Below are 72,089 nucleotides of genomic sequence, written 5' to 3'. Positions count from 1 at the left end.
CGTTCACTTGGAATGGGAACAATAAAAGCTAAATGTATTTTCGGGATTATCAATGAATTTATTATAGTTTTTTTTACCTTTTAAGGATAATTCATATTTTTCCCACTTTCGAAGAGTGGCTTTTATTTTATCAAAGCGCTCTTTCCAGTGGGTTTCAAATGAAAACTTCCCGTTATTTATGAAAATTATTCCTAAACTTTTAAATGTATTTTCATCCCAATTAAAATTTAAATATTTGTTTTTATCTTTAAAAAAATTTAATATCCCTTGGCATTTGGCTCGGTTTATTTTGGCTCCTGTGGATTTGTTATTCAGTTTTAAGGCTTGATGTACATTGTCAAAGGACAACCTTGTTTTACTCCTCTTAAAATATTTATTTTTTCTGATAATAAACCATTAATTTTAACTTTTGCAAAAATTTTGTTATAAATTGTTTTAATGAAAAATAGAAAATAACTAAAACAAAACAAAAAAAAAGGAGAATTTAAACTTTTAAAATTGTTAATAAAGGCATCTAAAAAAATGCATTTAAACTACAACATGAAAAAACTATATGATGATGTAAAAATTAAAATTCAACAAATTGAAAAAGAAAACGCAAAAGGGACGGCGATAAGATAATTCAATGGAACCTATTGTTCCTTCCGTGACACATGTTTTTAATGCCTATAACTAAAAATTTAGAATTCTACTAACAATGTCTTTTCTCAAAATTAAATAGATATTTATGGTAGTTTTTATTATTTTTTTAATTTCCAATTAATTTACAAAGGTCATTCCTTTTGAAAAATACGACTTTTCAATCCTGCCCTCTACTCTATCAAAATCTTTCACCTGTTCTATAGAAAGCATGCAAGCACCTGATTCGCTAGTTTTAGCAATTCTTATAATATCTCATGTGTAACTAAGATTATAGTTTATAGTTCTGTTTTTAATACATGCTGTTTGGTTGCTATGTATTATATTTGGTAATATATTTTTCAGTCTATTTGCTAAACATTTTGTTAGAACTTTATAATCAATATTTGTGAGTAATATACTCCAGTTTCCAATCTTATTTTTGTTTCCTTTTTTTAATAATACATATAATTATAGCTTCTTTTTGGGAGTTTGTCATTTCACCGGTAAACAAAACATTATTTAAGGTATCAGTTAAATCTTTTTTAATTATTTCGAAGAAGTTTTTAATAGAATTTAATCGACAGTCCGTCCAAACCGGGAGATTTATTATTTTTCATTTGCCCTTAAGCTTGTTTTATTTCACTCTGAAAATTTCTCTCTGAAATTTCTTTTTCTAGAATTTTATTTTCATTTTCAGTCACTTTCTGAACTTTAGCATTTAAAAACAAAAACTTTTGAGAAGGTTTGTCATTTTATTTATTTTTATATGGTTTTCTATAAAAGTTTTCAAATTCAGCCAAAATTTCTTTTTGTTCTGTTTTGACCTCCCCGTCGCTCCCATTTATTTCTGTGACATAATGTTTCGCGAGATTTTATAATCCGAAAAAAATTTTGAGCATTTTTTGCCTTCTAATCTCCATTGAATTATCTTATCGCTGTCCCTTCTGCTTTTTTTTTTTTAGTTTGTTGAATTTTAATTTTTACATCATCGTATAGTTTTATCATGTTGTAGTTTAAATGCATTTTTTAGATGCATTTTTTAATAATTTTAAAAGTTTAAATTCTCTTTTTTTTGTTTTGTTTTAGTTATTTGCTAAACTTTTTCGAAGTTTCTTTTAAGTTTTCTTTCCCAGCTTTTTACCAGTCTTTAATACTTTCATATTTATTTTTTTGCAGTGTCCATTCTTTCCAGCTCGCTCAATAAGATTTTTATACTTTTCATTTTTCTAAATGTTTATTATTTAATATCCATATTTTTGATCTAATAATAGTTTTGTTTATATTTAGAATCACTACTTAAACAGTGATCTGTTAAATAGTTGGCTCAAAAAACGTCATAATATTTTGCCTCGCTTTTTTGCTTATATAGAAGCGATAAAGTCTTGAATGAGACACGCCGCACAGTGGAGTATTTGAATGACAAACTGCTCATAAATATTTTATGGATTTTTTTTTCACTTTATTAGTTTAAAACACAGAATTTTATTAAAATTAAATGTTTAATTAAAAAAATAAAATTTTTCAAAGAGTAATTTATTATTAATAAAAAGACATATTCGCTTATCCAAGCTTCATGCTGAGATCATTATATTGACTGCTTCTTTGGAAAAAGGCAACGTTTTTTTGTGCCGTTTTGATCTAGAACTACTTATGTATGGGTCTGAACTCAATAGCAGCCTATTTAATACGTCTGTATTGCAGTCGATGCGAGAAAACTTTCGACTAAAATTTTGTCTGTACTGCAGAAAGTGTTTGTTTCGGGCTTCAGCTGCCTCCTTGGATAACTGGCCGATAAGGAGGATTGAATGAGTTATTACTTCGGCACCATGCATCAAAATTTTATGCATGGTTGGAGACATGGGATACCAACCATACAGATTGATATACAGTTTATCAGTTTCATGAGCAAAAGCGTCAAATTTAACAGCATCAATTTTATATCCACTTAAAATGACTTCAAGAATAACGTGTAAACCTTTTATCAAATCCAAGTTAACACCAGTTATTTGTGAAGATAATTCCGGGTTTGAAAAATATCTTCTTGACGTATTGCCGTCATTCGTATTTCCAAACCCTGCTTTAGGTATATCTACTTGAAGCCCTAATTCTTCTTTGAAATATGTTTGTATTTTCTTCTTTGCTTCTTTGACAATTAATTTTTCCTCGTCTGATCGAGCTTGCCACTTTTGTAAAGGTATTTTATAAGCTAAATGAAGAAGTGATTCAAAAAAGCGGATCCTTGCATGAAGAATCGAGATGGTTTCTGTATTGATTTTTTCATAAATTTATTAAAATCTTTCGATGTTTGTCCACAAATGTAGCACCTCACAGTTAGTCACCTCACATGTAGTATCAGTTGCAGCATTGCACACTTTACCATCTACCATTGTAAAAAGCAAGGTATGCTTTATTTTTCTAATTTCATTGGGCGACCTTGTTTCCTTGATATTCCTTATTTGGTTTTTTACGTGCTCTATCTTGCCCATTGTTATGTATTTAGATTCACTAATGAAACGTATTCGAATGGCCTGCAGAATCTTGGAGATAAGGTGACTGGATTTTGCCATATAATTTTTTCCTGTTGGCCATCAATTTTAACAATCATTCTCAGAGGTACTAAAGAACTTTGAAAAATATTTGCATCACTGTCGGTGTTGTTTTAAAATTTTTGCTTAAATTTTGCTTGTTGCGATTCATCACAGCCCCATTTTGATATTAAAACCATATTTTTCTATTCTTCAGTTGAACATTTCTACAACCTCTGAAACATATTTATATAAGCGTAATGTTGTGTGGTCAAGTAATGCTTGTAGTTGAATTTCAGCTGTTGTTTCGGTTACTTGTATCAATTCCTTATAAGGGTAACATTCTTTTTTGGCTTGTTGTATTATTGAGTAGCAGAAGTAGTCATTTTTGTTTCTACTTTGAATAAGTTCCCACTGTTTTCTGGTAAAATCGCCTTCCACAAACAGTGCCAGTGCCTCTTGAGGTGTTAATTTATTGACAGTTACTTTTTTAAAAGCAGAGTTAAATGCTTTTCGGTATTTCTTTGCTCTGGTAGGCGTGGCAGTAATTTCTTTAATAAATTTTGAAACATCCTGTATTTCCTGAAGTGTGCTGCCTCATTCTGGCTGCATACGTCGACTCATCTCACCTGTTTGCGCAAATCCATTGTTTTTCGACGCTTGCTGCAATTACTTAGTTCTATAAATAATTTTGATGGTTGTTCAGGTTTCTGTCGAATGTTTATTGACCAATAAGGTAGCTCGATGTTTGATTTGAGCCATTTGATTTGGCGGATAGTTTTACAAAAGTATCTGATTGTTAACAGCATGTTATTGCACGTAAAAAAATTATAATTCGACAAGACCATACTTGTTAACAAAAACATTATTATCTTATAATTTTATATGAAAATTAAAATTCAAATAGTCCATCATAAAAACGCTTTATATTATGCACAACAACGACAGAAATTTAATGTAATTTTATCTTAAAATATAGGTCATACCTTTCTCTGCCATAATTAGCCGTATATTTTTTCAAAACTGAACAATATTATATTAATAGCTGCAATAGCAAATAGTAATATTATAATAATAGCTGCAATAGCTTTCAAAACATAGACGCCATTGGAAGAGCAGTTTTAAAATCATTTTTTGGTATCTCAAAGTATAGTCAAAATTAACTGCATTCTTTTTTTAAAATAGAGGATATTTCAACTATTCTAAATCGAAATAAAGCTAATTTATTTATCAGGCTGATGAAAAATCAAATTTGTTACTCACTGATAATTAATCAATTGCAGTCAACACAAAATAAAAAATCATTTACAAATGAAGTGATTTTTAAATGTAAAACTCTTGGTTTAAACTTCTTTCAATACATGATAGAAGGGAAAAAAATGAAATTTATACTACCTCAAGAAGAACTGCAAGCTGAGTTTATAGCAATATTAAAAGAATCGTTCCAGTTATGGAATTTAAAAGAACAAAGAGAAACATTTAAAACTTTGATGGAGGTGAATATTCCTAAAATAGAACTAACCGTCTAGTTATTAGCATTTAAGACTAATGATTGGGAGAGCCTCTTGACGTAATTTAACTATAAACTGTAATAATATAAGTTACTTTACCTGTAATTTTATTACTGGGTGTTTAAAAGAAAATATATATAAATGTCACAAATTTTTGATTTTTTTTCCCCATGAAATTCAAATAACAACGCCACGTTCTAAACAAAAATACGACAAAAGGAAGAATCGAGAAGAATTTTCTGTTACATCATCTAATCAAGCAATTATCTAGCTTGAAAATAATAAAGTTAATTAGATTTTTATGCGAACTTGATTTTTTGACTTTTGAGCGATTTTGTCATACAAATACTCCACTGTGCGCCGTTAGTGGTTGCAAAAGTATATTCGATAATATTACAGTAAAATCACCATTCATAATAATTTAAAAATCATTAAAATCTTTATAATTAAATTAATTAGTTCATTATAAAAACTTAATTTTTGAGAATTTCCGCCACCTGAAGGTGCGTAAACATTAATTATCAAGTAATTTATGCCATTAATTTTTAAAGCCACATAGTTATAGGTTTCTTTTGAGTCATTACCTAAGAAAATTAGTTTTTCACATTTTTGTTTTAATAAAATTGCAGTTCCTCGTGTGTAAATTGCTCCTGGTGAACAGTAAACACCACCTTCCCACTTATTTTTCAACAAATTATAATTATCATTGTCTAAATGTGTTTCTTGAATAAGAAAAATATCAAGTGACTTATTTTGAAATTATTGATAATTGTTTTACGTTTACTTCCGTTGCTCACACTATTTACGTTTGAGTTGTAAAATTTTAATCGTTCCATTTTTTTTATCCAAAAAATTTTGGATCAGGAGAAAGCTTTTGAGAAAAACCTCACTGATAAGTTTTTTTTTTTTTTCAATTATTTTTTTTGCCGTTAAATAATATATACAGTTTCGAAGCTCATAAATAAAAATAAATATTGGCAGGATAAGAAGAAGACCAATACTTAAATATCTATAGTTAAGAAACTAATTATAAAAAAAAAATTAAAATATAAAAGTAAAAGATAACGATTCGTTTTCTTTTAAAGAAAAATTTAAAGACTAAAAATTTAAGGAAAGAGTAAGATCAAACAAAAAGTTAGTACAAACAAGGACAAACAAACAAAAAGAATAAATATAGATAATGAAAAAACATATGCATATCCAACACCGTTTTTCCTTTTAGAAAAGTCTTTTTTAAAAAAAAACCATTTTGGTTTATTGTTTTGACGCTTTTTTACCGTCGGTTTTTCTTTTATCTGCGTTTGAGGGTGTATCCGTTTTCTATCGTTTACATTATCTAATATTGTGATCTCCGTCACCGAATTACCATCAAAGTCATTTTCGCTCGAAATTTTGCCGTCTTCTCTTCTTCTTTCCGTTTTTTGATCTTTTTTCTTTTGTGATTTAGATTTAACTCGATTAAAGGGGTCCTCTACAATAGTAAGATTTTCAACAGGGTGATGTACTTTTTCTCGCTCTTGCTTTCTCGCTTCGTCAAAAGCTGATTGGTATTCTATTTGAGTAGTTTTAATTTTATTTTTCACCTCCCTTGGTAGGGCAAGACTCTTTATCTAAAAAGTTAAATTGCTTTAATTTTTTGAATAAATAAAATCATTTACCTTTCCTCTTGTTAAGTCTTGATTTGAGGAGAAAGGTGTAGGAGCAGTGAATTGGAACACGGGTTGTTTTTATGACGAAATTTCTTCTTTATTTTTATCATTTGTAGGTATATTATTCTTGTCTCTGTAGTTTTGCGATTTAATTGTAAGACATCTTTCTCTTATGGTGCATGGGTATTGTTACAGTTTCTACATAAAAAATCCTTCCCAGCTAAGTTTAATACAATTTTTGCACCTTTTCTTTCAATATGGTGTGGTATGTCCCTGACCAAAACTTTCAATTTGACTCTAGATAGTCGTCTACCATCTTCGATTGGTTTATCAAAATCATGTTGTATGTTTTACAGAAACAATGTTTTCAATATACGGTGTTAACTTTTCAGATAGTTCATTGTCTTTAATTGTAGGGTCACATTTGATTGTTATGAGAAATCTTCTCTTTTTGTGAAAACTACAAGCATTCGGTTATGTCAATTTCTTTTTTCATCATAGCATTCGCATCATTTATTGATTTAAACACGGCAATCTATCGTCCATTTTTATGGTAAGTTAAATTCTCTAGTTTATTTTCACCAACTCTTTCAATAATTTTGTCAACAATTTCTTTCGTTCTATCGTTCATATATTTGTAATAACCAATCTGCTTTTTTGCACGCCCGTACTTTCATGTAATTTATTTTCGTATGCAAGTTTTTTTTTAATGACTTTTTTTTAATAAGTTACTTTTATAGGTAAATGTAAATTACAGTTTGACAAACTTTTATATTATGTAATGTAATTTTCAAAAGTAATTAACTTTTAACTGTAAAATTGAACTGCTTTTTTATGTGACTTACTTTTACATGTAAAAGAAAATTACTTTTTGATGTAACCTTCTTTTACATAACTTACTTTTGAAAGTAAAAAAACTTATATTATAAAGTAAAATTTGTTTCAAAAAAATCTATTACTTATACGTTTAATGTAAATTTACGGAAATGTAAATTTACATTAAACGTTTAAAATTATGTTATTTACTTTTTTGATAAAAATTAACTTACTCATAAGTAAAAAAAAAAGTAAGAAAAAGAGCCATCCCTAGCTGCAAGCAACCACTATTAGAGTTGGAAGTTACTGGAAGAGAAAAGATGAAGTTTATAGAGCAAGACAATTGACAGACGACTTAAAAGATTGCAAATTATGTACATCAGGAAAGAAAAACGAAGGAAGCGAATTCCGAAGAACAAATAAGCATTTTTGGAGCTTTTAGGAACAGTTATAGTAAAAGGATGACACTTAATTGAATGATGTAACACGAGAATTAATTTTAGTAGATGACACAAGAGAAGCTAGCTCTTTAGAGCAGTGCTCATAATAGTATTTATAGAAAAGAGAAAGAGAAGCAACATTACGACGTGATAATGGTAGGAGGTTAGATGCAAAAGCAGGTCCAATTATGTTTACAATGCGTCTTTGCATCTTTTCTAAAAAAAAAAAAAGCATCATTGGAAGATCCGCCCCAGATATGGCAACAGTATTCCTTACAAGGACAGATTTGAGATTTATAGAGAAAAAGAATAGAACCCGGAGTAAGAAGGTGGAAAGTGCGGTAAAGCGATGCAATCTTAGTTGATGCTAATTTTGCAATCGATTTGATATATACTTTCCAAGAAAGATCGGTAGTAAGAGTTAATCCTAGATGATGAAGGGTAGATGACTCATCGAGTACATTGCCGTTCATAAATATAGGAAGATCTAGATTAATGTGATAACAATTGGCTAAAAAAATTAAAAAAAAAATCAATTAAAGTTTACTAGTCACTGAGAGCCCCATGCTGTAGCAGAAGTAAGATCCTTTTCAAGCTCAAATGTCCCCTCCAAGCAATCAGAGAGTGTTTACTTTTTAATAAGACAAGAATAAATAGTAGTATATCTGTGAACAATGCCACCTTAGATGTGAGAATATCTGGAAGATCGTTAATGTAAATTAAAAAGAGTATAGAGCCAATGATAGAAGCTTGAGGAACCCCTGAAATTACAGGAAACGAAGATTAGTGCTGTCCAGTGAGGATAACTTTTATACTGCGGTTGCAAGGGAAGGATTCAAAACCTTAAAAATGTTACCTGATACACAATAAAAAGAAAGCTTATGGAGAAGACAAGCATGCCAAACTTTATCAAAAGCTTTAGAAATTTCAAGAGCGATAGAACCTCTTCACATCTATCTAATGCACAATGCAAATCAGCTCTAGAACGAGACGATTAAAATCCGTGTGCTAATTAAAGATTCAAAAGCCTTGCTTATAATAGGAACAAGACTAATGGGACTGTAGTTAGACGTGTCAGATCGCTCTCCAGAGTTTTTGAAAATAGGGAAAACGGATGCCGCTTTTCAGCAGGTTGGAAAATAAGACTCTGATAAGCATTTGTTAAACAGTGTTGAATGTATAGACAATAGCTCCGAAGAACACTTCTGCGAGACTATAAGAGGTATGTTGTCTGGACCACAAGCTGTAGAAGTGTCTAAGTAGGAAATCACTTTAGATATAGAAGCTGAAGTGATGCGAATGTCAAGCAGTGGATCAACCTGTTTGTTGGTTATATCTTGTAGAACACAACTAGTAGAATCAAGATATTGATGAAAAGTTTTTAGCAAACAACTCAGCTTTTTCTTTAGGTGAGATGACAAATTCTGAACCATACAAGATCTGCTCTTATTATTGATACTATTAAAGATTCTATAGAAGTCACGGGAGCCTAATTTTTGAAGAGTGAGGCTTGACTTGAAATTGTCGAGAGGGAATAAAAGATTCCGTGTCAGTCTGAATCCAAGAAGTTACGTAAGAAGCACATTTGTCGGCAGGAAGACGTAAGATTTCTACCCAAGGGCCATCACAAAGAAAATGATGGAAATAGTCCCATTCAACTTTAAGGTAGTTGTAAGAGATATGATGATGGGGGATTCTGATGATGAAGAAGAATGAGATAATAGTTTTAGAGTAATCAAACCGTGATCAGAAACACTTAAGGGTAAATGTATAAAAAATGAGCACTTACTAGGATAAGAAACTAGACATAAGTCGAGTAGAGAAGGTAAATGATTCGAATTGTCTGAAGAGCGAGTTGGAAAGTTGACTATTTGTTAGAGATTGAGAAAGGCAAAAGTTGTTGCCCTTGACGCCTGCAGAGTCACTGACACTAGAGCCAAGCCATTCAGTGTGATGAGCATTAAAGTTACCAACAACAACAATATTGGCTGATGGATAAAGAGAAAGGGCTTGGTTAATTTGATCAGAAATAACATCGAAAATAGTGCAGTCTTGAGATGAAGAAGAGCAATATAGAACAAAGAGAAAGGCGATACAGTAAAGTGGTGCTAAACGAAAGCACATAAATAGATCAATACTAAGATCAGAAGATGAGACAGCTGAACTCAAAGTAGTCTTAGCTCACAAAAAGCAAGTAGGTCTGGTGAACTTTGCAAGAGATAAGACTTAACAGAAGAAAAGTTACTTAGATGACCACGAATATTAGTAAATGATAGGTTTAGGGATAGGATAGGATCTTGATGACGACAATGGTTTTTTGTGTTTTATAGTTTTTGGTACTTTAGTCATTTTTAAATTTGTTTAAGAACTTGACTCAAAGCATAGAAAGTACTCAGTAAATTATTTAATAGTCCAAGCAATTGCCTTAATTCTATTATTAAACCTTAAGCCGTTAAGGGCTCCAAATGTGGTCTCGACAATGCACACCAAAATTACAAACAAGGCCACTGTCCATGCATAACATGGCACTGCTAGTACTATGACATTTTACAACTGTTGATGGAATTAGTCTCTCTGAGAGCTACCAAAGAGCTCGGGAAACCTGACTACCAGCTGGCCTTGGAACCATAAAACTGAGCTGCACCCTCATTAGGAGAAAATTTAATTAGTTGTTTAGTCAAAAAACAGAGATACAAGCAAAACCCATTCATTGAGTCAAGAAGATCCAGCATTCAACATCCTAAACTGGAAACAATGTGTTATACGTACCTCTGCGCCAGCATAATAGAAAAGGGTACGAGGCTGGTTAACAGATAGAATCTGTTTATGCCTTAAGTCTTTGCCTTAGAACCTGGACTATTGGATATACAACCAATTCTTTTTATGATAAAATTCGTGAATATGAGAAATTTTATAGCATATTTACCACCATTGTCTTTATTTTAATCCTAACAATTGTTATAAATAAACAACCGCTGAAACACTTGGTTTAACAAAAATATGGGCTATAACTAAATTTAAGATGGTACTTAGACTTACACATAAAAGAAACTCTCTTTAAAAAAAATATCATACTGCATCTAAAACATAGTTGGATAAATTATTCACTCGCAGGTATAACACACTTATGCCAACGCTTTTTTAATTCCTCGAAACAATTCTAATAAACAAATTAGCCAAATCAGGTAAATATGGCGGATAGGTTATGATTGTGTTTTTGGCCAAGAACTCTCTCACAAGCTACAATGAATGCATTATCGTGATGCAGGAGCCAAAATAGATTTTTGATCGAACTTGGCGTTCTTATTTTGCTCTTATTTTCTTGGGTACTTCCATTGGAATTTGGTTTTGACGTCATAATTATACATCCATGATTCATTACTAGTTATGATTTTTTTGATCAAATCGGGGTCATTATTTGCGTTATTAAAAAGCTCTTGATCAATAGTTGATCTAACTTTGAACTAATTTTGTTGACACACAAAATATCTAAAGAAAATGCATGGCAGGAACCCACTAACATGCCGACATCATCGTCAACTTCTTTAATAGTAATTCGACGATTATTTAAACTTTTTTACTGCTTAAACAATTTTATCTGTTGCTAATGTGCTGGAACGTCCAGAGCAAGGTTATTGGCATCTTCTATAATATCTTGGATATCTTGGAATATCTTGGATGTACTACTGTCATGAAGCACTTAGTGCCATTTTTTTATTCAAAATTAAATGCAATTTTTTTTATCCATTTTTTTAAATAACAGAAAACTGCCATGCACACCAAAACATGTCTGATATTTTTATCTATAAATAAAAAACTAAAAAGCTTTACTCTAAAAACTGTAAAAAAATATTTGGGATATGTCAACAAAAATAACAAAACAAAAAATGTTAAAATCAAATGTATATAGTTTGCGATATTTGAAGTCACCTGACTTTTTAAACATACCTCATATATAGCCAAGAGACGGCTTTGAAATATGGACCTCCAATTCTGAAGCCAAATATGCGAATAAATATATATTATACATTGTGATAGTCTGATACGTCTGTCATTATCAAGATTATTGTTTTTATTATGCAATTTATTTATAATTTTTTTTAATTTCCTTTATCTCGTTTATATCATAGTGTTTTATCAAAAATGTTTAAAGAACATTTGCTACAGATTTGATACCACAAAACTGATAAAATCTCCATGATGGTAATGTAAACGTTTTTGTGCAAACTGTTCGAAAAAAATTAAAGGATTTTGGTTTTAAGGACTGTTGGCAAGTCAGGAAACTCAAATCAACAGTTGCAATGAAAACAAAGCATCAGAAGTGTGCCAAACATATTGCGATAAAGATATGGACTTCTGGTGATTGGTAATTTGGTATTATTTCATCACTAATGAAACATTTCATCACTAATGAAACATTTCATCACTAATGAAACATTTCATCACTAATGAAACAATTAGGACATCAACGCTACAACGTTTTTAATATGTTAATTACTTTTTAATTTTAAAAACTTGTTAATTATAAAAAGTTGAATATATAAGTTTTTGCAAAAAGAAAATTTTTACTTATGATTTACAGAACTAGGTTACATGTTCCAAGTGAATCTAACTCTAAAGAAGTTGCTTTTTAAATATAAATTTTGAGAAGGCTGATTTGGAGTACACCTAAAGAAGTACTTTTAAAATTGAAATAAACTACAACATGAATTTGTATGTTTGCGTTTTTTCTTGTTTACACTTAGGTCTCCATAAAAGTGCGTTGTGTTAAAAGATATTCTTTTTACCGAAAGTTTTGGTAATCAATTTGCTATAACAAAACAAACTTGTGGAGATCATATCATAGACTTTTTCTTATAATTTATTACGTTTTGTCATAATATTACAATACATTTTATTACTATACATTATCAAAGTCAATTCAATTCACCTCTTGCTTACAATTGTTTTTAATTTGAGAATGTTGCAAATTACCTAGCCTAGCTAAAACAACCAATAAGGAATATTGTTAAAATTAAAAATTTTAAGAATGTATATAATTTTAATATATGGGATTAATTAGGATAAAGTTCTAAAAAGCTATTAGGTCATTTTATTTTATATGTTTTTCTAAATGATAGGATAAATAAGAACGTAATGTGAAAAAATCATACCAAGTTATTAATATTCAATTTATATTACAAGGTAAATTATAAAACTTTTGTGAAAAATATATCGGATGAATCGCAGCATAGTCAAGTTTCATCATCTGTTTTAAAGTTTATTGCAATGGTTGTCTTTTTTATGTCTTAGAGTTATCAAAACCGTTAGGAAAGCAAACTACGCTTTTAAAATCTTTATTTTTCAAGATAATGTTTTGAAAAACACGGCTGTTTTGATTTGTGAAGTTTTATAAAAGTATATAAGTACTATAATCTACAAAATTTGAAAGAAAAGTCATAATTTTTTGTTTTTTTTTAATTTGATTTTTTATGCTATTATTTTTTTCTTTTTGTTCAATACGCTTTTTGACACGTTTTAACTTTAGCAAGCGTGCACAAGCTTCTTTTTCAAAATCAACCAATTAGATTTAATTTGCCTACTCTAAGCCTGTATAGGGTTTCAAAATAATCGAGTGAGAGGACGAATCGATAAAACTTCTTTGGCATATTTTACTAAACATTCATAAACAGATTTTAAATTTCATTTAATAACCATTAGTGTTCAAAAGTTATGTTACTCATTTTCAACTTTGCTGGTATTAAGTATTAGAAATTTTAGCAGGAGTAGGCATTAAAACTATCGAAAAGTAATTTACAAAAATTTTAATAAACTATTTTACACTCTTGTTATCTTTTCTAGTTTTTTTATGTTCTCCAACAGTATAGGATTTGTTGGATCTAACTTCAAAGCGTCAGTATAAGATTTTTTAGCATCTTTGGATCTTCCCATCAAGTGATACAACGCTCCAAGGTTGAGTAAAGCAATTGCATCCTATAACAATTGAAAAAATTGATTAATTTAAAATCTTATTTTTTTTATTTAAATTTTTAACCAAAATGCACTTTACATCTATATGATTCGCTCAACATGAAGCAGCAATCTTGTACGAAGTAAAATAGATTTGCAAACTAATCTTATTCCTATGATGATAATACTACAAGATTTGTTTTATTTAAAGGAATAATATAAAAAAAACTATATAAGAAGGTGAATAATAAAAACTAATTTGTCTTCTTTTGTTTTATTGACTTTAAAAACGTTTGAAAAACTAATTTGTATTCGTTTGTCTTCTTTTGTTTCATTGATTTTAAAAACGTTCGAAAAACTAATTTGTATTCGTTTGTCTTCTTTTGTTTCATTGACTTTAAAAACGTTCGAAAAACTAATTTGTATTCGTTTGTCTTCTTTTGTTTTATTGACTTTAAAAACGTTCGAAAAACCCAATAATTCAGTTAAATTCAAACAAACATTGACTTGAGAACTAAAATCAAAGTTTATTAGAATTTAACTGATCATAATCATTTTAAAAATTTCGAATGTAGTTTTTATTTAAAGCACTTTTCATTGAGCACTGCAATATGATTGCATTGAGCACTGCAATAGCATTGCAAATAGTTAGTATAATTGGTAAATTTATTTATGATTTTAAAATTGTCATCGAAACCTAAAATTGGATTCAGAATGCTTGTACAAAATTTTAAACACTTCATTGTAAAACTAAAAGTAACTTAGCAACAACAACTTAATGACCAAAAGCAAAGATTAAGAATAATTAAATCGAACCTAAAACACTGTTGCCCTTAGAGCTTTTAAATGAAGGCAAGATACTGGTATAAAACAGATAAAATATTGGTATAAAAATAGCAATGTAGGCCAGTTGTTAATTGCATCTGGCAAATGTCTTATAAAAGGCCTTGACGGTCAAGACTTTAAGGGTAAACAGAAAATTTCAGTTAACCAACCTCAAACCCCTTTTTCACCTACTAGAATCTACAAGAATAATAGCCTAGAATTATCTACTAGAATAATAACCTAGATGTAAATCTAACAGATTTACAACTAGTAAATCTGTTAGATTGTTACCTCCTTAAGATAATGCATGCTGGGTATTCTTGACTCTATTCATGGGTTAGAGGCATTAGCTGGCGCCCCCTTGGTAGTAACTACGCTGCTCTTCTGTTATCTCTTAATGAGCGTCAGACGATACTTTTTTGCATTGATTTCTTGCAATGATGAAAAGACGTTCTCATTTCTTCTAATCAACTCAAAATCGTAACAAAGCGTACTTTTTGTGGCCTTGACAATGCACCCCAAAAGCACTAACAGGAACACCTTCCATGCGCACCACGGTACTGTTAATACTGATATTTATAGTTGTTGATGGAATCAGCCTCTCTGAGAGTTCAGGAAACCTTACTACCAGTCGATCTAGGAATCGTTAAACGTAGTTTTAGGCAGGGCCGCAAAGAGGAAAGGGGTGGGGGGGTGGGGCAATTGAAGTAGTTTACCCCGGGCATTAAAGCCTATAGCTCATCGTTTTTAAAATTTAAAAAGTTTACATTTTTTGCATCGTCATGAGTTTTAGCATGAATAATCAAAGACCTCCACGATTGAACAAAATGTCTGGAGCTGCTGGTAGAAAAAGAGCGATGATTCGGAAAGAAAACATAAACAAAAACAAACAAACGTTTTTAGATTGTATCCTTTGGACAAAAAACGAAAATAAATGCAAGCAGGTAATTAAATTATTTTTAAATCTTGTGATATCCATGAAAGAATAATTAAAGTAAATATGTTTACAAATATTTCTTTATAGCTCTATAATATAGAAATCGGTATCAATGAATCTAATGAGTTGCCAGATCATAATTCCGACAAACATTTATTTGCCGATGACATCGATGACTCCCAAAAAACGTCGTCACCTTTAAAAAAAATCAGTTGGATTTTGTAGTTGATCGTCACAATGACCAGCAAATATATAAAAGTGATCTTTCTATACAAACCAACCTCTAACGATCATGCATTATGGAAATCAATATCAGACACTGATCGAACGATTATAACTTTGATGGGACCATCTTCAAATCCTAGCAATTTTCCAAGAGATCAAAAAGAACGCAAACTCCCTACTTACATTTTTATAGAGGAACAAAGAAACGGAGAAAAATTTAGAAGAGATTGGCTCGTTTGGAATAAGGCTTTGGCATCACTCTTTGTTTCCCTTGCTCACTTTTTGGATTGCCTAATTTAACCAGATCTGGTGCTCAATCAAGTTTATTGTTTCGGAATGGAGGTATGGAAATCGGTGAAAACTTTCAGATCGCATTAAAAGTCATCAGCAAAGCGATACTCATTTTAACTATTATCTCGAAGGAAAAACAACTTCAATGGATTCACTTAAAAAGTCAGTCAAATCACTTCAATGGATTCACTTGAAAAGTCAGTCAAATCACTTTTCAGTCGATTCACTTAAAAAGTCAGTCAAATCCATTAAGCATCAATTAGAAAAACAAATTGGAGATAAAACAAAGCGATGGAAAGTAAATTTACAATGCATTCTTGATGTCACAACTTTTCTAGCTTTCAGGGGTAAGAATATTGTTTTTAAATTTTAAATTATATTTTGCAATATTTTATTTGTAATTTAAAATTCAAAATTATAAGTTATAATTGGATATAATCATGGATTACAATTTTGATTATTTTTTGGTTTGCAATTAGGGTCCAATCAAAAGTTATTCAAAAATAAAAGTGGAAACTTTCTTGGAGCGCTCAAATTAATTGCTTGCCACAAGATCATATGCATCATACTGCTAAGCACCAAGAAGAAGAAAAATGCATACAAGCTCATTACTTATTCTGGAAATCACAGAATAAATTTATGGAAGAGTGCGGCAAACTAGTGGTCCGAGAAGTTATTTGAGAAATCAATATATTTCACCATCATCACGGACAGCACTCCCGAATCGTTTTACAGCGAGCAAACTACTTCCGCTTTTTGCATTTCAGTGATAATCACCTGTGGGTGGTTAAAAAAAGGTTCCTTAAGCTAAAAGAACTTAAAAAGAAGAAGGTATCTGATATAACAAAGTTGATATTGAATGTTTCGGTAGAGAATGAGCTCGACATAAAAAATCTGGTGGTTAAGGCTACAAAAATGGCGCTAATATGGCAGGTATATCAAGCTAATATGGCAGGTATATCAAGCTAATATGGCAGGTATATCAAGCTAATATGGCAGGTATATCAAGCTAATATGGCAGGTATATCAAGCTAATATGGCAGGTATTTACAATGGAAGCTTGATTAAGCAGAATAATCCACAATTTTCATTCCTTGCTCTGCTCACTTTTGAACTTATGTGCAATGCAAAGAAATAGTATTTGTAACATTAAGTAAAGGATTTAACACCAGAAATCCCAAACAGACGAAAAACTAGGTTTAAAAGCTGAGAATCTGGCTAAACTTTACCCAGAAGACTTATATAAAAACGAATTTTCTGATCAAGTTCGGCATTTTTTTTTGTAAGAAGAAATATTCTAGCCAACGAAAAGCCTGTCAAACTTCTAAATGAAGTTTATGCAAAGGGGCTGCATTCAATATTACCACCAGTGTGTGTTTCACTTGGAATCTTTCTAACATTGCCTGTTTCAACATCTGAAGGTGAAAGATCTTTCAGCAATTTAGGTGTCATCAAAGATTATCTTCGTTCCTCAATGGGCCAGGAGCGATTGTGCTACTTGATGATCCTTTCAATTTATCAGATTTAGCCAATAACGTTTCTAATGAAGAAGTTATTTTAAATTTTGTCGCTAAAACCCCGAAGATGTGTTTGTGTATTATGACTTGATTTTACCATAGTTTGTTTCTACAAACCAAAATTAATTAAATGTGATATTAGGTTTTCTATGAAAATAAACAAAAAAATAACTATACTAATTTATTTGCTATTTATCATTTTAAGACCTAAAGTATGATAGGGGACCTATTAAACTTTTGGATCCAGGCATCAAAAAAGCTCTGGGCGGGCCTGATTTTAGGTTTTAAAACCTAACTTTTTAAACTATTTAACAAGTGTTTAACTGATTTACTATTTTCCTGCCTGGTTGAAAAAGGCATCTGTGTTTCCAATTTTTAAAATTAACTCTGGATATTGTTCTGATCCCTCTAACTGCCAATTAAATCAGTCAACCAATCAAATCAGTCTTCTCACTATTTTTAGCCTTTGAATTTTTAATTATCTAATATCTCACCTGGAGCCTAACAAATGATTCTCTGGAAATTTCGATCTTCTTTTTGTATAACTTCTTAACCATTAAAAAACTTTTGTGGATTTGACATAGGTGATGAGGCAAGAAGTAGAGAAACTGTTATAAATAATTAATTATTTTACTTAAAAGACTAAAAATATATTAAAAATATTATGTTTTATAAATTATTTATTTATTAAAAATATTATGTTTTAAAAATTATTTATTTATTAAAAATATTATGTTTTATAATATTTTTAACATATTTTTAGTCTTTTAAGTAAAAACTTACCAAAAAGCAAGTAAAGTACAGCTGAACTCATGCAAATCGAATCTTCAAGGGGTGAGTTCAATTCTAAATATTAAACCCTGAAGGGACCAAAGAATATGTTAGATTTAAATGCTTTTTAAAGTTATACGAGTTTAAACTACAAGAGTTCAACTATAAGCAGAGAAATGGCCTAATAAAAATTATTCAGAATATATGCCTAGGTATTAAGCATATCGATTAGAAAAATTATTTTTTACCTGCTTTCTATCTATTCAATGAAAATTTCACGTGACAAAATATCCACATCAGCTAATGATTGGTGGAGTATAAGTGGCGGTAATTAGTGTGTAAATAAGAGTATTAATGGTTGTATAAATTTTGCTAACAATTTAGGTTTGTGTTTGCATTATTCATACTTATAGTTATAAGTGGTTTGATTTTATTTTTAGCTTAAATTCTGTTGTGAAATATAAGGAATCAGAAAATGATAGTGGTTTTTGGAATCACCTGATAGTGATATTGCTTCAGAAAACGATGTTGTTATATTCAGGGATTTTATTGAAATAAATATGAACTTAAAGAGTAATGCTTGACCCAAGATCTTAAGTTTATTTCGGAATATTTTTTAACATTATGGAATAATTAAGGTTAACAAAATATATGCCAGATATATGTATGTATTTATGATATATGTATGTATTTAAATCGAATAATTAGAGACAAAAAGTTTTTCAAACAATTGTTCTGCCAATCTGACACCTAATACCCTGATATTACCAAAAAATTGTGTTCATTTTGTCTACTCTTAGGTGCTTACTCTCTTTGTCTGTTTTATTATATTTTTGTAATATTAAGTGAAGGATTTAACACGTAAGTAGATTTAACTTACATACATTTTATGATGAGGAATATTATGTACTTGGTAGGTATTATGTACTTGGTAGTTCCAAAAATTAATAAGCGTCCCCCCTCGTGTATAAGGCACCTAAGAGCACTAATATAATTTGAAACTCTACAGTGCAAGGTATGTTGCTCACAGATATATAAAAACGGAAAAAGAATGTAAAAAGAAACAAGATACTACTGTCTCGACTGCAATGTGAGGTTATGCATAGCGTGATTTACAGTAATCAATATCAAAAAAACTTACAAAAAACACTCCCCTAAAAGTTCAATTATTAATTTGTTTTGATAAATGTAAAAAAAAAAAAAAGTAGTAACTAGTTATATTAAACAAACTTAAAGACATTAAAATTTCTAATTAGACAATCTTATTAAAATCCAACTTGTAAGTAGTTAAAATCCAACTTGTAAGTAGTTAAAATCCAACTTGTAAGTAGTTAAAATCAAACATGCAAGTAGTTAATATCCAACGTGTAAGTAGTTAAAATAATACAAAAGTTAAAAGAAAAAATAATTACATGTATAATTTAAATAAAAATAAACCCAATTGAATTCAGAAACCAAAAAGAACATTTTATGGGGTTTTTGGGTGGTATTTTGGTTTTTAGGGTGCCAACCCTGGTTTGATATAACATTTTATAATTTTGGTGGTTTGGAAAAATCGAGAGAGTGGACACAACATTTTGAGTGTAACTTTTTAGTATAAAATAATTTTAAATTTTTTTAATCTACTTTAAGTAAGAATAACATTTAGATTTTTTAACTGTTGACTTGAATTTTAAACAATAGTCAGCCGCAACCAGAATATTTGCTATGCAATTATTCTTCATAACTTAAAATTTAAATAAAGTCTTGATCAAATTTAAAGACACTCACCACAGTTGTTTACAAAAAGAGAATCCAAATTCTAGGAGAACTTATATGCCACATATATTTATTAAACAATAGTGAACAGCAATATAAAAAGCAACAACACACATAACAAAAAACATTAAGTAAAAAAAAAGACAGATGCAATTGACAAAGAACAATATTAAAAAAATATATATATCTAGCATTATTTATACATAAAAAGTAACAACATATAAACAATGCACAAAAGTACATAACAATATAAACATTGTGCTAAATTAATAAAAAATAAAAAAACAGTTCTTTTTCTTTTCTTTCCATAATGTCAGATTTAAATACTGCATGTTTTTCAAGAGATTTTTTATTGATCAACTTTCTTCTTTGTTTTAAACAAAATTCAAATTAATGTGTTATTTAATAACATTATGATTTAGCAAAAGTGCTAATGCTTAAAAAGAAGCTTTAACAAACTGTTAAATATAAAGGTATTATATAAAGATGAGATATACATATACATAAATTATATTTATATATAATAATACTATAATGTATACATATACATATAATGTATATACTTACTTTTATATTTTTACAATTTGTAAACAATTTGTATTCAATTAATAAACATAATGATGTCCAATCTAAATTGCACAATTAGGGTTCATGCCACATAGAAAGTCAATGCCAGAGACTTTAAATTCACGACTTTTGGGATTTTAGACAAACGCATTTTGCTAAGACACTATTGGCTACAATATGTTTTGCAATTTGCCTATAAATATTACTTTTCTGCTCGTATAAAAATGAAACTAAAATTAATTAAATTACTTGACTTACTGCAAAAGTAATAAATACTGTATTGTTTGTTTCATTGTATTGTTTCCATGTAAAAGTATGTATCTAAAATTTGAAGAAAACCTATCATTGGAAAGTAACTCAAAAATTTGATGAAAACCTTTCATCTGGGGGTGACTCTACGATTTGACCAAAAACCAATCATCAGGAAATGATTCAAAAATATCAAGAAAACCTATCATCAGGAAGTGACTCAAAAATTTCAAGAAAATCTATCATCAGGAATCAGCTCAATACTTTGAAGAAAATTTATATTTGAGAAGTGACTCAAAATTTGAACAAAATCAATCGTTGGAAGTGACTCAAAAAATTGAAGAAAACCTATCATCAGGAAGTGACTTTAAAATTTGAAGAAAACCTATCATTAAATGACTAAAAAATTGAAGAAAATCCACTCAAAAATTGTATATTTGGATATTGACGAACAGATATAAGAAGTTAATAAAAGCAATCAGGAATAAAAAAATAAAACATAAATATATAAATATTTTTAAAAACTGCAATGTTGGGCAGAAAGTTAATGACCTTCCCTCCTCTTCCTATACAATGAGTTTTAAAATGATTTAATATTTGGAGTCTGTACTTTCAGCCACTGCAAGTGGTTTTTTATTATTTTTACAACCTAGCAGCATAAAAGAAAATCACTTTCAACATTAAAACATATTGCACATTATATTAATAGATATTTTACAAACAATATTATATAAGCCAATTACAACTGATAAATTAACAACAACAAGAATCCTGAGATGAAATATTTTAGCAACACACTCGGATAATACTTTTTTGAACTGAATTCTGTTAAGACAAAAAGGTTATTAAAAAGATGTTATTTTCTTCCAGTCTCCTTATTTAAACAAAAAGATTGCTTCCATCAAGAAAAACATTGATGTTTTTTCAAAACTCAATATATTTAATTTATAATATACTTCTTTTATTCTAGCATAAATAATAAAATTATAATAATAAAAATAATATTAGTAATAATAATTATAAAGAACTCTTTATATTAAAGAAAATCAACTCAAATAATCAAATCAAACTAAAACATTAAATACATTAAAAGACATGAAATTAAAAAGTTTAAAAAACAACATTTTATAGGTTAAACATTATGATTTTGATTGAAGTGAAAAGTTATGATTTTGAGATGAGAAAGAAAAAAAACCAGCCTAAAAGTTTAGAATGTAGCATAGTAATAAATTAAAGAAAGTATACTATTATCTTGTGTTTTTTATTGTTAGCTTGTGTTTTTTACTTAGATGATATAACTGATAATAGTATTTATAATAAGTTTTACCAGGCACCAGGCTTTTACATTTCACTATTAAATTTATATTACAAATTATTTTTTTAAAGGGAAAAAATAAAACTTAACTTAACTCAGCTTTTAACTTTAATTCAGCCTGCCTAAATACTTTAAAATTCAATTTTAGAAGATGTTTGTGGTAAATATTTTGGAAGATGTTTGTAGTAAATATTTTGGAAGATGTTTGTAGTACATATTTTAGAAGATGTTTGTAGTACATATTTTAAAAGATGTTTGTAGTACATACTTTAGAAGATGTTTGTAGTACATATTTTAGAAGATGTTTGTAGTAAATATTTTAGAAGATGTTTGTAGTAAATATTTTAGAAGATGTTTGTAGTACATATTTTAGAAGATGTTTGTAGTAAATATTTTAGAAGATGTTTGTAGTAAATATTTTAGAAGATGTTTGTAGTACATATTTTAGAAGATGTTTGTAGTAAATATTTTAGAAGATGTTTGTAGTAAATATTTTGGAAGATGTTTGTAGTACATATTTTAGAAGATGTTTGTAGTACATATTTTAGAAGATGTTTGTAGTATATATTTTAGAAGATGTTTGTAGTACATATTTTAGAAGATGTTTGCAGTACATATTTTAGAAGATGTTTGTAGTAAATATTTTAGAAGATGTTTGTAGTAAATATTTTGGAAGATGTTTGTAGTACATATTTTAGAAGATGTTTGTAGTACATATTTTAGAAGATGTTTGTAGTACATATTTTAGAAGATGTTTGTAGTACATATTTTAGAAGATGTTTGTAGTACATATTTTAGAAGATGTTTGTAGTAAATATTTTAGAAGATGTTTGTAGTACATATTTTAGAAGATGTTTGTAGTAAATATTTTAAAAGATGTTTCTAGTAAATATTGAAACACAGTCAGCAGTTTTAAAGCCTATTTTTGTAAAATATTGGCAAGTTTTTTGTTTTTTTTAAAACATCCAGCCTGATTAGATCACCCCTAATGTCCCCTGAGTTTTACTCATGGTGTATTCCCTGTGTAAGTGGCAATAATAAATACAAGCTAATACAGGGAATAAAATTGGATGATCTTGAATATTGAAGTTCTTATGTAAGATTTTATAAGTATTTAATAGTTAGCTGGAAACGGAAGGTCATAATAATTGTTAATATATCTGGCATACCTTGTTAAATTATTAAATTACTCCATAATGTATCTGGCATATCTTGTTAAACTATTAAATTATTCCATCATATCTCTGGCATATCTTGTTAAATTATCAAATCTAAACAATTCCATAACATTAAAAAGCTTAATTTTATAAAAACTTCAAAAAATCTTGAGTCAAGCATCTTTTTTTGAGTTCATATTTATATAAATAAAATGCATGAATATAATGACAACATCATTTTTCTAAGAAATATCATTGTCAGATGATTCTGAAAAATCATTATTGTTTTTTGATAGTCTTTAAGTTTATATAGCAGCATGTAGAAGATTTTATTGTTAGAAAAGTAATTTTAGTAAGTTATAACATTCAGAAAGATTAAATTCTATGTTAAAATAAAATCAAATTAAAAAAACAAATTTAAATTAAATATCAGATTGCAGGACTGAGAGCAACCATTGGAATAGGTTCATTAAATTTTCAAACAGTTTTGAAAATCTGTAAACAAGTTGTAGTAACCTTCTGATAAAATTAATAAACTTATATTTAAAAAACATAGTTGAAAATCTTACATTTGATTTTATATTATTGAGTTGTAGTTGATAATATAAAGCATTTTCATAGTCTTTTATCTCCCTAAAATATAAAGCATTTTAAGAGTCTTTCATCTCTCTAAAATATAAAGCATTTTAAGAGTCTTTTATCTCCCTAAAATATAAAACATTTTCATAGTCTTTTATCTCCCTAAAATATAAAGCATTTTAATAGTCTTTCGTCTGCCTCAAATATAAAGCATTTTAAGAGTCTTTTATCTCCCTAAAATATAAACTCTTTCATCTCCTTAAAATATAAAGCATGTTCATAGTCTTTTATCTTCCTAAAAAAAATACTGACTACTAAACAAAATTATACATTAATTATAAAATATCTAATCACACAAAAAATATCCACTAGTTTAGGAATTAAGCAATCTCATAAATAATCTTCAAAGTAAGAAGAAAAAAAACACCTGTATATGCTGCTAATAATTGCTAGGCTGTCTTCATCTTGTGGAAGAATTTGCAATGCTTTCTTCAATGTTGATAGAGCTTCATCTAGCTTATTTTGACTAACAAGAGCATGACCTGAAAATAATTAAATCTATTCTATTATTTTTTATTATTTATTATTGGAATATTTTTTTCTATCAGATTGTTTGCAAATTAAATAAGTAGGGGGGGGGGGATATTATTGAGATTTGTGGCAGTATAGTATTGAGATTTGTGGCAGTATAGATATGGTTAATGTAGTAAAATATGGCAAGAAATATGGGAAGAAATATTGTGAGAAATATGGGAAGAAACAAAATTGTTTCAGTGTGTGCTGAGAATAATGGATAAAATAAAGCACACACTGAAGTGCACAAATGTACGAAGCATACTGAAAATTATTAGTGTAATAACAAATAAATAAATGTAGAAATTAAATTTGCCATTCCTTGGGTTTAGCCCTAGTAGTTTACTGGTAGTTTTAAGGATATTTATGGATTCTCAGTTACTGGTAGTTTTAAGGATATTTATGGGTTCTCAGTTACTGGTAGTTTTAAGGATATTTATGGGTTCTCAGTTACTGGTAGTTTTAGGAATATTTTTTGGGTTCTCAAATACAATTATGTTTTAAAACAAAGACAGTAATAAATGCCTATGTACAACAGATTATTTTACTTGGTAATAAAGTCAAATAAAAAATTTACCATAAATTTGATAAGATTCAACTCGATTAGGATCAAGGAAAATAGCTTTTTTAAAATATTGCTCTGCTTTGGTGTAGTCTTTGACCTTAAAAAAAAACCTTAAACAACTTTGTTATATTAATTAAAAGAAAGAAAAACTTACCTAAAAATAATTTATTAAAATTTTAAACAAAATTAATTTTTTTTTAATTATTTTGATTTTATTTTTATTCTTATTAAAACATTAAAAAAAAAAAATTTTATAAATTATTCATTTATTACTTAAATTTAAAAGCTTAAATTATCTAAATTAATAAAGTTTTGAATAAAAAAATTTAATTAACAATTCAAATTATTATTAATTTTAAGTTGAGGTAATACGGTAGTGGTGTAGTGGTAGTGGTGTAGTGTTAATGTGGTGGTGAAGTAGTGAAGCAAACGCTCTGTTTGCTTCATAAGCAAGAAGTTATGAGTTCAATGCATACCGCGCCCCTGATACTGCCCTCTACTTCTTTCTCCGCCTTTCTGGCCTTGTTCGTCAAAGTTGTGTTTTGGATTGAAAGAGTTGAGAGAAAGTTATAACCAAAATAAAGTAGCCTCCTCGATTTGAGTGTCCCTCTTGCCCTTAAGGAGGTAAATAACATTTAAAAAAAAGTTAAATATATAATAATATAAAATAATAAACATATGTTAAAAAATGACAAAAACTATTTTATAATGTATGATAATCAATAAAAATGTGAAATTTGATTTCACAATTTTCAAAATTTTTATACATTTTCAAAATTTAAATCAATTTTTAGCTAGATTATGGATTTACAATACTAACGATTTCAATTGACCAAATGAGAAAAATAATTTTTTGAAAGGATACAAAACATGTAGACATTTTTTTAACAGAAATAGAATTAAATCTTTAAAAAATTTGTGCAAAAAAAAAGATAAATAGGAATCCTAAAAATTTTAAAATTTTAAAATTTTTTTTTGTGTGTTGAAATTTATAATTTATTTTATTATTTTGTGTAAAATCTTTTTGTGTGTAGAATTTAGCTAAAATGTATGTCATATTGAGTTATATGCACCATTGAAAAAATTTTAATTCAATTTTAAAATGTAATCAAATACTAAAAAAATTAAAACCACAGAAACTAAATGTTGGGTATACTGTTAAACAATGCTGGAACGTGGTCACCTTTAAACTTCAGTTCTTTTAAAAAAAATCTGCCTCTCTTTTAAAAAATGCAAAAATATGCTTTAAAGAACTAGACTGAGCTGTCAAGCCCAAGTGAAATAGGAAAAAAATTAGGAAAAAGGATGGATAAAAAATTGAAAAGATATGTTTAACAGTTGTTCTTAACACAATAAAGACACTATATATAGTGTCTTTATTGTGTTTAGAACATCTGTTAAACATATCTTTTCAATTTTTTATTCATCCTTTAATCCTAACTTTTTTCTATTACTATTTTTATTCTATTATTATTTTTATTACATGCTTTACTATAGTAAAGCATGTAATAAAAATAATAATAGAAAACAAATAAAAATAAAATATAATATAAAAAGAATATAAATAAAAATAAAATGTAAACATAATCTAGAAACTTTAATTCAACTTTAAAATGTAATTAAATACCAAAAAATTAATACCACAGAAACTAAATGTTGTGCATATGTTAGCAATGCTGGAACATGGTCACCTTTAAACTCTAGTGCTTTTAAAAAATAATACTCTGCCTCTTTATACTTTTTCAGAACAGAATATGCTTGACCTAAGTAAATAAATAAAAATCAATATTTGTTAAAATAAATTATACTACTAAAAGATTTAAAAATAATATTCAAAGACAAACAAATTCATTCAAATCATGCTTTTTTTTGCTTCATTTTTTTTAGGTAGTAATGTTGCTACCTTCCTGCTACTATGTTAATACTACCTTCCTGTCTACTATGTTTATACTACCTACCTGCTGCTATGTTTATACTACTTTCCTGCTACTATGTTTATACTACCTTCCTGTCTACTATGTTTATACTACCTTCCTGTCTACTATGTTTATACTACCTACCTGCTGCTATGTTTATACTACCTTCCTGCTACTATATTTATACTACCTTCCTGCTACTATGTTTATACTACCTTCCTGCTACTATGTTTATACTACCTTCCTGTCTACTTTTTTTACCTACTAGATTTTACTTGCTATTTTTTTTTTTCATTACGAAAAAAATTACTTTTTCTGATTTAATTATTTCTGTTTAATAAAAAATTTAATATGGTTGTATATTACACTTTTTATCAAAACAAAAATAACAAAGTTTTCTAAATTTCTGTTGAAGAAACCAGAATAAAAAAAACCTGTTGAAACAAATATATTTGAGAGCATATTAAAACAACATCATAAAGGTTTGAAACTTCTCAAACAATTTTTGACATTTTTTTTTGAACATCTTTTCCAAAATGTTTTCAAAAGCTGTTCATAATATTTTGAAACAACGTTGAATTAAAACAGTTTTTAGCATTAGTGTATCATATTCTAATTATATTATTAATAATCAATAACAAAAATTTTATTTAACAAAAATATTATATAAAAATTTTAGTACTTAGTGTTAGAACTAATATAAAAGTAGACCATATAGCATGAGTAGTACCATATAGTATGAGTAGTACCATATAGTATAAGTAGTACCATATAGCCATATAGTATGAGTAGTACCATATAGTACAAGATAGTGTAAGTATCATATACCAAGGTAGTATAAGTACCATATTTCAAGGTATTATAAGTACCATATAGTATAAGATAATACAAGTACCATATAGTATAAGATAATACAAGTACCATATAGTATAAGATAATACAAGTACCATATAGTATAAGATAATACAAGTACCATATAGTATAAGATAATACAAGTACCATATAGTATAAGATAATACAAGTACCATATAGTATAAGATAATACAAGTACCATATAGTACAAGATAGTGTAAGTATCATATACCAAGGTAGTATAAGTACCATATTTCAAGGTATTATAAGTACCATATAGTATAAGATAATACAAGTACCATATAGTATAAGATAATACAAGTACCATATAGTATAAGATAATACAAGTACCATATAGTATAAGATAATACAAGTACCATATAGTATAAGATAATACAAGTACCATATAGTATAAGATAATACAAGTACCATATAGTATAAGATAATACAAGTACCATATAGTATAAGATAATACAAGTACCATATAGTACAAGATAGTGTAAGTATCATATACCAAGGTAGTATAAGTACCATATTTCAAGGTATTATAAGTACCATATAGTATAAGATAATACAAGTACCATATAGTATAAGATAATACAAGTACCATATAGTATAAGATAATACAAGTACCATATAGTATAAGATAATACAAGTACCATATAGTATAAGATAATACAAGTACCATATAGTATAAGATAATACAAGTACCATATAGTATAAGATAATACAAGTACCATATAGTATAAGATAATACAAGTACCATATAGTATAAGATAATACAAGTACCATATAGTATAAGATAATACAAGTACCATATAGTATAAGATAATACAAGTACCATATAGTATAAGATAATACAAGTACCATATAGTATAAGATAATACAAGTACCATATAGTATAAGATAATACAAGTACCATATAGTATAAGATATAGTAGTATATCATGTAGTATATATAATATAGTATATCTATAGATTAGGATATATAGATATAAGAGTTGGGGCCCAAACAAAAACTGTTTTCTAAAATCTTTTTATAACAGATTTTTGTTGCTTACTATTTTAATTAATTAAATTTGCAAAATATATAATAAATAAATAAAAATATATAATAAATAAATAAAAATATATAATTAATAAAATGTATAAATATGAAATCAATAGAAATGTATGAGCATATTAGTAAAAAAATTTATAGTTAAAATAATACTTTATATATAATATAACTGGATCATTAAACAATGCTATTGTGCTACAATAATCAAAATTTAAATTTACAGAAAAAAAAAAACTTCGTTTTTTTTGTGTGAAATTGAATCAAACTGTAAAACTGTTCACATCATGTATTTTCTTCATCTGTTCCTTCCACATGTTAAATATAACTTCCTTCAAGGATATCTGGGTCAAGTTATACCTTTATCTAATGCCATGCAATGTAGATTCTTTGTAATGCGGATTCAACATGTTTGCATATGCGTATACTAAAACTATAGCTCTACATTTGGGAAACATGTTATTCATTTTTAACAAGTAATGAGCAGCAACCTCTTTTTATCATGGGATAGGGTGAATCATATGATATTGACTGCAATTCATCTTCCAGATGAAAGAGTTTTGGGATAACATGGACTATTGAGACCTCATTCTCTGAACTTGCAAGGTTAGAGAATTCTTCAAATTTTTTTTATAGTTCAATCATTGTCCTTAATTGTTATATAACTTTTGTGAAACATATTTTTCTGCTACAATTTTGATGGGAGGCAGTAGCTTATTGATTGATTGTAATTGATAGAGCTTACTGTTCCATCAGGTTGAGCAATTTTTAGTTTTTTAATTGAAATATATGAAACTTTTTATGCTTTAACAATTAGTAAATTGTTTGACTTCTGAGAATGATTGAAGAAGCCAACCAGTCCTTTCATCTTATAACTCAAATCTCTCCACAACTTACATTTCGAACTGTCACTTTGCACTATCTAATTTATCTTATGATCAACACACCATAACACACCATTTATAACACGATGATTTCTGACTTTCTTCATATTTGCTCCACCATTGCATGTTATTGTTGTGCGCGTGTTTGGTCGCAAGTTTAGGTCTTTAGTGAAGTCATCCAATCTTTTTGCAATTTCTTCTGATAAATGTTTGCCAGCAAAGAATTGTAAGGTGACCAAAAAATGCTTAATTTGGAAATCCAAATCAATGTAGTGCACAGTCATAGAAATGTATGCTGCAATGGTGGTCTTGTTGGTCCACAGATCAGATGTGAATAATATTTCGTCCAGATGAGGTTTGTCTATATTAAACATTTTATCAACTGCTGCCTTCATTGCATTGTATAAATCTGGCTTTTTGGTACATGAAACTGTCCTTGAGGTTCTTGCTATCCACTGCATCATTGCAATGATAACTTTTGTCTGTTCATCAACATTCTGAATCCATTGACTTGTGGGGAATACTTTGTTATTATTGGGGAACTGCTTTGTTAGTACTTTGTTGCCAGACAACTGCTCTTTTCTTAATCTTTTTCTGGATGAGGTCCTGACAGTGGCTGCTCTTGATGGCCCAGTACTAGAAGAGGGCTCAAGTATAAATTTGTTATCAGAGTTCGCAGATCATCCAGGTCATTTTAAAAAATCATCCAGGTCATTTTAAAAACCCGGAAAATTGTTTGGGTAAAATATCCGGAATATATTTTCCCCTATTTTCCACTTAGTTTTGCTTGTAGCTACGTTGTTTCCATTTTTTTTCTTAATTTTTGTAAGATTGATGAGTGGAAAAGCTTAAAAAATAAATAAATTACAAAAGTATACACCTAAACATGTATGTATGGTAAACGTTTTAGATATATGGAAAACATAAAGTTGAGTAAAATATCCAGAATTCCGGAAATATCTGGAAAAAGAGCCCCTGAGAGTCAAAGTTTTCATTAACAGTTGCAGCTTTTGATCTTTCTTTCGCCCTGGCCTTCCTTGCTACTAGTTTTTGTGCTTTGTCCTAAGATGGCCTCTCATCCCTGTTGTGCTCCTACTAGGCTTATTGTAATTCTCACCATATTCAATGCAGCTAGCTCTGTTTTCTATGATCTTAGTAAAATGATTCCAAATTAAAGAAACTTTTAGCATCTAAAAACAATCTATCTATGAATCTACCTATATATCTAGGGGAGAAGGAGACAGTTTAGGACAGAGGTAGTTTAGGACAATGCAAAAATTTAAAATAATACAAACTTATCAACCAAGCTAAATATATTAGTTGGTTAGAAATAATTTTGCATGTAACTGTCACAGGATTTTTTTAAGAAAGCATTTAGATGATTTCTAATTTTTAAATATAAGAGTTTACTAAGGAACTTACTTTTTCTAGGAATTTATTTTTTACATTTTCATTGAGCTTGATATAAATTAAAAGTTTAATTACATGAATATATTCTGTAATACAACTTTTTTGTGGAATATATTCTGAAATCAGGGTTGAGAGAGCATTGAACAATTTTCATTGGCCACATTCTGACATACTGCGCGTCTCTTAACAATCTTATTGGGAAAATAAATTATTACAAATTAAAAAGTTAAACAAAGTTTAAAAAATGGTGAGTTTGTGAGCAAAAAAAATGCTGCGCAAATATAAAAAGAAATATGAAGGATATATAAACAAAAAAAGTTTTAAAAATTGTATTAAAACATTTTTTTAATGAAACAATGAAACTAAAAATAGCCTTGTTTGTCCATGTTCAAAGTAATTTTTTCAGACACCTTGGCTATGCAGTTCGCATCTTTTAACTTTCAAAGCTTTTGAATAATTTGGGGCAAAAAGCTAAACTTATCTACTGAGAAAAAAATCAATACTAAAAAAAGGAAATTAAATAAACTAGAAAAATTTAATAATTAAATAAAGAAAATTTAAAAAAAAAAAATTTCAACTTTTGTATTCTTTTTTTTAAGGTGGCTGTTATTTTTAGCTACCAAATTTAATACAAGTTGAGGAAATAACATTTTATTTTATAACAGTTTAACAACAATTGAAAGTTTTGATATGCAACTTATTCAGGATTTTTATCAGTCCATATATTAAGAAACTAATTTGCTGTATACGCTAGAACTATGAGAAATTTTTTTAATTTTTTTTCCATGTTTATTTATTTCACCTCTTTTTGCTTTTAAAAATGTTTTTGCTACATTTGACGTTTTTTCTCAATACTTATATAATTGAAAAATAAATTGCTATTTTTTGTAAAATATATTATTTGATTAATAAATTTTGTAATGATGGAAGAAACTAAACTGAAATGAAAGAACAGCATGGTTTCTTTTATAAATGTATTTACCACATTTGATGCATGTCTGAAATTGTTTCCTTTATATTGCCCAATTTCCAACATTAATACCAATAACTAGAGATGCTCTGTTTGAAAAAATGTATTTTAAAACTTAAAAAAAAAGCTTTAAATAGACTAGTCAAAAAAAATTGTTAAAAAAGTTCAGTAAATTAAAAATCCACTAGTCAACAAGCTTTTGGAGCATTATCAAAAACAATAGTTCAGAAAATAAACTTTTTAGAGGTTTAAACCCACAATTTGGAGAATCCAACAAAAGTGCAGACTATTTTGATGGGGGTAGTGAAAACAAATATTTTATATTTGAATATTAGTATTAATGATATTTTATTTTATTTTACATGAAAAACTTGTCAAAATAAAAAAAAAATTTACAAATAAATAGCAATTAGTTTCCTTGCAAAACAGTAAAGTTTAGTAAAAACATTTAAAAGCAAATTTTAAAATTGTCCTTATTTATATCGCAAATAATAAAGTAGTTTCTTAACATACTGGCTGACAAAACTGGCGAATAAATTGTATATTAAAAAATGTTTTTATTTTCCTTATATTCTTATTTGCTTTTTTCCTCGACTTGTATTGGTTTTTTGGTGAAAAATAACAAATGCCTTGATAAAAAGAAGAAAAAAAACACTAAAATATTTAGGTATACTACTTTCGTGATAAATTTTTTTTTTAATTTTTAGATTTTCTATTTTGTATAGTATTCTTTTCCTTTCTTCAAGTATTGCTGCTTTACTCTCTGTAGTTTCTTATAGCTTTATTTTGCCACAAATTCTTAAAATAATTACTATATAAAAACATCAAGTTTTTTAAAAAAATTTCTGTTAATGTGGATAAACAAGGGAGTGATATATATGTATATTTATATATATATACATATACATATATATATACATATACATATATATATATATATAAACATATATATAAATATATATAAACATATATATATATATATAGATATATATATATATATATATATATATATATAGAGAGAGAGAGAGAGAGAGAGACAGAGAGAGAGAGAGAGAGAGAGAGAGAGAGAGAGAGAGAGAGAGAGAGAGAGAGAGAGAGAGAAAGAGAGAGAGATGTAGAGCCGCACCGAGGTTGGTTGAGGTCTGTGGAAAAACTTGATTTTGTGACCCTTTTCTATTGAATAGAAAATATTTTTTCTCTGCAATAACTTCATTTCTAAGCAAAAAGAAAAAGAAAAAGAAAAGGGCCTTGAATTTTACTTGGGGCCCCTGAAGTCCTCAGGGCCTGGGGCAGAATTCAGAATCTATCTAACTACATATATATATATATATATATATATATATATATATATATATATATATATATATATATATATATATATATATATATATATATATATATAAATTTGTTTTTTGAATGATGCAAAATTTTAAAATGAGCAATATTTAAATATTTTAAGTATCTTGTTAATGTGTTAATTAAAAAGATATTTAAGTTAACAATTTACGATTACCAATACGTTAAACAATCTATTTAATTTTTTTACGATTATAGAAATACATTAGACAATCTATTTACTTCTTCGCATGTGAAAAAAAGCATTGTAAGGAAAATAATCGTAAATCGAAAAACTACTAATATAAGTAATTTTATAGCATTTTATAGATAATCTTTTATATAACACATCATTAATGGTTCAGGCACATTTTTGTTCGATTAATCATAGTTAGTGCATAGAACACGATTAATTGATTCATCTTTAAACGATACATTACTGCTCTAACTATTATTACTATTATCATTAATAACTAATGGTAATATTAATAAATTATTATTATTTAATATTATTATTGCTTTTATATAGATATTTATATACATACTTTTCTTTTCTTTTTTTAACTTTAATTTTAGACATTTAGATCACTTTAAACTACTTTATCATTTATTTTATTTTAGTTTCTACTACTACTGTTTCTTATTTTTTTTCTTCCTTAAAATATCTTTAAGATACCTATAAATATATAGGTATCTTAAAGGTACTTTAAACAAAAAAATATATATACTTATAAAGACATTCATATTATCATGTAAATATTTATTTTTTAACTAAAATGTAAAATGTAAAAAAGAAAACAAAAACACTACCCAACATATTAAAGATGCTTTGAGGTTCATAACTATCAGGCATACCAGCTAATGCTTCATTGAACCATTTGATAGCATCCTTTAATAAAACAATAAAAAAATTAGATTTGTACTTTAAATGAACATAAAACTTATTTTTATTATTAAACTGTATGTTTGCTAAAAAATAAGATTTATGGTTGAAATTGTTATTGACATAAAAATAAATAAAAACAAAACTAAACTAAATAACAAGAATACAAAATATATTAAAAGGAAAATAAAGATATAACTTCTTTTCAAAGATTCAAAACAATTGAAATCCTTAGGTTGAATGCAACTCTGAAACACTATCTTTTAAGCAGCTTTTATACAGCAAGAACTAAAACTTCATGTTTAGATTTTATGAAAACTTAAATGTTATTTGCTGCAACTAATTGGTTATTTTCCTTCTCATAGGTAAGTTGTCTTTACCATGATTTAGGACCCTCACCTGCACCCAGCACTAATATATCAAATTAAACAAGTAACCTGTGTATTTCTGAGATTAAATAAGATTCGTCCAGCATTATAACGTATATGAGTCACTAAAAATAAAATAGAGTTTTTATCATAAAAAAAAAACTTCAATAAAAAACACGAAAAGTTTTTAAAACTCACAAGACATAGCATGATTTCCAGGATCTTTCAGACCATGATCACTCAAATTTGATGCATTCTGAAACACCTGAAATTTTTTTATTTATAAATATTCTGAAAAAATCCTATTCTAACTTTTTGTTTTACATCAAGTAAATAAAGGTAGTGGTGTGAAGTCGTGGGTGTCGTAGAAGTAGGGTGAAGTTAATGGTGTAGTGATAGTTAGTAAATTGACAGAGCATGAAAAGTCTTAAGATCTCCACTAGCCTACTAGGTGATATCATAATATCACCTAGTATCATGTAAAATTCCAGTATATCATGATATACTGGAATTTTAGTATGATATATCAAGTAAGGCAAAGTACACAAAGATATATGTATATATACACACATATATAAATATATATATATGTGTGTGTGTATATATATATGCACATATGTGTATATATATATACACATATACATATACATTTGAAAGATTTCAGGTCGGCACAAGCATGCTGACCTTAGCCGACTTTAGGTTGGCAAAAAAAAATTTGGATTCTTTGCTTTTTGTTACAATAGGGGTAATGATTAACTGATTATAAAAGGATTGCTTTATAATAGCATAGCTTTAGACAATATTTTAAAGAATGTAGCAATTAAATTTTGTGTAGTAAATTAAGTATATAGCAAATTTATGAATTGGTGATTTTTTTGTTTTTAAGTTGTTTTTTTAACCAAAAAAAATGGTCATAGTTTATTTATTACATTTTTTTTTTTTTTTTTTTTTATAGATTATTCACCTCCCCAAGACCCGAAGGGAGCCACTACAGTCGAGGAGGCTACTCATTTTTTTGTGTTTTTTATTTTTTTAATTGTTATTCGTGGTGCAACCCTCTCTCAACTCTTTAATTCCGAAACACGAACCTTGCCGAGCAAGGCCGCTGCGCGGAGAAACTAAGTTGAGCACGGTACTTCCAGGGACGTGGTGGGAGTCGAACTCCGAACCTCTTGCTTACAAAGCGAGCGCTCTTACCACTACACCACTACCGCATTTTAATTGGTTTTTTAGATTGCTTATAGAATGAACGTAGTTTAGAAAAACAAATTTAGTTTGTGTGGTGTAGGCGAAGATTTTGTCTAAAACGGCAAATTTTTTAATAAAATGAGTAGACAGTTACATCCGGTTGTTTTAACCTCTACGGAGAATAAGTATTTAATTCTCCTACAGTAGTAGGAGTGGTGTTTTTCAATATTTAATTGTAGTATAGTATGAACTTGTAACTATATGTAAACTGATGGAGGGAAAAAAAAGGTAAAAATACTAAATATAGTTGTTTTTTGTTATATATAAACGTTGTTTCCGCGCAATGGCGATTGTCTTACTGGCATATTTTCATAATTTACTCTAACTTGAAAAGCAAGTAGTTACAATAAATAAATTATGAACTAATATTTAACAAGTATTATATATTTTTTACATGTATTTCAATTTGCATGCCAACACTTTAGGGTATTCAGGTTGGCAGTTGTATGCTGTTCTAAAGCAAAGATAGGTCGGCTTTTGCGTCAGCATTGCCGAATGCCGACCTGAATTTTTTATGTGTGTATTTTTATATATATCTATATATATATCTATATATATCTATATATATCTATATATATATATATATATATATATATATATATATATATATATATATATATATATATATATATATATATATATATATATATATTTGTATATGTATATGTATATGTATATGTATATATATATATATAAATAGATAGATAGATAGATATATATAGATATATATATAGATATATATAAAATACACACATATAAAAACATATATGTATATATTTTTATATATGTGTATGTATATACATATATACACACATATAAAAATATTATGCATATGTATATATTTTTTAATGTTATTTGCCTGCCCAAGGGAGGAACCCAGAGGGAGGAACCTGTTTTAGTACCGCTGGAGCACCCAAAAAAAAGCGCCAAAAATTATTTTATCTTTTAACATTTCTTTGGCTTTTTATTAAAAATAGGAAAAAAGTTTTGGTTTTAAATGTAGTAGTATATAAATAGTTTTCGGTTTATTTTAGATACTTCACTTTTTCTTAATTAATTAATTATTTTTACTTATATTGTGCAATAGATTAACACTTGTCATATCAATAAAAAAATATTAGTGCTTTTCAAATTTGGGTATGGTTGGGTTTTGGCTATTTGTAGTGAATCCTTTTTTACTGCAGTATGGAATAGGCGTAAGTCGCGGGGTAAAGCATAAGTGGCGATGATGTTTGTCTGACGGGATAAACTAGTTATAAGTGCTGATCCTCATCGAAACGCCAGTAATAATAGACGCGACTCTGAGGAGATGTTTTTTACTTAATCACTACACAAATTATGTTTACACATTGGCATTAATGTTTTTTTGCCATTCTGAGGCCTTTCATTGTTGTATGCATACTTTTTATTTTTTAATGTATTTTTTGTTTTATTTATTTTTTGTTTGGTGATATATTTTTTTGTTTATCTTATTTCATATTAGTATTTATATAACAATTCAAAAACATTCGGCGAATTTTATATATGTCAGAATTATACATATGCCAAAGTTTATAAATAAAATTAATTTATCTTTTAACATTTCTTTGGCTTTTTATTAAAAATAGGAAAAAAGTTTTGGTTTTAAATGTAGCAGTATATAAATATAATTTAATATAGTATATAAATAATTTTCGGTTAATTTACTTCACTTTTTCTTCAGGACGAATGAATTAAAAATTGCTTTTTTAAGGTAATTATGTGACATAACTGTCCTTCGGTTATCAACTGAATGCTAGTTTAAAAAATGAATATTGTTACAAAACTTAATTTTAAAAACTTGTTACAAAATTTTATAGCAATGGAATGTATAAAAAACTTGCTTTTTTAAAAGATAGAACGATTTTATAATACCCATTCTGAGTAAAGTTAACTTTTGATTGTTGGCAATAAAGAATGAACTGTTTTTAATAATAAATGAACAAAAGCAAAAAATTTCAGTCTTAATAACTATCACGCAAAGTTAATTTTTGAATGAATGAACTTTTGATCTTTAGTTTGCTATTTTAGTTCACGTGAGAAAAACCAAAAAAAGTTTATTTTTCATATACTTTTTGACTTTAAAAATAACAAAGATAACGATTACAATATTTAATAAAAGTTTTATTAAGATCTAGTTATTTTTAAACTTCAATGTCTTTAATGCTTAAAAAGATCCATAGTAAATGTAACTTAGTTATTAATTTTTTTTATTATACTTAATGAATAAAAAAATATATAACTTTTAAAATAAATATTTTTTAATCAAAAAAATATAACATTTTTAAACTTATGTTTGCCGTAATTATCTCTTCTTTAATTATCTTTAATTAAAAGGTGTCTTTAAATCACTTTAAATCTTTAGTAAAAGTTAAATGAACAAATTTGCTAATATTAAATTTAAAATTTTAAAATTAAAATAATAGTAAATATGTTTATTATATGCTTATGTTTTTTATTCAAATAATTAATTTTAATTTTACAAATATTACACAACTTAATACTTGCTGCGCGTGATATTTGTAAAATTAACAAAAAAGATTTACATCTTGTATTTGAATAACTATACGTAGTGTAAATATTGATTAAAAATTGTTTAAAGTATTTAAACATTTAATTACTAATTATTTAAAAAATTAATAACTACTAAAATTAAATTTAATAAAATATAGTTAAGAAATGTTTAAAATACTTTACTATAATATTAAATTCTTAAGTAAAAAAGTTTTTTTTAATGTAACTCAAATAACATGGTTACATCCACTGGTAAATTCATGTGTTCATGATTTTAAATCAACTACTTATTTTTGGATAAAACTAAACAAGATAAAACACAAATGATAAAAATGATAATTAAAAAAATGATGATTAAAAAAATGATGATTAAAAAATCATAGTTGCGGCACCAATTTTAACTAGGGATGAAGGGGGAGGGGGAATCTCAAGAACATCACTCACCCCACCCCAACGTTGCCAAAAAATAACCGGTATCCCCAAATAAACTCTGGGTTTGCCACTATACATATAAACAAAAAATACCTTTAAAGCATCATAATTTAAATTTAAGGACATAAGAGTTACTCCAAGATTTAAATGTGCTGCTAAAAATGAAATAAAAAATTTATATTGATTTAATTTCATTCAAACATTGTCATTACTCTTTTTTTTAACCTAATTTCATTCAAACAATAAATATTTTTTTCAATAATACTAAATATTACTAATACGGTATTTTTTTTTAGTAAAAAATCAATAGAAATTACTGACAATTTATTTATTAAATGTATATACAAAAAACATATTATAAAAACATAGAAAAATATAGTGGGGGGAATAAACCTTAAAACCTGAGTATATTTGCTTATTGACTTTTTAAAACAAAACATTTGGGATTTTAGATCAAAATTAAATAAATTTATAAAATAAATAAGAAAAGAAAAAATTATTATTAGCTAAATCTGTGAAAGTAGGAATTTGGTAATTAAAAATAAACAAAACTTTAAAAACTTACAAGCTAAACGAGGTCTGTACTTTATAGCTTCTTTATATGAATAAATAGCTTCCTCATATCTGTGTTCATTTTGAAGCAAACTACCTCTAAACATAATATAAGTTATATTAATTCTTATTAATTTATAGGGAACCATAATAAACTAAAAAATTACAATTAAAAAAGATTAGAAGTTTTTATCAGTAAACTACATCAGTACTAAAGTAAGCTACATCAGTACTAAAACATGTTCATGAACATGTTTTAGTAGTTTAGTTAGGGTTCACCTGTTACTATAATAAACCAGAACTAAACAGAGCAGAAATTATAATTAAAAAAAAGTATTATTATGTATCAATAATAAGGGTGCACCAATGCCTACTTTTGGTCGATGCTAATTGGTACAGGGCGACACTAATGTACCAGCCCTAAATTTGAATTTATACTTTATATATATATATATATATATATATATATATATGTAAAGTATATATTTTAATTTATATATATATATATATATATATATATATATATATATATATATATATATATATATATATATATATATATATATATATATATATATATATATATATATATATATACACACACATATATATATATATATATATGTATGTATATATTTTTAACTATATTTTAGGAATAAAACTTAGAAATAAAGTTTAATAAGAAATAAATCCACAAGCATCTAAAAGTCCAATCTGGGACTGTTTTGCTATTGATGATATCGTTCAAAAGCAATTGGTAATATCTGCACCGTAAAAATATCAAAAGGATGAGCATCTGGCAGAAAAATTTTTTTAAATTCACATTTAATGATTTTAAACTTTTCTCCTTGTATAGTTTGGAACTATAAGTCATATAATTTCTGTTCTAAATTATAAAAAGACATTAAAAAAGTAGGAAACCCTTAATAAAAAACTGTTCAAAAAATACTTTGAAACAATTTGTTTATGAAATAATTGTATTTTTGCATACATTATAGAATCACAAAAACAAACAAACTAATGTTCCTGAAAACATTGGCATTTTTTTGGTTTTTTGGATTACCATTCATTGACGAGATAAGGCGTGTTTGTAAAGGCTCCTTTAAATTGTTGTAATAAATCTGCCTTTCACCGTATTTTCGAGTTATATTGAACCGATTAACAGTGATAACCATCAATGGTAGTATTATCAACATTTTTTTTTGTGTATTTATTTATTTACACTGTTATTTAACCAGTTAAAGTCACTTTTTATTGCTTATGTTAGATACCTTATTTTTTATTTTTTTATTTACAAATTCTTGAACTATAATTAGTGTTGAACTACCCAGTACAATAGTAGTAATCCTTACGGATGAATCAGCTAGAAACAGAGCTAACCCCTCCTCAGAACCGAATGCAAAAAACGTAACGCCGCTTTTCGTCCAACCGCTACGATAATCAATGATTATTATCCAATGATATTAATCCAGAATGTTCCAATAAAACATTCCATCCCACTTATACAAATCATTATTAAAACTTTGAAACATAATTCTACGGAAGAAAATGTAAACAGACGACTAAATAAAATCATTAATTGTGCATACTTCAATGCAAGATCACTTAACAATAAACTAAATCATTTACATAATCTTCTCCGAAACAGCAATCTCGATGTTATTCTCATCACTGAAACCTGGCTTAACAACAAAACTCCAGACTCGCTACTGTTAAATGGAAATGATTTCCAAGTATTTCGACGTGATCGTAATGGCAATGGTGGTGGCTCACTCATATTAGTGCGAAGTAAAATCCATTCTGTACAAATTAATTTTAATGTTTCTAAAGAACTTGTAGATACTGAAATTACTAGTGTAGACGTATGTGTCTCCTCTGGTCTCAAAAAGTTACCACCCCCTGTGTGCAGCCTGATGTTTTTTGAAAACCAAACCCTTATGTAAGATGCTATGAAAAATTTCATCAACTTGTAATCATACTTGTATAGTATCAGGCAATTTTAATCTACCGCTCATTGATTGGTCAACACCATTAGCCTAGACGATTCTTGTCATGACTTGTTCATAAAAACTTGTAAGGTGAACGCCCTAACCCAGCCGGTATCAAACAGTACCTGATTGAACAACATTTTGGATCTTATATTAACCGATGATAAAATCAATGTATACAATGTAGTAACTACAGCCCCTTTCACCAGTACCTGCGACCATTGTACAATTCTCTTTAATTGCAATTTGGGAACCTTGATTAGCAGTAAAAAACCATCATTTCCAATTTCATATAATTTTCATAAGGCCAACTATAATAATACCAACAAAGATTTAATTAATGTAAACTGGTACAAATAAGCTGAGCAACATCATAATGTTGAATCATTCTGGCATGCTATATGTGACATTTTGTCGCACGTACCAGCACTCCATAAAAAAAGATACAGTATTCAACCTTGCGCACTTCGAAATTTGGCATTTAAAAAACGTATTTTATACCAAAAATACAAAAGAAATTTTAATTTAAATACTTTTATCAAATGCAAGAATTGCTCACATCTATACGATGCCGAAATAATAAAAAACGCTATTAATAAAGAAAAAGATATTGTCAATAAAGAAAATATCAACAAGTTTTACTCTTTTATCAATTCAAATTCCAAGTGTCACCATTCTGTTACACCACTTGCAAGTTCTGATGGTTCCCTTTGTTTAAATGATTGTAAAAAAACGCGTATTTTGAACAACTTTTTTGCCTCTGTCTTCATCACTGACAACGGTGTTAGTCCTCCATTAGATTTTCCATCCCATCAAAACTCTTTGAGTAATGTATTATTTCCGTATGGTTCTGTCATTTCATTACTACAAAAACTCCCAGCAAAGTTTTCCAAACCTCCAGATGGTTACCCTCCTTTATTTTCAAAATCAATTGCAACTACAATTGCCATTACTCTTTCTATTTTGTTCAAAATGTCAATGACCACTAATACTATACCTAAAATTTGGAAATCAGCAATAATTAGTCCAATATTTAAGAAAAGCAACCCTTCTTTACCAACTAACTACAGACCTATTTCAATGACCTGTATCGTTTGCAAAGTTATGGAATCAATCATTGCTAAAACCATAAAAAACTATCTGTTAGAAACTCTTTTTCTCAACATCAATTCGGTTTTATAAATCGCAGATCCACGTGTTCACAAATGCTGGAAACTTTAACGAACGGACCACTGCCGTAAATAACAAAAAATAGTTGATATCATCTATACTGACTTTGAAAAAGCTTGACTCAGTAACTCATCCTAAACTTTAATGGGTTTAAAAATTTTGTAACTAATCGCCTTCAATATGTGTGTGTTGGTACCTCATATTCTAAAAACCCTCCGGTTAAGAGTGGAACACCACAAGGAACTGTACTAGGACCTATATTGTTCTTAATATTTATTAACGACAGTTTATTGCACTGATGGAGATTGTCGCATTAAGCTGTTTGCAGATGATATTAAGTTGTGTCAATCGAGAAATGATTGCAACAATATTGATCTTATAAACACTTTAAAAAAAATCTTGGCATGGTCCAATGACTGGCAACTAAAAATACCAACCAACAAATGTTTTCATTTATGCTACAAAAGATATAATATACCTACTCATCCTTATTCATTTAACTCCATTATCAATATTGAAACTATTTATTCAATTCAGGATATTGGAATCACCATGTCCTTTGATACGAAGTTCTCTAATCACTGCTCTCGTATTTCAAGCATAGCATACTCTTGCATTTACTTACTATTAAAATCCTTCACCTCTAACAATTCTTAACTTTTGTTAAAAGCTTACAAAGTTTATGTACAGCCTGTATTAGAATCTTGCACCCCAGTTTGGAGCCCTCATCTTTTAAAAGATATAATTTGCATAGAAAAAGTTCAAAAATATTTTACCAGAATTGTCTGCAAAAGGTGTCATATTACATACACTGATTCATACTTATCAAGACTTATTGTTTTCCAACTAGAATCTCTTGAGTATCACAAAGTTAAATTTGATCTTTATATGACTTAAAATTGTCAAGTATAAAATTTGTCATATAAATAAAATTGTACATAATCTCGTTGTTAAACCATTTTCAGATTTTTTTACTTTTTCAAATTTGAAATATTTTACTAGAAGCCATTCACAAAAGTTTACTCCACGTAATAAACACATTAATGATACTAGAAGATTTTTTTACAGAGAAAAAATCATTAAAGTATGGAACTCACTTCCTGACCACATAGTGAATTTACCCTCACTGCCAGCATTCAAATCAAATTTAAAAAAGTAGGATTTAAACTGTCATGCAGTCTACTATCTTGATTTTTTCACATTTACTCATATTGAATTTTCTTTTTTTTTTTTTTTTTGGTGTTACATAAAATTAATTTTTCAATTTTTCAACCTGTCTCACCATTTTGTATTTTGTACATTTTTCAAATACAAATAAATAAATAAATAAATCTGCTGATGGTTACCAAGACCAATGTCAATGCATCAGCTAAATGGTTAAAGCATGGGCAGGTCGATATCAGTGCATTAGTGCTCCCCTAATTATTAAATGTATTACAATTACAATTACAAAATTGCTACAAAAATTATTTAGTCAACATCACCAAAAGATTAAATAATAAAGTGATTTATATGAGATTGTTGTTATTTATATTATTATTATTTATATGAGATTAACAATAATTATGAGAATAAAAAATAATTTATAATTTGTATTTATAGTTATTATTAAAATTTTTAATTGTAAATAATGAATTTATTAATTAATATTAAAATTATTACATTATCGAAAGATTTTTAATTTATGAAATAATGTATTTTAACCCCAAAAAAAACTTTTTTTAAAAGAACAAGTCAAAATCATTACATGACAATTGTGTTTTAAAATTTTTAACACAATCAGCTCTAGTAAAAAGCTTTTAATTTCTATAAGTACATCATCTAAATACATAAGTAAAAAGCTTTTAATTTCTATAAGTACATCACCTAATACTACAATAATCATCAATAATAATAATCATTAATAATACAAAAATCATCAATAGCTAAAGTAACCATTCAAGAACTATAGTTAAAATGACCATGGTCCTGGCAGGACAGTACAGAGAAAATGTAAATAAAATTAGGATTTGTATTTCGCTCTCTAACTCTAACTCAAACATAAAAACCAATGTTCACCATATCTAATAGCATATCTTAAAGCAGAGATACTTGCAGTGCATTATTGCATTGTTCAGAGATAAGATACACATCACACTACACAATGTAAAATATGAAACTGACTTTAATAACTTTGGTGAGCAGAAAGTAATAAAAAGCACAAATTTTTCAATAAAAATAGCAAACTTAACCTTGACTCATGGTATACAATCTACTTTCTTAACTTAACCTTGAAAGACTCATGGTATACAATCTACTTTCTTAACTTAACCTTGAAAGACTCATGGTATACAATCTACTTTCTTAACTTGGATCTAAATATTATTAAGATCAAAATGCTGAAAGTTAGGCTGATCTCAAATTTTTTATCTAAAAAATCTACTCAAATTTTCTAGATAGGAAATTTGAGTTTAGTTTAAAGATTGCATATATTTTTCAGAATATTATGGTAGACTGGGTTGAATATTATGTTGGATTGGGTGGTTTTGTTCAGAATATTATGTTGGATTGGGTGGTTTTGTTCAGAATATTATAGTGGATTGGGTTCAAGCACTTTAATACTGGAAGATAAGTATTACTAAAAAACTGCACAAAATACGTTGTTTCAGTAATTACCATTTTTAGTAAAATCTCTTTCACTAAAATCATCAACCTGTATTAATATTTCTTACACTGACTTCTAATGTCATCTACTCAAAACCTTTTTAATTTCTTTGAGTTTTTGTCATAATTTTTTTATGCTTTTCTACTCCCTTTTATTCTCACATTTTTTGTTATTTATTTCCACTTTTTCCCGCCCCCTTGCTAGGCCACTGTACGAAACACTTCAAAAATAAAAAATATTGCTTTTTGCTATTCTTACAGCTTCTTTAAGAGTAAAAAAAAGTCAGCAAAGAAAAGAAGTTCTCAAAATAGACAACAAAAAAAACTATAAAATAAATATGATAAGACTTACAGATTGTAGTGAGTATCTGCCATATTGCTTCTAAATTTTAATGCTGTACGATATGCTTGTTCGGCTTCTTTAGTTTTGTTTCTGGCATTCAAAACATTACCAAGATTCAAGTAGGCTATTGCAAAATGAAAAATACAAAAAAAATGAAATTCAATGAAAAGTTATAAAAAAAAAGAAACTTTTTAAAAGTTTAAATCTTAATAAGATTAGTTTTTTATATATTTAAATTCAAATATGCATTATTTTTTGTTTTTAATTAAATATAATAATAATTACTTATCCATTAACTAAGACAAGCTAAAGTTTTTCTAGATAGCAAAAGATGTCTTAACTATTTGTTTTAATTAATTAAATTAGCTGCACTCATCTTAGTGCATAGATGTAGCAATTAACATGTTTACCCTTTGAAAAACATTTCCCCTGTTTTCAGCGCATAACTATTATTCCAGAACTAGCAAAACTGAAGAGAGAATCTCATTCATCATTCACTCATTCATCATAAAATTTTCTACATCTTCTTAGTTGAGTAAAATTGACTTTAAGTGGTTCAAATCAAATTTAAAAAAAAAAAATTTTTACTAGGGTGAGTGTAGGCAAGGTTAGGTTTTAGCTAAGCAAAAACAAATAATTTGTACACCTTTAGATAAAGCAGATAACTCTCTACAATGAAATGTCACACCTTTTTAAAGATGTTTTAGCTTCCAATAAATACAAAAGGAAACAAAATTCCTAAATCTTTATACATATATTTTTTTGTTTTTTTGTTTGCTTTACTCCCACCCCAGTTGTACAAGAAAACTTACATTTTGCTGGACTCAATACTAGACCAGATCTAAAATTAATACACAATATTTATAAAAATTATTTTTAAAATATTCTATGTAGCTTAATTTCACAATTTTACTGCATAAAAACTATAAATATAATTTATAAATAATTTTTATTTAAACTAAATATTCTATTTTTACTGCATAAAAACTATAAATATATATTTTAAATAATGTTTATTTAAACTAAATATTCAATTAAATATACTACTATATTAAATGTGTTAAATATTAGAGATGTCACCAATAGTGATTTTGCCAAATACCAAATATTTGGCTCGATGCTCTGCCAAAGTACGGATTATTTGGCAACACCTAGTTATTTTGTTATTATGCTTAGTTATTATACATCAAATTGTTTTAACTATAATTAAGTATAAAAGTATCATACTCTTCAAACCATTCAGGTATATCTTGCATTTCTGAAGTAATTTTATAAGTTGCTATAAATAGATATAGCACAATGAACTCCAAACTTATTTAAAATGAAATCTTCACTACAACCTGAACTTAAAGCATGGTTTAACTTTAATGGGAATGTCAATTGTATGGTTGCCTTTTTTATTGATGCACATTCCAAAACTAATTTTAGGGGGTTGAAACACAGTGAGAAAAGCAATAGAAGATTTTAAATGCCCTGAGAAAGATTTTGATGTGACATCACAATCTTTTTTAGTGAAAGATTAGGTAAGTGAAAGTTAATCTTTTTCAGTGAAAGGCTGCTTGACACTGATAAACCATCACCGGTGTCTATTAGATTCAGTGATGATTTACCCCCATTTCGTAAGAAAAAGAAATGTAAATGAAACAATCAAACCAATCTCTACAAAAATTATGCACACATATGAAGATGTGGAAAAAAAAATTTGCAAACGAAATTAGCTTTTACATGAAACATTAGATAGCAACTTTATGACAGTAAACCCTTAAAAGTTGTGGTCAGCAAACGCAAAACCTTATCCTGTTAAATATATTCTATTAAATATATTACAATATATATACATTCTTAAATTCTTCCTAATCTATTCATTCTTAAAACTTAATAATAAACATCATAAAAATATATTTAACAAATACATATATGAAACCATAATTTAGAGAGACACGCCTTAAAATTGTGCATAAGTTGCCTTATGAGAGGATATGACAAGATACAGTTGCTTTATACTGAGTGCTTCAGGTATTTGAGGACATTTTAAACAAAATTTTAAAAATGTATTTTTTAAAATTCGTTTTGCATAGATGTGCACAAGTTGTCTATTCATATCAGAAATAATTTGTTAATATTTTTTTTTTTTTGCTCTGTAAAAATTGCCCTAGAAAATTTTTTTGAGGACTTTGAAATCCTCCTTGAAAGTCCCTTAAAAGAGACTTACAGAAAATGTTAAAGAAAAGTTTAAAGCAAATTGTTACATATTATTTTTTAACACAGCGGTCTTAAAATGTAGGGATGAGAAAACATGTAGCGATGAGAAAACATGTAGCAATGAGAAAACATGTAGCAATGAGAAAACATGTAGCGATGAGAAAACATGTACCGATGAGAAAACATGAAAAAACAAATAATTAGTAATTGTAGATTTTACCAACTTCAAGTTAAAAGTTATATAAACTTTTATGTTCCAATTTTAATATACACATCTATTTCAACATTTATATTTTATTCATCTTACTCTTTATTAACTTATTAATTTTATTATCATTATGAATTTACATATTTATTAATATGAATTTTCATTTAAAAACAACCTGTATAAATTCTCTTCATTTTTCCATGCAAAGTTTCGTTGATATGTTTGCAATGCAAAAATTAAAGATACCACAACTGTTGCATATAGCCATCTTGGTTGTTTTTTTACATGAACCATTAAATGCAACCCATTAACAAAAAGAAAACAGAATCCAATACTTGGAATATACAGTATACGTTCAGCAACAATAAATCCAACATAAAAAAATAAATTTGTGGCCGGTAAAAATGGAATAATCATGACCGCAAGTCCAAAAACCATGAGGTCAAATAAATTTACATTTTGATTATTCTTATTCTTTAGGAGTAAATTAAAACATCTCAGATAAAACCAAAGTATATATATCAGAGACGAGTACATTAAAATTGAACAAACATTCTCCCAGCATACTAGTTTCTCAACCAAAGGTATAGCTTCAATTGACCAATCATAACTCAATTGCCATGGGAAAACTAATAAATATAAATTGCAAAATGGCAGATACATGAATGTAAAGAACCTTGTTAGAATATTTGGGTCATTGGCAGCAGGATTATCAGAGTTAGAAAATTCAGGGAGAGTGTTTTGCATGATCAAAAAACGAAGGTATAAAACTGCTATACTCCATATTATTAAAAATAAACACCGTATATGACCACCTGATATCCTGAGCTAAAAAAAAAGTTTAAATTATATATTTAAATTATCTTTTATGACGAAAAAAAAGTCTGTAAATTTAACTTACATTCTCAAATGCTTTAGAAGGCTGAGCAATATTGCATTTTGACACAATCAGGATTTCCAAAACAATACATAATCCCAATACAGTTATACCTTGCTCCTTTGTAAACATGGCAAGCAGAGAAAATAATAAACTTAAACAAAACCATAATATATTTTTACTGAAATAACCATTTGATGCTTTAATATAACAAATTAATGAAAGTAGAAAAAATAAAGCTGCTCCCACATCAGCTCTTCCAACAATGCCAGCAACTGCCTCTTTTTTTAAAAATTAATTAACTTTAAAAATACAATAAAATGATATCAATCAAATAAAATAACTTTTTTTCATCAATAAGAAAAATAATAAAATACTTTTTTATTAACACATTAATAATAATTACTAGTAAACATACGAAAATGCATAATAAACATACGAAAATGCATAATAAACATACGAAAATGCATAATAAACATACCAGAATGTATAAAAAACATATCAAAATGTATAAAAAATGTACCAGAATGTATAATTAACATACTGAAATGTATAGTAAACATACCAGAACGTATAATAAACATACTGGAATGTATAATAAACATACCTGAATCTGTAATAAACATACTGTAATGTATATAAACTTACCTGTATGTATAGGATGTGCTGCAAACATTAAGCCACCAAGTATAACAACCCATTTGTTATTGTAAAACAACAAACAAAAATATGTAAACAAACATGATACAATTCCATGAAGTATAATATTTACAAGATGATAACCCCATGGGTTCAATTGACCAAATAAATAATTAAGTCGAAATGAAAATACACAGACAGGGCGATATGATTTATGACTACCACTATGTGATAAAGGTGTACCCCAAAAGTCATTAAATAGTATGTTACTCCAAGGCTTGGATGGTAGTAGATCTTGGTTTGCTAAAATAGCACGCCTAATGAGGAATTAAAATTAAAAATTTAATTTAAATAGTATAAGCAATTTAATTAAAAAATTTATATAATATAAGAATTTAAATAATATATTCAAATAACATATAAAAAATTTAAATATTATAAGCAATATAAAAAGAAAAACTTAAAAAAAAAATTTAAAGTGCAGTGATATAAAGTCAAGGAAATGATTCCTAAACACCATAGCAAATTAGTATGGGCCCTAATGTTTAGCAGTTTATTTGGAAAACTTTGTGCGCATACAAAAATAAATACCTTTATTTGATTTAAGATTATGATATATGATTATGGGTGTTTAACTAAGTTTATCTTGCTCTTTATATTAAAAATACTCTCAAAAATCTATGATAACTTTAAGGCACTAAAAAGCCTCTTTTTTTGGTGCTTTTCAGCATTAAAAAAAAAAAAACTTAAAGAATATTATTTTACAGTAAAATTGTTTTTTTGCAAGAGAATGTTTGGTTTGAAATGCTCCAAATAAACAAAAGTTAGTAAAACTACACACTTTAAAAAACAAACAATCCTTAATTAACAAAATTTTTTAATCCACAATTGTCAATTAACAATATTAAATTGTTAACAACAGTTTTTCAAAAATTTCAATCAAAGTTTGCTTTTATTCCTTCTGTAAAATAATATTTAATGCTTCATTGGATCCACTTGTCTCACCAGTTGAAAGTAAAATTATTAGTAAGAATAGAAAGAAAAAAGATTTTTATTGAAGCTCTAATGCAATCACTCAGATTAACCAGGATATTTTATTAACTCTACTTAAATAACCAGGACATTTCATTGGTTCTTCTTAAATAAATTGCTAGCTTAAATTTTTACAAAAATAATTTTAATTTTCATCACTCATGTTACCAATACCAAAAAATTTTGAAATGATCTTAGAGTTGATTAAAGAGCTGTATTCAAAAGATATAGGTCATCAAAATGAGTCAGATCAAGATTTTCTTAAAATGGATCTGCGATGCAAACCATCTGTTACCTAAGATGGCACTTTTTTTTTTCATAAAATTTCTTATATGCATCAATCAAACAGTGTTAATTAATAAAAACTAAAAAAATTAATGGGCACTTATTTATAAGCCCCAATGATAGTCTCTAATGGTCAGGTAAAATTAACATAAAATTATTACTTTTTAAATGTTAAGTCATTGCTTCATTTAATTATATAAAACTAGTCTGTCAATCTAAAAAGTACTAATAAAACCAAATAAATTGTTGTTAATAAATGAGTAGTATGCCTGAACTTTCTCCTTGCTGTATTGTAAAGCATTAAATGAACAGTGCTATCTTGTCAAGTTTAACAAGTCTAAAAAAAGTAAATGTTACCAAGAACTGTCTAGACAAAACCAAGAGCTTCTTTCTTTGAGAAGCAAAGTAAATCTCATAGATTTTATTTGTAACTATTACAAGAAAGTTTACTTGTTGAGATATGAGAATAAACATAGAAGGTATTGTTGTAATCCTTTTAACAAGTATGCAAAAAAAGTGAAAAGTAAGTTTCAATATTTAAACTAATACTTTAATTTAATACAAATACTGTAATAATAATAAATAAATGTGAAACAATATTTAATAATTATTATCTTTACTTTGTAGATTCTTTTAGAGTTATCAGTCTTTCATATGCCAAAGATTTTGGTTTAATACCGTCAAATAATAGTCAAAAAATTTAAACTAGTTGCAGAAAAACTCTGCATTGCAAACAACATGATACAAAAGAAAATGAATCTCCTTCAAAAAAATGTTTGAAAAAACGAACAAAGATTTAGAAATATTATGATTCAAATTAAGTCAAAATTTGACAAAACATTAAAATCTGAAAAAATCACACTTCTTACACTCATTCCAGGCAGTTGGTCAATAGAGAAAACTCAGAAATATTTTTTGACTTCGAAAAGATCTGTAGTACAAAAAAAAGTGGAATACTATCAAATCTTTCTCCAAAATCGGGTAGAAAACTTAGCAAAGATGTAATTACAAAGGTTGTTCAGGTCTATCAATGAGATGAACATTCAAGAGTTTGTGTAGGAAAGAAAGAGTTTATTTCAGTTAAAGTAGATGATATAAAGCAACACATCTAAAAACGACTTCTTCTAGTCAATATGAAAGAACTTCATATTGAGTTTAATAAGAAACATAATCATCTTAAAGCTGGATTTTCAAAATTTTGTGAGCTAAGGCCCAAGTGGTGCATTTCTGTGGGTGGTGCTTCTGGTCTGCATGCAGTTTGTGTTTGCCAGTACCATCAAATGTAAAGCTCCTTGAACAGAAAATTCCTGGAATTGCTGATTACAAAAGCTCATTGAAATTATTGGTTTGTAGCATTAAATATAGAGATTGTATGGTGCATAGCTGCGATAAATGTCCTGGAAAAGAGGTTTTGTTAGATTACATTGACATTTTCCTTAATGAAAAGGAAATTAGTGAAGTTAATTTTTATCAATGGCAAAAATCAAATTTTCAATGTGTTTTAGCACCAGCAAATTTAGCTTTAAATGAATTTATTGATATGGTTTATGTGAACAGTTATATAATTTACGAAAGCATCATTTTATATTGAAAAGTTAAGCCACCTACTTACAACATTTAAAAACTAGTTTAAAAGAAAAACAAGCTTTTTCTTCTTGACTTTGCAGAAAAGTTTTTAATACAGGATACAGTGCAAGGTTTTCACTGGAATAACAGCCAGGCAACTTTGCACCCCTTAGTATTTCAGAAGAGCATCAAGATCACTAGAGCCAAGCCATTCAGTGTGATGAGCATTAAAGTCACCAACAACAACAATATTGGCTGATGGATAAAGAGAGAGGGCTTGGTCAATTTGATCAGAAATAACATCGAAAATGTGCAATCTTGAGGTGAAGGAGAGGGATATATAACAAAGAGAAAGGCGATAGAGTGAAGCGGTGCTAAACAAAAGCACATAAAAGAATAGTCTGTGGATTCAAACCTAGTTTCCCAACAAATGGGTGAATTCTTACAAATGCAAATGCCTAGGCCAAGCATGTGACTATTGAAGTCTTTATGAATAAAAGGAAGATAACCATCAACACTATGATCGCAAGATAAGACAGCTGAACTCAAATTAGTCTCACAAAAAGCAAGTAGGTTTGGTGAACTTTGCAAGAGATAAGACTCAACAGAAGAAAAGTTACTTCGAAGAATAGGAATATTAGTGAATGATAGGTTTGGGGAACTTGGTGATGACGATGGTTTTTTGTGTTTTATAGCTTTTGGTACTTTAGTCATTTTTAAATTTGTTAAAGAACTAGACTCAAAGCATAAACAGTACTCAGTACACTGTTTAATAGCCCAAGCAATTGCCTCATTACTATTAATAAACTCTAGCCATAACAAAGGGCTCCAAATGTGGCCTTGGCAATGCACACCAAAAGTACAAACAGGCACACCATCCATGCACAACATGGCACTGTTAATACTTATTTATATATTTTTCAGCTGTTGTATGAATCAGCCTCACTGAGAGCTACCACAGAGTTCTGGAAACCTGACTACCAGCTGGTCTCTGAACCATAAAACTGAGTTTTAGAGCTGTACCCTCATTAGGAGATAATAGAATGAGTTGCCTGGTCATAAAAACAGAGACATAAGCAAAACCCATGCATTGAGTCAAGAAGATCCAGCATTCAACATCCTAAACTGGAAACAATGTATTAAAAATATATCTGTGCCAGCCTAATAGATGAAGAAGGGGTGCAAGACTGGCCAACAGATAGAATCTCTTTACCCCTTAAGTCTTTTTCTAAGAGGCCTGCGTCAAGACAGTAGCCGGATGCATTTAACATCTGCCCAAGATTAGTATTTTTATCGAGACACCATCTCTAGCCTTTACTCAATTTACTCAATATACCCACCCCCAAAGCAGGGGGTGTTTAAAGTCGGAGCTGGCATCTCCTAGCCTTTGCCTAAAATGGTGTATCCAACAAGGCAGCAGGACATGAAGCAGATTGTAATGGGTTACACCTACAAAGCAGATTGTACTGGGTTACACCTACAAACAAAATTTATAATAAAACATCTTGTGCATTGAAGTTTTGGTCTGGCAGTCAAGCTGCAACTAAAGATTGAACATCTATAATTTTTTAAAGAATATTGTCTATGATTAATGACACATAATTAATAAGATTTTATGTATAACTAAATACTTTCTTTTTATCTGACATGTTTTTTTTTTTTTTTTGTTTCTTTGTTTTTTTGAGGGATGGGTGGTGGTGTATTTGCTTCATTGGTCAATTTGTCACCACAATAAACTATATCAACAATGAAATGAGGAGTCTGATCAATAACAAATTTGACAGCACTGGAATGAGCAGATGCAATGTTGATTGGAAGGTTCTCACAGTATTAACAACAACAATGTGAGAATAATAAGTAACCAGTATTTTCACATTAACTGTGGTTTTAAAGCAATACCTTACCAGCTCTAACCAGCAAAAAAAAGTTGTTTAAAGCTCCATTCCTTATAAATGCCATTTATAACTTACAATATATTTTATGAAAAGCAACATGATATTTGGAAAGCAATATGATTTTAGGAAATATTATAAGGGGTAAACAAATTCTATCTGTTGACCAGCTTCTCACCATTTCTACATCTATTAGGCTAACATAGATGTATCTACAATACATTGTTTCCAGTTTAGTATGTTGAGTCAAGAAGATCCAGCAATCTTCTTGACTCAATACATGGGTTTGTATTTTTATATCTGCTTGTACTTTTGGTGTGCATTGTTGAGGCCACATTTGGAGCCCATTGTTAAGGCTTAGGGTTTTATTAATAGTAATGAGGCGATTGCTTGCACTATTAGATAGTGTAATGAGTATTATCTGTGCTTTGAGTCAAGTTCTTTAACAAATTTAAAAATGACTAAAGTACTAAAAACTATAAAACACAAAAAACCATCTTCATCACCAAGTTCTTTAAACCTATCATTCACTAATGTTCCTGGTCTTCAAAATAACTTTTCTTTTTTTGATCTTCATATCTTGTAAAGTTCAGCAGACCTACTTTCACCCTGTGAGACTAATTTGAGTTAAGCTGTCTCATCTTGTGATTTGAGTGTTGATGGTTATCTTTCTTTAATTCATAAAGACTCCAATAGCCACAGGCTTGGCCTGGGCACTTACATTTGTAAGAATTCACCCATTTGCCGGGAAACTAGTTTTGAATCCAGAGACTATTCTTTTAGGTGCAATCTATTATTTTTCGTTTAGCACCACTTCACTCAATCAACTTTCTTTTTGTACTATATTGCTCCCCTTAATCTCAAGATTGCACTCTTTTTAATGTTATTTCTGATCAAATTGACCAAGCCCTTTCCCTTTATCCTTCAGCCAATATCATTGTTATTGGTGACTTGAATGTTCATCACACTGAATGGCTTGGTTCTAATGTCAGTGACTCTGCCAGTGTTAAGGCCCACAACTTTTACCTTTCTTAATCTCTAACTCAAATGTTAACTTTCCAACTTGTATTCCAGACAATCTGAATCATTTGCCTTCTCTACTCAACATGTCTTGTTTCTGATCTTAGTCAGTGCTCAGTTTCTCTACATTTACCCTTAAGTGCTTCTGAACACGGTTTGATCTCTTTAAAACTAATATCTTATTCTACTTCTTCATCAGGATCCCCCTATCATCATACCTCTTACAACTACCTTAAAGCTGACTGAGACTCTTTTTGTGATTTTCTTTGTGATGGCCTTTGGGAAGAAATCTTTCGCCTTCCTGCTGACAAATGTGCCTCTTATGTAACTTCTTGGATTCAAACTGGCATGGAACCTTTTATTACCTCTCAACAATTCTAAGTCAAGTACCACTCTTTTCAGTGGTTTTCCTCTCATTGTGCCGCTGTAATTGCCGATCATAACCATTACTTTCATATATATCAGCAAAACAATTCTTCAGAAAACAGAAATCTGTTTAACAATGTCTATAATACAGTCAAGGTTCGATCCCCACCACATCCCTGGATCCCTGGAAGTACGATGCTTAACTTGTTTCTCTGCGCAGCGACCTTGTTTGCCAAGGCTCGTGTTTTGGAGTTATAGAGTTGAGAGAGGGTTATAACCACAATTAAGTAGCCTCCTTGCCTGTAGTGGTCTTCTTGACCTTACTGAGGTTTTGTATTAACATACAAAACAAAAAAAACTGTTATTCCCCCTCTCTTGTATGAGTCAGATTTTGTTACCTCACCTTAAGACAAAGTTGTTTGCTGAGAAATTTTCACTACTATTATCTCTTGATTCCACTAATCACATCCTACCTGATATAGCCGACAAACAGATTGATCAGCTGCTTGAGATTTGTATCTATCAAGCTTCTGTATCTAAAGTGATTTCCTGCTTAGACTCTCCTACAGCCTGTGGTCCGTACAACATACCTGTTATAGTTTTGCAGAAATGTTCTCCGGAGCTGTCATCTATACTTTCAAAACTATTTAATAAGTGCTTATAAGTGTCTTGTTTTCCAGCCTGCTAGAAAACGACATCTGTTTTCCCTGTTTCCAAAAATTCTGGAGAGCGATTTGACTTGCCTAACTACCGTTCCATTAATCTTCTTACTATCATCTCTCATCTTGAATCTAAAAACTTATTACTTTTTGATCATAAATATGGATTTTGATCTTCTTTTTCTTATGCTGATTTGTTAACAGTAATAACTGATAGATTTCATTGTGCATTAGTTAGATGTTGAGTGGTTAAGGCTATCGCTCTCAACATTTCTAAAGTCTTTAATAAAATTCGGCACATTGGTCTTCTCCATAAGCTTTCTACTTATGGTGTATCAGGTAAAATCTTTAAGATTATTGAATCGTAGTAGCAATCATAGTATAAAAGTTGTCCTCAATGTCAGCACTCTTTTTCATATCCTGTAACTTCAGGGGTTTCTCAAGGTTCAACCCTTAACCCTATACTTTTTTTATTCATATTAACAATCTCTCAGAAATTCTCACATCTAAGGTGGCATTGTTAGCTGAGGATACTGTTATTTATTCTTGTCTTGATAAGAAGCCAACATTCTCTGATTGCTTGGAGGAAGCATTTGAGCTTGAAAAGGACCTCACTTCTGCTACAGCATAGGGCTCTCAGTGGCTAGTGAAATTTACTCAGTTAAAACTTGATTTTTTTTCAGCTAATCATTATTGCAACATTCTAGATCTTCTTATATTTATGAACGGTAATGTACTTGATGAGTCATCTACCCTTTGCCTTTAAGACAAAGAGTAGATGACTTATCTACTCTTGTGCCATAATTATAAACAATTCATTATGGCATCCCTTGTGTCATAATTATAAACAATTAAAAAATAACTATAAACAATTAAAAAATAATGACAAACAATTAAAAAAGAAAATCTTTTAACTAACTTTTGATTTAACCTGATGAGCAATAAACACAGTGAATGAATTTAAAACATTACTAACTTTTTAAGAAAGTATAAAACTTAATTAAAAAAACTTAAAACAAAATTTTCATAATCTCTAAAACAACTCAAAATTTACCTAAATTTGAAAGAAATAAAATTTATTTTTGTAACAACCCAAAATAATTACGAGGTAGAAGTATACTTACGTGTCATCATACACAAACTCTGAGCTGAGTGTATTGCTGTAGCATATAAAAGCAAATAAGAAAATAAATATGAATGAGTAGAGTCCAAAATAAAAATGCAAATGGTTCATAAGCTGTTTCATCATTTTCTGGGAAAAAAGATACTATCATTATACATCTATACATACATACATCTATAGATACATACATACATACATACATACATACATACATACATACATACATACATACATACATACATACATACATACATACATACATACATACATACATACATACATACATACATACATACACACACACATACACACACAAACACACACACACACATATTATCATTATTATTATTATGTATTTCACCATAAAAAAAAATTTTAAAAATCATTTATCACGAATTGTAAATATATGGCTGTGGCAAGAAGAAGACAAATTCAGTCTTACTGCCAAGCTCCTTATTTTTATATATATATATATATATATATATATATATATATATATATATATATATATATATATATATATAAATATATATATATATATATATATATATATAAATATATATATATATATATATATATATATATATATATATATATATATATATATATATATATATATATATATATATATATATATATATTCTTTGCTGGCAATAATGATTTTTTTGCTGTCCTCTATGATTTAAGACCACCTGACAACCTGCAACTAAAGGTTTTATTAATTATATGCTGCATGTATATATATATATATATATATATATATATATATATACATATATATACATATATATATAATATATATATACATTTAATATATATATATATATATATATTATTTGATATATAAATATATAACATAAATATCTTTTATATTATAAATATATATATATATATATATATATATATATATATATATATATTATTTGATATATAAATATATAACATAAATATATTTTATATTATAAATATATATATATATGTATGTATATATATATATATATATGTATATATATATATATATGTATATATATATATATATGTATATATATATATATATATGTATATATATATATATATATATATATATATATATATATATGTATATATATATATATGTATATATATATATATATGTATATATATATATATATATGTATGTATATATATATATATATATATATATATATATATATATATATATATATATATATATATATATATATATATATATATATATATATATATATATATATATATATATATACAGGGGTGGCGCCAGCATTTTTTGGTCTTCAAGATATCTAACTTCCAGACATGGAGCAAACTCCAAACATTTATACTTATGTCAAATACTAAAAATTAGACTTATATTCATCGAGAGTTTTTTAGTTTCATATTATAAATTCTCAGCATTCAAAAAGCATCCTTATTTGACATAGTATAAACATATAAATGTTTGGAGTTTGCTCCATATCTGGAAGCTAGATATCTCGAAGACCAAAAAATCCTGGCGCTACCCCTGACTGCCTGCCCCAACCAAACCCTCAGTCAATGTAGCAACACTCTGTTGCAAGTCAGGCTATTTGTCATTCGATGTAGCAGCACTCCGTTGCAAGTCAGGCTATTTGTCAGTCAATGTAGCAACACTCTGCACATGTTTTACAGTTAAAAAATAAAAATAAAAACATTTAAAAATTTTTTATTTTAAAAAAATTAAATAAGAACATTCAGAATGTTTTTAAAAACATTCAAGTCTTTTAATTTGTGTTTTTGTGGTTTAACTACTTCCCATAATTAAATTAATGCATTTTGACCACAAACAAGCCAAGAGCCATTTTTTACCACAAACACTTTTTCTGACACAAATTGATTTCAATAAAAAAGACAGCGAATAACTATTTTTAAAATATGTTTTGATATAATATATTAACGATATTTTGCTGACTTATTGTGGTCAGCGTATATATATATATATATATATATATATATATATATATATATATATATATATATATATATATATATATATATATATATGTATATATATATATATATGTATATATATATATATATATATATATATATATATATATATATATATATATATATATATATATATATATATATATATATATATATATATATATATATATGTTGTAGACCTGATCAAGACTTATACAAGTAAGTAAGTAGTAAGGTTATTATTATGTTATCTAAAATATAAAGGAAAACAATATACATAATATAAATATAATAACACAATATTGCAGTAAAACAATACTACAGTCATCCACTCTTCCAATAGATATTCATATATATATTTTAAAACTTTGTTAAGTTTTGTTTCAAATTAAGCTTTAAAGGCGGTCTTCTACTACGATGTGGGCGGTTTGCGTTAACTAGTAAGTTTTGGGTAGTAGTAATGTTAGGATATGGAGGTATGGAAGGTGTAATTTTGTTACTTGTAGTTGTTTTATTTGGAGAAGGTAAATCATTAGTAGCAGACATAAGATGGCAATCAATTGGTGATATAAGGTTATTTTTATCAGTTTCAAATTTATTGCAAGTGTTTGTAACTGTTTTTAAACTTCTTTGGGTGAAATTGGTGTCTCAAGGTTTCAGGTGGTTGGATTATTTCTTTAATGTGGGGAGTGGCACATGGTGCTAAATGTTATGTTGATACAGTGTCAATTCTGCCATTCATATACTTTATTCATGCATAGTGGGGTTATATAGTTTCAAGAAAAGTGACTGGTTTTACCAGTGGATCTTCTTTCAATCAGAGGTGATTTTTATGTAGGACAGTACTACCTAATTCTACTAGGGTTCGAAACCCATTAATCTGTTGTGTGGACTAAAATTTGTTGAAGTGCAAAGTAGTGATTTAATAGAGGATAGAGCTGCAGGGAATACCAGTTCCCAGTCAGTTTTTTCTAGTTCAAAACTTCATAAAGTGGAGTTTAATCTTTCATATTGTCCATTTCCTTGTGGTCAATAAAGTGTTGTTCGTGTCTTGCAGATACCGTTTTCTATAAGAAAGTTTTTTAGTTTTCTTTCTTCAAACTAAATACCACAATTAGGGTGAATAGAGGCAGTAAAAAGATGTTTTATTACTGTATCAGAGGTAATTTGGGAGCAAGTGAATGCAAATGGGTAACTGGAATATTCATCAGTTATAACTAAAAAGGTTTTTTTTCAAATCCATAGCCAGTCTTTCCCATGGTCCAGTAGAGGAGAGGAGTTGACCAGGCGGGGTTAAAAAACCTTTGATTTGAGCTTACAGCATACCTGATAGTCAGAAAATATGTCTCTTATTTCACTAATAATGTAGGGTAAATTCCATGTCTTGTAGTAGTGGTTCAATTGTGTTACTCCTGGGTGGCATAGTTTGATATGTAGTTGTTGTAGTGTACTAAGATTAGTATTTATGGCAAGACATCTAGAGATTGCAATATTTTCTGGTCAAGATCTATATGAAATATTGAACCGATATTCAGATAGTTCTAAGCGCCATCTTGTAAGTTTGTCACTTTTTATTTTGGAAGTTTGTCTTGGATTAAAAAGGAAGGAAACAACTTTTTGATCTGTTATAATATCGAATTTCTGATCAGAAAATACTAGATGTCTCTATCAAGGACAACATTCCATAATAGCCATTGCTTCTTGTTTATGACTAATTGGCAATTTTCAGGCCTTGATAGGACTCTGGAGAAGAATACAATAGGTCTTCCATCTTGACTTAGCATTCCACCAATAGCAGTTTGAGAAGCATCAGTTTTGATTTTAAGTACAATATTTGGGTAAGCTATAGCTAAAGATGCAGTGGTTAGTTGGTCTTTTAGTTGTGTAATGGAAGAGATAGCCTCATCTGAAAGTGGGACATTTTTGCTTATTGAGTCACAAAAATTAGTCGGAATGGTAGTTAAATTGGTGCAGTTAGGGGTTCATTTAGCATAGTATGCAAAGAAGCCTATGAAGCTGTTTAATGTTAGAATAGGCAGCGCCGTGCTGTAACTTTTGGGGGCCCTGTGCAGAAACTAAAAAAAAATTTTTTTTCTTTTAATTCGTAGTAATTTATGGTATTGGAGAAGTTTTTCTAATTTATTTAATAGGGGGCCCAGTGCGATTGCACTTGTTGCACTTGCGATAGTACGGCGCTGGGAATAGGATAGTTGGAATAGGATAGTTGGAATAGGATATTGTTGTAAGCCCTGGAACCTTTTGGGATCTGGTTTCAACATTCTGTTTTCTATTAGTTTTCCAATAAAACAGAGTTTGAGAAAACTTTTTATTGTTTTATTACACTTTTTACTGTTCATTTTCATTTCAAAATCGTTTTCTGCTATTTTAAATGCTATAAGGTTTTTGTTGTGTTCTTTTTGATCCACATATAACAATATCGTCTAGATAAGGAAAGTTTTTTGTAGTTTGCATTTTAAGACAAAATCATCCATGACGCGTTGAAAGACATCTACGACATTTGTGCATCCAAATGGGAGTTATTAGCTTCAAAGGTGGTTAATGAATCATCCTTTTTTTTTAGTGGGATTTGGTGGTAGGCGTTTTTTAGATCTATTTTAATGAATATACTGTTCATAGCTACCTTAGTAGGTCATTGATTCTAGGACAAAGGTAAGAATCCAGACGAGTATGTATATTTATGGTGTTAGGGAAGTTGATTACTATACAAGATATTTGTGATAGGTTTGTAACAAAGCATTGGGCTAACTAGGGGCCTTGGCTGATTTGAATAATGTCATCATATAAGAGCCAAGTAATTTCACTATTAATAAAGTCTGCATTAAAATTGTGTTGTCATGAAGATGTTGCGATCGGATTGAGTTGAGATGTGTTGGTTCTAGTATAGAATAAGCTAATAAAGTTTACATTTTATGGAAGGTAAAGCAAGGTAAAATTGGATTGGTTCACATTTTCCTCCAAAATGAAATGTCAGAGCTGAATGTTTAGTAAAAATGTTTATCCCGATGATAAGAGGTGACATTATTTGTTTTACTACAAAAAATTTAGTTAAATAGGAGTGGTTTCCTATTATAAAGGTACCATCATATTGGCCAATGATTTGTGCAGGTGAATTATCTGCAAGACAAATTGATTTCCTGATACTTGTGTTAAAGTTAAGGTTGTTCTTAGCAGGAATGCGGAGTCTTAAAAGGTCTCCGGCTTTATATCTCCATTTTTTTCAGGTCTGTAGTGTCTAGAAGCGCTAAACATGTTTGTTGACTTATGATCTGCTATAAGAAAAAAAATTCATGAGATTTAATGACTTGGAACTTATTGTTTTTAAGCCCTGAGTCCTTGCCGCCATTATACCTAAGGACTCCAGGGTAAAAAAATAATTGTACCTCTTACATAATATAAATATAATAACACAATATTGCAATAGCACAATAACACTATCTCACATATATATATATATATATATATATATATATATATATATATATATATATATATATACATATATATATATATATATATATATATATACATATATATATATATATATATATATATATATATATATATATATATATATATATATATATATATATATATATATATATATATAACTACTAACAACTAATTTTTACCATTCATGATAAAAAACGGCTCTTTGTGTTTAATGTTTATAAAATTAGGAGCAAAGAGTGTTTAATGTTTATAAAATTAGGAGAATATGTTTTATTTTTTATTTTCCTTACTGTTTTCATTATTTAATTTAATTTGTCTTATTTATTTTTTTAAAGGAGAACATTTAGAGAGTGTAAATATATTGACTGACTTGAATAGGGATAACACGCAAGGAGTATACATATATTGCCTGACTTAAATAAGGAAAACATGCAGGGAACGTAGACACGTTTTTGTGGTTTTTTTAAAAAACCACAAAAACGCAAATCTAATTGACCAGAATGTTTTTAAAAACATTCTGAATGTTTTTAAATCATTCTGAATGTTTTTAACAATATAAACAATATTTTTATTTTCATTTTTTTAATAAAATGTTTTTATTTTTACTTTTTTTACTGTAAATCATGCGTGGAGTGTTGTTACATCGACTATCTTATAGCCTGACTTGCAAGGGAGTGCTGCTACATAGACTGACAAATAGCCTGACTTGCAACAGAGTGCTGCTATATCGACTGACAAATAGCCTGACTCGCAATGGAGTGCTGCTACATCTACTATCTTTTAGCCTGACTCGCAATGGAGTGCTGCTAAATCGGCATATATATATATATATATATATATATATATATATATATATATATATATATATATATATATATTATTACTTTGGTCATTTATTGTGTTGATATCTTGTATTTTGTAGATGTGCAATTTCATCCAAAGTTTCTCCATTAGCAACATTGTTACTCAGAGATATAGCTGCGCCTTCTGTTATAGAATTTGTTATAATATTTTTATTTGAATTAAAATTTGATTCATTGCAGCAAAAAGATCTTCTGTTTTAATGCTTTTATTATTTTATAAGGCAATGGTGTAGATCTTATCCCTAACCTAGGCTCTTGTCTGAAAATTGAAGAGTTAAGAAGATTGTTTAATACCAGCTAATAATTTGAATAAATTGTACAAATTTTATATGTTCATCTGTTATTTGTGCATATGCACAAACAACAGATGGACATATTTTAAATGAGATAGCATTTCTACAAAATAACAACTCAATGAAGGATCAAAAAAAAAAAGCCGGAAGTTATGATTAAAAGTAGTAAAATTATAAAAACATCAGCAAGCAAATAATATCTATACCTTTAATAGACCGTGGTCTTTGAGATTCCAAAAACTTACTTAGAATTATACTTTACCACGATAAAAATGATGTGACTCTGTATAGCAGTGAAAGGATGAATCTTGAATGGAAAAAATTCAAGAAATCAGTTTTGAATTTTGTAGCCGAAGCTTTTCATCGTAAGAAGGCGTTAATCAAAATGAGGAAAGGTCTGAGAAACATTAAAGTTGTTAAATTCGAAGTGTGAAGGACAAGGTTTCAATAAATGCAATTGTTCAGCACCCAATAAAAATGTCAGACAAATGATGTGCAAATGCTTCAAAGCAAAGTGGAAATGTAACTGTCGTTATCATGCCAGCCTCACTTATTACAACAAAATATAATAGCTATACTACATTAATAATGTACCCATGTGAGATTATTTTTTTTGTTTTCATTTACATTTTTTTATTGATTTCATGCTATGTGCAAGTGTTGGGTTTAAAATAAATGTGTAAATAAAAAAATTACAATTTTCGGCAATTTATTAAGCAATTTATGGCGGTAAATTATTATATCTGCATTTACTTTATTTTCTTCAAACGACTATAAACTGATTTTTGTCTTAAATCATAGTCATAAAAACAGATTGTATTCAAATTAATGTGGAAAATTAATTAATCAAATTAATGTGGAAAATTAATGTGGTTCAAATAAATGTGGAAACTTCGATTTGAACGCTTTGCTATTTGCGGAAAGGTAAAATATGAGGTTTTTGGCCATTTATTGAATATTTTATTGCTGGACACCAAGAAATTTTTTTATTTTTGAATAAGAGAGATTTTAAGATAAAAAATACTTAACATTTTTTTTAACTGATTTATAAAAGTAGCCGCGTCACGTTTTAAGTATTTAAGTGATTAGTTTTATTTTGTTTCATACTCGGGTATCTGGATACTTGGGATAATTTTGTCGTTTTGTCCTTTTTTTTTCGTTAAATTTAATTCTCTTCTCAAAACCAAAAAAACTTTATAATAGATTGCAACTACTCATTCAGTATGATTTGCATAACTGAAACGTGGTGTTCTGATGAATCATTTTAAAGGAACACAAATTTTCAAATTCCAAATTATAAACTAATATCTTTTGAAAGAAAAACAAACAAAAGGGGAGGAGGGATTGCACCGAATATCCGAGATAATCAAGTGTTTAAAGTAAGACCAGACCTCTCCATCTCAGACACTGATAGCGAAGTCTTTACTATTAAGATAACGGGTAATAAATCAAAAAATATTATAATTTCTACTTGCTATAGACCTCCAGAAGGTGATATAACTGAATTTTCAAATTTTTTAAATGAAATCTTTCTTAAAATAAATGACAAGGGAAAAAATATTTTCTTTATAGGAGATTTAAATATTAACAGTCTAAACTACAAAGAAAACGCGGTTACTAAACTCTTTTTTGATAATCTGTTTCAATTATGTATCCTTCCAATCATCAACAAACCTACTCGGATAACCCCAACCTCCATCTCTGCAATAGACAATATATTAACAAATGCATTTCTCGAAACTTCTTTAAAAACAGGAATTATCAAAACCGATTTATCAGACCATTTTCCTATTTATTTTTCATTATCTCAAGATTTAAGAACCTATAACAATCCTAAAACTAAAGTATATAAAAGAAAAATTAATCAGTTCTCTATTAAAAATTTTAAAGACTCGCTATCGGTAGTAAATTTTGATGAAGTGTATCAAGAATGTAACCTTGGACACACAAATTCCACATACAATTTATTTGTAAATATTTTTCTAGATCACTACAATAAACATTTTCCTGTTGAAGAGAAAGAAATAAAGCTAAAGTATCTTAACTGCACATCGATAACTAAGGGGATTAGAAAATCGTCAAAAACAAAGCAAAAACTCTATATCAAGTATTTAAAAAACAGAAACGAAACTAACTTAACTACATACAAGGAATACAAAAATCTATTTGAAAAAATTAGAAAAAATTCAAAAAAAGTATATTATTCAAAACAACTACAAAAAAGCAAAAGTGATATTAAAAAAACCTGGAACATATTGAAAGAAATAATAGGTAAAAACTATACTAAATCAAATAATTTACCCGATAAAATTATCGTTAACGAAACTGAATATAACTGAACAAAACTTCTATTGCTGAAAACTTCAATAGCTTTTTTGCAAACATAAGTCCTAGTATGGCTTCAAAAATTCAATGCCCTGATATCTCCTTCGAAACCTATATCACAAACCAACATTTCTGTTTAAATATTTTCTCTGAACTAAATTATGAAGAACTAGAAATTGCAAAAAACTCGCTTAAGACGAATAAGGCCCCTGGGATAGACGACATTTGTAGCTATATAGTTGTAAATGTGTTTCTATCTATGAAATATTTAAATCTTCAATTATTACAGGATCCGTACCGAATAATTTAAAAATAGCTAAGGTAATACCAATATTAAAAACCGGTGATGCATTTACACTAAATAACTACAGACCTATCTCAGTGCTACCTGTATTTTCAAAACTTTTGGAGAGAATAATATACAATAAACTGTATAAATATCTAACAAATAACAAAATCCTAAACGAAAAACAGTTTGGCTTCCTAAAGCAACATTCAACCGAACACGCAATTCTTGATCTTATAAATAATATAAATGACTCCTTTGAAAAAAAAATACGTCCTTGGAGTCTTTGTTGATTTATCTAAGGCATTTGACACAGTAGATCACGCTATCTTAATTAGGAAAATGGAAAAATATGGGATAAAAGGTGTTGCACTAAACTGGTTCAAAAATTTTTTACTAGACAGAAAACAATGCGTTATTGCTAATGGAAAAAAAATTTCAAAGTTAGTCAAAATAAAATGCGGTGTCCCCCAAGGTTCCATTCTTGCACCTCTTTTGTTTTTAATATACATAAACAATCTTCCTAAAGCCTCAAGTAAATTAGATTTCATAATGTTCGCGGACGACACCAATTTATTTTATGCATTCTCATCAGTTACAGAACTTTATGAAACTACAAATACTAAACTTGAAAAAATAAACAGTTGGTTAAAATCTAACAATTTATCGTTAAACACAGAAAAAACCAAATACATTCTTTTTCATTTTAACCTTAAAAAAGTACCACCCGATTTACCTTCGCTAAATATAGATACTAAAGAAATAGAGAAAACCCAAGCAACTAAATTTCTTGGGATACTTATTGATGAGAACATCTCATGGAAATCACATATAGATATATTAGATACCAAAATATCAAAAAAACATTGTTATCCTCTACAAAGCTAGTTCTATACTATCTCCTGATAATTTAAAGTTTCTATACTTCTCGTTTATACAAAGCTACTACATATACGCTAATGTTGCATGGGCGAGCACTCATAGATCCAAACTAACCACACTATATCGAAAACAAAAACATGCTGCAAGAGTAGTTTTTAATAAGGATAGACTCTCGCATGCTGAGCCACTTTTAAAAAAATTGGAAAGCATTAAATGTATATCAAATCAATATATTCCAAAATTTGTTATTTATGCTCAAATATAAACTTGGACTTGTTCCTTCTTACTTTTCAAAGAATTTTTTCCAAAATAGCAAAACTAGATACCATACCAGAGGAACGGGAAACTTCAACGTACCTTTTAAAAAAACAAATCTCTCGCACTTTTCCATTTCGTACCGTGGTCCTTATCTATATAATAAATTAATATCAAAAAATAATCAACTGGAAAAATCGAATAGCTTAAATACTCTGAAAACGTTATTAAAAGATCTCATTTTAAACACTAACAACTTTATGAACTTTTATTAACCCAAAAACATTTAAAACTATGTATAAAACTAACTTTGTTCCGAAACTAATGTAAACTCTAATAACTCAAAAAACTCTAAATAACCCAAAAAACTCTAAATAACTCAAAAACAACAGCAATAACAAAAACACAAAAGCAAATAATAGGCTTATTTATCAACACTCGAACTACTATATATTACCTATTTAGCAATTTACCTATTTAGCAAATCGTGTACCTACTTATATTAATGTGTATTGAAATAAAATTAAAAAATTAAAAACTTCTTTTTGTCTGCATTCTTTGTTTTTTGCATTTTGGATTTTTATTCTCATTCTGCCGAAAACCGATAACATTTTTTTGTTTTTTAAAAAAAATATATATATATAAGCTTATTTTAAATAAAAGCATCCAAAAATATTAGTAACGCATAGCGGTTTCATGACAAGACCGTCGGTCTTCTGCAAATTTTCCGCCTTCTTTGAAGTAATTTCTAATACTTTACAGTTTTACTTTATATACTTTTTTGTATAACGTAACTTTGTAATTTTTTTTTAAATTTTAGATTTTACTTACTCTGTAAAGATTCTATTATATTTTACGAATTTGTAAGGATTAAAGAACAAAAAAAATTGAATAAAAAAACTAAAAAAATAAAAAGAATAAAAAAACTACATAGATATAAATCTCGTTCCGGCTGGAATTTCGGCAGGAAGTTTTTCAACAATTCCGGCAAATCCGGTTCTGGCCGGAATTCAAAGTTTCCAATCCGGGATACCCCTTGTAATCTTTGTCTTAACGTAAACTCTTATTTTCTGCAAAGAGATTAAATTTAAAAAATATTTGATGGAAATTGTTACTATAAAATTTCCACTGCAAAAAGCTTGATCATTTAACTTTTTTTTTAATTATCGAAACATAAACAAGTATAGCGCACAAACATTTTTTCTCCAAATCCCCACTATATGAAAACTTTTTTTTTTTTTTTTTTTATTCTTTATTACAATATTTATGATACAGATACAAAAATATAAAGAAAGAGAAAAGTTAGCAAGTCAAGATATCGTTAAGAAATAAAGAATAAAAATAAATATAAAGAACGCGGATACTCAAAAAAGACCATCAGGTTTTGTCACAGATAAACCGCTATTGAAAAAATTAGAACGTTTTTTTTGGTTATTTTTATGGTTATTTCCTTTTGTTATGATGTTGACGGCTTGCATCAATCAAACTACTATGTCTTCCAAACAGCTGACTCATGCGAACAGCTGACTCATGCGAACATGTCCATAATTTACTAGATAAATCACTTGCACACTCTGAATCTAATTTGTCGAAAATAATCACTGAATCTTATTTTTCGCTATATATTATTCACTATATATCACTGAATATAATCAATATAATTTCATTTCCAGACTAAATATAATGCATTTCCAGATTGTTCAAAAAGTTGTGCAAAAGGACCTAGATAGCCATACGATGGTTATCGCTGTGTGTTAAGCCAAATTACCAAATTTCCGTTTACGCTTCTGACAACAAAAAACGCCAAGCCACTACCAAAGGATGGTTCACCAATATATACATATACTAATATAAATAAGGGATTTTCAAAAATTTAAAAGTAGATTAGTATATTTTCAGTTAAAAAAATGAGTTTTTTAAGATTTTGTTTACAAGAATCAAAATTACATTCTTGAGAAAAATCTTTAGAAGTATTTAGAACTAGGGTTAGGACTATTGTAATTGTAATTGTAAAAATTAAATACAATTACACATTACAATACAATAATATTGTATTGTAATAGTTACAGAAACAATAAAAAAAATTTATTTTGGTATTGTACTGCTGCGATGAAAAACAATTACAATAAGTATTGCATTGTTTTTTTTCTAACAATACAATAACATTCGAGAAGTATTGTATTGTATTGTTTTAATGAAATAAAATTACAATAACTATTGTATTGTTTTGATAAAAACATTTACAATAACTATTGTGTCGTATTACTTTACATTAAAGTAGAAAAGCTAACGTATTTTAACGTATTTATATTCATCACTGACGGACTTACTATTATTTTTGCTAATTTTTATTTACGGATTTGCAATATATTGCAAATTTTATTTTTACATATTTAGATTTCGCATCACCAATCTTGTTATTAATTTGATGAACATTCAGTAGTTTTTTATTGTAAAATATTCTCTAATTTTTAAACTTAAAGAAAACAATTAACTTCATTTTTATTATTTATTTTACCTTTCTCAGGACGTATTTTATGTTGAATTACTGTCTTAGGTCTGCCGAATCCCTTTCATTTGCAGAAAAATGGTGGTTTCCTTTTTTTTGATCCCGTTAACTTTGATTTTCAATATTTAAAGTCGCCCAATTTACCATTCTGGCACACCTTCCCCTCCCATTATGTTTTAGTAAAATTGAATCAATCATTAAATATTAGTTGAACCCTATTTCAAGGGTACAAGGGTATATAGTTGGAAACTGGACTATTATTATTAAATTATTGTTAAAATAAAACTGGACTATTATTATTAAAATATTATTAAACATTATTAAATTTAAACACTAAAATATTTTTTTTATTACAATAACAATATATTGTTATTGTATTACAAAGACGAATTACAATACAATATTTATTATTATTGTAGTGGGTCATTACAATACATATTTTTTTCAGATATAGTTATTGGTTTATAAAGATGAATTACAATACAATATTTATTGTTATTGTATTACAGAATTACAGTAGTTGTAAATCACAAGTATTGTTATTGTTTCTAAATTAAGTTAATACAATAACAATAATTATTGTTACTGTTATTGTTTTCATTACAATTACAATAGTCCTAACCCTATTTAGAACTACACTATTCCATAAAAATGCAAAATTAGTTTGAGAAAATGGTTGTCGAATTAAACTATCGTTTCTTAAAATATGTTTATTTCTATCTCTTTGTAAATACAAGTTACGAAAAGAAACGGGTGATAGGTGGGTGTTGCATTTATACATAAAACAAAGAATATCAAAAACATTTAACTCGTATCTTATAAAAGAGGCTTTGCGTGAGCAAAACGGTCCTTGTATTTATAAGGCAAGCTACATGCTTCTGTTGCCGATAGAGAGGTTTAAGTTTACTTTTATAAGTGCTACCCGAAGCGATGTTTACGTAGTTAATATGGCAATGAATTAGCGAATAATATAATTGAATTAAGGTACGTGTATCAAGAACGTTTCCGATTTTGTATAAAATGCCTATAATCTTTGAAATTTTATAGCACAAGTTAGCAATGTGGCTTTTCCATTTAAGATTTTCATCGATATATACACCTAAAAATCTTGTCACTAGTACTCTTTTGATAATTATGTTATCGATAAAAAGAAAAGCTAAGTTGCTAGGCAGCTGGTGCTTTTTACCATAAGGATGAAAAATAGTCCATTTAGATTTATCAATATTTAATGATAGTTTGTTTAATCTAAACCATTCGGAAATATTGACTAGTTCAAAGTTCATGCTAAAAAGTGTAAAAATGTTGTTATGAGAAAGAAATAAGTTAGAAACATCAGCAAACATAATTGTCATTAGGTTAGAAACTTTTGGTAGATCATTAATATATATTAGAAATAGGAGGGTTCCTAATATGGATCCTTAAGGAACTTCACATGAAATATTTAACAAATTAGATAATACGTTATCATCCGGTTAAATAAATTGTTTCCAATTATTTAGGTAACTTTTTAGCCAAATTAATACATTTCCAGTAATTCCGTACGACTCCAACTTTTTAAAAACAATTTCGTGATCAATAATATCAAAAGCTTTTGCCAAGTCAATGAAAACACCTAAAGTAAATTGAGAATTTTCAAATGAGTCAGATATATTTCTTGTAAATTGTAGAATGGCATGTTCAGAGGAATTGTTTTTTGGCATCCATTTATTATACAGCAATCCATATTGATTGCTGTATAATAAATTGTTTATAGTAAGATGATTATAAATTTTATTGTACAAAATTCTTTCTAAAACTTTAGAGAATACAGAAAGTAGTGAAATTGAACGATAGTTACTTATATTCTCAATGTCACTACCTTTTAATATTGGTGACTTTAGCTAATTTTAGAGTTTGTGGAAAAATTCCCTGTTTAATTGATATTGAAAAAATCTTAAAGAGTATATCTTTT

The 72,089-nt window shown here is 28.0% G+C and overlaps 1 protein-coding gene across 2 annotated transcripts; it reads right to left on the bottom strand.

Annotated features, from left to right (window-relative positions):
• Positions 1-13,351: 13,351 nt before the first annotated feature.
• LOC100202110 (protein O-mannosyl-transferase TMTC2) lies at positions 13,352-64,805 on the bottom strand. 2 transcript variants are annotated; one of them, XM_065804756.1, is made up of 17 exons: positions 64,088-64,805; positions 57,294-57,421; positions 49,359-49,666; positions 48,735-48,991; positions 48,009-48,661; positions 46,236-46,264; positions 45,433-45,547; positions 39,293-39,378; positions 38,821-38,882; positions 34,714-34,780; positions 34,585-34,640; positions 34,075-34,153; positions 26,482-26,603; positions 24,853-24,937; positions 24,130-24,244; positions 23,693-23,756; positions 13,352-13,535 (listed from the first exon to the last, which is right to left on the bottom strand). In XM_065804756.1, the coding sequence occupies exons 2-17, from the start codon at positions 57,416-57,418 to the stop codon at positions 13,380-13,382; spliced, it is 2,379 nt and encodes a 792-aa protein (XP_065660828.1). In that variant the 5' UTR covers positions 57,419-57,421; positions 64,088-64,805; the 3' UTR covers positions 13,352-13,379. The 2 variants fall into 2 exon arrangements, with proteins under 2 accessions (XP_065660828.1, XP_065660829.1); XM_065804757.1 differs by having other exon boundaries at positions 57,294-57,329; positions 64,088-64,628.
• Positions 64,806-72,089: the final 7,284 nt, after the last annotated feature.

Source organism: Hydra vulgaris, chromosome 09, assembly GCF_038396675.1.
Source record: "Hydra vulgaris chromosome 09, alternate assembly HydraT2T_AEP".
NCBI classification, from domain to species: domain Eukaryota; kingdom Metazoa; phylum Cnidaria; class Hydrozoa; order Anthoathecata; family Hydridae; genus Hydra; species Hydra vulgaris.
Note: the sequence above shows the minus strand (reverse complement) of the source record. Positions and strands in the feature narration are given on the sequence as shown.

What these genes read in the sequence shown, in the direction of transcription:
- LOC100202110 (XM_065804756.1), bottom strand. Translation starts at nt 57,418, where the DNA reads ATGATGAAACAGCTTATGAACCATTTGCATTTTTATTTTGGACTCTAC. An exon ending in GCAGATACTCACTACAATCT is followed by an intron (nt 39,379 to 45,432) that starts GTAAGTCTTATC and finishes TATTATGTTTAG; the next exon opens with AGGTAGTTTGCTTCAAAATG. An exon ending in TGGAAATCATGCTATGTCTT is followed by an intron (nt 34,641 to 34,713) that starts GTGAGTTTTAAA and finishes TTTTATTTTTAG; the next exon opens with TGACTCATATACGTTATAAT.